A 72,089-nucleotide genomic window follows, 5' to 3' on the forward strand; every position below is an offset into this window, starting at 1 on the left:
AACATGTTATGCAAGAGCCATAAAGAAAACTAGCATAACATATCCTAGTGGGCCGACATTAGTGCCTTCGACCCACAAGCACAGTAAGGAGGCCGTCACAACCTGAAAATTTTGGAACTAGCAAGATCTAAACCCTAACAGAGTACAAGTGAAACCACATTGCAACCTTGATGCATTATGTCATCTATAGCAATGAAGGCATGTTTATAAGCTAATAACTAAGCATCGATTGAAACCTAAGTTAATTTAGGTTAGTATAAATCAAAATTAGTCAAAAGTTTAAAGTTAAAACCATAAAATAATACCCTATAATGAAGATTTCTGTCGAAAGAATCTAAAACAAATAGGTTTTCGATTTAGAATTTAATAAAAAGGGGATTTCGGTCTAAGTGTGATCAAAATCTCATTCTTGAAAAGGCTATGGCCGAATACACTTTTAAAAGCCCATTTAGGACCGAAAACCCAAAGCCCAAGGCCCTTTAAGGCCGGAAACACAGTCCTATATATATATATATATATATATATATATATATATATATATATATATATATATATATATATATATATATATATATATATATTAGCCGCAAACCCAATTCATTTATCTCATTTTAGGTCGTAAACACCTCACTTTTGCTCTCAAGTATCATCTTTAAACCCCATAAATTCATAGGATTCTTGCCCAGATCTCCTTATTTTCACTAGGAACACCAAGAACAATCTTCAAATATTGAAGCTTACACTAAAAACACCCAAGGGCACCGAAACCGCCAAGAATACTTTCAATAAATTCCTAATGGTTTTTGTAATTATTTTTTTTATATAATTAAGTGTGACTAACGTGTTAAATTATGATTTAACTTATTATTTAAATTAATATTTATTAATTTATATACAACATCGTGCATAATTATTTTTAGGATATGACTACTAACATTGGTTCTCTCCCTAGGATCATCGGTAGCACTTCGCGACTCAAACGAGAGCACTCATTCGAGGTGAGTTGATACCCCTACGTTTTTAGTATTTTTCAATGTTTTTTTTTTTGGGGGGGGGGGGGGGGGGGGGGATACAAGTAAAACACAAGGACCATTGTGTTAACATTCAAACGATTTCAAACCACTTCTAACCATTTGCAATTGTATCAAACTGAATTATTTCTACATTTTATCATTGTGTGTATGTGTGTGTGTGTGTATATATATATACATACATACATATATATATATATATATATATATATATATATATATATATATATATATATATATATATATATATATTCAACAAACTTAGAATTGGCAATTCCGCCCTAAACCCTGTTCCTTGTCTGGTTTGGGTTTAGGATAAGATTACTTATTCGACTGTCTTTTCACCTTTAAATATATATGTCGTGAGTATATATTAATATAAAACATATTTCATTATATTGTTAACCCTTTTGTAAGATGTTGAGCAAAATGATATCTTTCACAAATATCTTAATACCGCTTTATACACACTGTTAAATTGCAAAGGTTTTCAGTTCACTATAGAGCATACATTTAAACTATAATATCTATAATTTGTGAACCACTACACTATTTTAGTAAGTTTAAGAAATGATTCAAAGACATAATTTTAAACTATAATATGTATAGTTGGAGAAACACTACACTGTTTTACAAGTTCAAGGACACTATATAGAAACACGTATATAAACTATAATAAGTATGGTTTATGGAACACTACACCATTTCACTAATTCAAGGATAGACTACTAAAATAATTATTTAAGTATAATTCTTTTACATTACATAGTACACTACTACAAGGTAATACATACAGTTTCAAGTACAAGAGAACACTATAAAACTACACGTAACCACTTAATACAGGGTTGTAAGGCATTACTGTCACACCCCCGAACCAGACGGCGGAAACATCCGAGGGCTATTGTGACTTAATTGAATACCATCACAATGAATATACATGAATCATAACATCATTCATCACCATGCATTGACATATTACAACCATCAGTGTTTACATTCAGTACATTGTTTTAAAACATTACATTTCCAAAACATAAACCGTTCGACATTAATTAAACAAAACATCATGATATCACTGGATACATTTTCTTCAATTTACCTGTTACCTGAGAATACAAGTATTTTGGAAAAACGTCAACATATGAAATGTTGGTGAGTTCATAAGTAATGTTTGAAAAATAACGATTTGTGTTATTTTGAAATCCACCAGAAAATCCAATATTTTCTGAAAAGATTATTGTAAGTAAGGAAAAGTGTGAAGATTCGTAAGTATGCTTGTTGATTTCTGTAAGTGTGAATAATTGTTCGACCTTGTATGCATCCCATATGTGAACATGTTGAATTCCCTAGGAAAACCGATGTTTTCCTAATACATTAAATTACGTGTCTTATATGTTGTTATGCCGTTGCGACGTTTGTATTCGATGATTCCAGGTGACATTGAATTAATTATGGGTTGTGAGTCGTTATAATCACGCATTAATGAAAATGAGGAGAATAGAGGGTACGAAGCCCTCGATATTTCCATAAGTCGTTCAAGGCTATCGTGAATGCGAAAGGCACTTAGTCCGACTCGCATTTGACTTCTCGACTTTGCTAGCAGTACCAAAGGACCCTTGGGGCCCAACAACACAATAAGGCTATTGAAAGTCCTTTTACAAGGAATTAGGTCATGTAAGGCCCAATAACATGTAAGCGTGTTCCCTTTGGGCCTAAAGATCATGTCATTGGGCTAGATAGGCCCAACAAGCACGATTTGAAACTTTTGAGCCCAAAGAATGTGTATTGACTTCTCGTATATTACCACGTGTGTATGGTAGTACCGTTGTATATTGATTTTTGATTCGTTATTGATTCGAGACCGAATCAAATCGTTTGGTAACGATTTTGGTGTTGAAGGTGTATTTATTATCACATTTCACCAGTAGACGTAGTACTCGTACTTCTATTTTAAGGGGTCTATTGTTTTGAGAAGGTAAGTTTATCTTCTTAAGCCCTTTCTCGGATAAAATTTACACTTTTAACCCTTTGTGTATAAAAGAATTTCCGGTTTAGTCCGTAAACTATTTTTCTTGACACTTTAGTATCAAAACTTATTGGAAAGACATTTTTAGCACAAATTTTACTTGAAAAACAACTTAAGTCCCTAAAAATGAAATTTTCTCGGTTGAGACCCCCACTTTCGCAATTTTTACAATTTTGGCCCAAAATGGAAATTTTTTTCATTTTTAGTCCCTTTTTAATTTGAAAACATTTTTGACCCTTGAAATAGTTTTATTACACTAGTAATCCCCTGTTTTTCATAAATGTGCAGTTTCAACCCCTCTATTTCTGGAATTTCACAAATTGGGGCTTATTGGGTCGAAAAGCCCAATTTTAGCCCATTAGGTTTAAAATTTACATTTTAAGCCCCTTTAAAGTGGTTTTATTCAGAAAAATTATCATAAAGACTGTTTGGACTTGTTTCAACCTCCAAAAATTTTATTTTGTCATTTTGGGCCCCTTAGTGTTGTATTTTTGACATTTTGGGCGCAAAAATGGGTTTTTGTGTCCAAAAATGTTCATTCTAACTAAATAACTCATTTTTATTGACTTGATTAGTGTAGAATGGTATAAGCTATGTTTATTTCATTCTTCATGTTGTATATCTCGGTTTTTAGGTATTATTAGCTAGTATAATCATCACATAACACATAAAAACCATACATACATGCATAAAATCACACAAGACATACATGAAACTCATAGATCTTGCACATTTCCTTGTATTCTCCCCCACAAAAACTTATAAAACAGAAAAATAGGGGTATGAAGCTCACCTTTGGGTGTGGTTTCAGTTTTTGGAAGAAAATGAGAAGAGTTTGTTGTTATTTTCGGCCCCAGCAACCTTTCTTGGAAAATCTTTGAATTTAGGGGGTTCTAAGATGTAAGATCATGATTCCACATGAGTTAAGAAGAGATTTTTGATAGAACAAGGAGTCTAGAGTGTGGATCCAAACATCAACTTACCTAAGATGATGATTTTTGTGAAGAATCCTCCTTGCAAAGCCCTTGAATCTCGAAATTTTTGAAGGAAGGTGAAGGGATTTGTGGGGTGTTCTTGAGAGTGCTTAAGTGAATGATTATGTGTGTGTGTCTAATACTCTCAGCCGAGAGTAATAGAAGAAGAGAAGAGATGAAGGGAAGTGAAAGGTTATGCATGGATACATGTGATATATGCTTGGTTATCCTTTAGGTATTAAGGAGGTGGCTAATCCTCCTTAATTCTCCATTTCTTTTTTTTTTCTTCTTCTTGGGCCGAGAGATAGGGGGAGATGGAGTCTTGGGCCTTTCGTGCTTAAATCCAAATAATGGGCCCAAATAAATACAATTATGATTCTTATGGTCCATTAGAGCTAATTAGGTTAATTATGGACCAATGAGGTTCATTAAGGTGTTTTATTTCATTCTAGGCCCAATATGGCCCAAAATATTGAATTAAATGGAAATGGGTCCAATTAGAGCCCATTTAAGAGTTCTAAGCCCAAGATAACCAAATTGGAAGCTTATTGGTCCTTTGGGCCCAATAAAGAAGTCCTAGTCCAAAAATGGACTTAAACAAGAACTTCTAGGGTTTCCAATTGTTTAACGACTGTTTGTAGTGCTTGTATGATGTGTTTGATTGAAATTTTACTGTCATAGAGTATGCATCATACATGCTCTTGAGTCTTTGATTCACACTTTGGCTTAATTTTTGTATTCTACAAGGCACAAAAATTTCTAGGTTGTGACAATTACTTTGTTGTACACATCAGGGTGTCAAGTCCTATTAATTATAACCAGAGTCTCTTAGAAGGAGAGCGTGAATTGGTGTATAGAACTATATGAGACTGAGAATCCTGCACCTGAGCTGCTTGCAATAGCTAGGCCGGCAGGCCTGGAGTGACAAATGTCATAACATTCCGACGCCTGAAGAATGTCTTAGAGGCCACTAGTCATTTTAGTATGGTTATATGAAAATGACAATAGTGTCAACTAAAACGTTTAGTTTACAGGAAATACATAGCTTCAAATGATTTTATTTTAATAATAGAATTACACTACATTGTTTTTCTACTAACATGATATTACATTTTAGAAAGGACCCATAATGCTAATTCTATGATTCCTTAGTTTATATATTAGGGTTATATTTAAATAGGATCTGATAGGTCGTAGAGTGTTTGATTTGTGCTTTACTTCGTGTTCCTTGTTTGGTTGTGGGCTTAGAGCATATCCATATAGTCTACTCTCCATTCGATCTTAGTTATATATGACTTGTATACACTAAGTAATTATAGGGGGAAACAGGTATGTGCCAGGTCACTATATACAAGTACAATATACTATTTTCTAACACATAGATTAAATTTCTATAGAACATTTAAATGGGTATATACGTACTAAAGGGATGCATACAAATGCAACCACAATACATTACCTTTCTAAATACAATGTAGATTACATTCAAATAGGACCATTACTGTTAACTTTGTGGTTATCTAGTGAATACATTAGGGTTATATATAAATAGGATCTGATAGGCAGTAGAAGTTGTGATTTCCGCTTTACTTCCTGTTCCTTGTTTGGTTGTAGGCTTAGAGCAGATCCACACAGTCTACTATTCATTCGATCTTGGTTATAAATAACTTGTGTACACTAAGTGGAACTAGTACGGGTCAATTTTACTTACAATTCATTACTAAGAAAATATAGGATTTTCTGGAGAAACACACTAAGGTTTACAAGAAATAACGAACATACTTTTTAAATACAAAATGCTTATGAACTCACCAAATTTAATGTTGACACTTTTAAAACCACTTGTATTCTCAGGAAATCAGTAGACAGGTACACTCGCAAGTTTTGTGAAGAAGGAGCATAGTAGCTTCAAGTCTTTGTTTTGCTATATACTTTTCAAATAATTCAAACTATGGTTAGAATACAATGTAAACACTATATTATTAATACAATGGTTGTTGTTGATTTGATTAATATTATCCAATTGTTGTGATATAGTACACGATGTTGTACGTCCCCAAATGTTTCCGCCGTTCCGGTTTAGGGGTGTGACCGATTGGTATTAGAGAATTGTTTATAGTGAACTAAGTATATCAACCCATAAAAGATATACAACTATAAATATAATGGGATAAAAACACTCTGACCAAGTGATATAATTTTAAATACAATAATATTTTTTTAAAAGTATACATACATACATACATACATACATACATACATACATACATACATACATACATACCAGAACAATATCACAAAAAGAACAATACAAAAGTATTTAGGAAGTTGAACAACATGAGTAGGCCTACAAATATATAATCAGGTCTGGGAAGAATATAGTCTGATCAACTATATTTACCCTAGAGGTGATTAACGTATACCTAGGAATGTTCGTGGTGTTGCAACAAGCCTAAAATTTACGAACCCTATATACAAATGATCTCTAGAACAAAACATAATGATAAAATACTATAGGAGTATTTTAGGATACTATAAGATAAAAAAAACTTACCAAATTCATATACCAAGGATCTCTAGAATCAAACATACAATTAAAATACTATCGGAGTATTTTAGGCACTATAACTAACTTACGTGAAAACTAAAAGGCCCTTACTGGCATGTCTATAATTGTGGAGTGTATGCTCCCATGGTTATTTATAATTAAGATTTTATAGACTTAGAATTTGTGATCTTCTCTCTACTTCCTGTTCCTTGTTTGGTTGTGGTCTTCAAGCAGGATCACTTATTCGAAGGTCTATTCGATCTTGGTTATATTCAACCTGCATACACTGCGTGATTATAGGAGGACCCAATAAGGATCACCATAAAAGTTTCGAAAGAAATGTTTTATTTAATCTCATAAATCCTTTAGACACCTCTATTCTCGCACAAATGACATACCTAGACATTGCAATCTCAATACAACAACCAACAGAGGAGTCAAGGAGGAACCAGAAAGGGTTCACGAGGAGGATTCCGAGAAGGGATCAGACAAAAAGATAACCATCATGAAATAAAAAATCTTTACAGCAGAAACTAGGGAAATCATAGGAAGGATAGAGAACATAAGAGATCATTCGCGGATCATGCGAGAAGGAAGAGTGCCTTATGCGTCACACCAATAACTAATAAACTAATATAACCAAGTGAGTTAGTGATTACACTACTCACACTATGTGTTAGGATTATCGCCTCTTTTGTAGGAACTAATACTAGTAAATCAATTCAAAGAATTTCATTAAAGGTGATCACTATTAAAAATTCATAAATTTATTTTATATAGACCGCTGTTATGAGTTGTTTAAAAAAAACCCTTTAAAAGTCAGAACATGATATGCATAGAACTAAGATAACTTAGTACAAGTAACACTCGACTTGTAACTGCTGCTAAAATACTTACCATAGTTCCATCTTTTAAACTTTATGGCAGAAAGATACCACCGAAGAAGTAAAACAGAATCAAAAACAACGCACCACCAACACAACTGCCACCACCTACATAGTACGAACCTACTGTCTTTCAGGCTGCAGTAACACCTGTCGTGACAGCCGTCATGACTTAAATCCACGTAAGTAGTGCCCGTGGGGCGGTTAGTGGTGCTAACAACTCTAACCACGGAGAAAGCCATAGACACCCAAGGGATTGTTCGTACAAAGACTTCATGAATTGAAAACCCAAATCCTTTAATGGAAGAGGGGGAGTCATTGCTCTAATGCGATGGTTCGAGAAAACGGAGTCAGTTTTTGAGACATGCGCGTGCCCAGAAGGGAGCAAAGTGAAGTTTTCTATCTGCACCCTCTTTGACAGCGCCCTTACATGGTGGAATGGCCATGTCAAGTCGTTGACTCTCACAGTGGCTGACTCAATGGGTTGGGAGAGCCTAAAAGCATTGATAATGGAAGAGTAATGCCTAAATGGTGAAGTACGAAAGCTGTAGCAGAAGCTTTGGAACCTTACCATGACAAGATTGGACATAGTAGCCTACACTAACAGATTCAGTGATCTAGCGGCACTATGCCCCAGGATGGGCACCCTAGAAAGTAAGAAAGTGGAAAGGTAGATATGGGGACTATCTCCTCAGATCCAAGGAAACATGATAGCTGTAAATCCACTTACTTTCTACAGTGCCAAGTGTCTGGAACAAACACTCGTGGACCATGGAGTCCGCCAAGGCGTGCTGGACCCTATTCCTGAGCCAACCAAAGGGAGTGACTATAAGAGAACGTCTTAGAGCAAGAACTAGGGGCAACCAACACAAGAGCCCTCGAAGACACAACAGATTGCTGTGGTCCATGATGCCACAACACCTACCACTCTAGCACATGTCAGTCGATATGATGGAACCCTCCCGAAGTGTAACAATTGAAACTTCCATCACACCGGAGGTTATCGGGAGATGTATTGCAAGAATTGCAATAGGAAGGGGCACACTGCCTGTTTCTGCAGGGCACCGACACGACCAATCTCCCAGGTCCGCGACATTGGAGTAAGTAGGCCTGTTATGGGTGTGGCAAGACTGGAAACCTCAAGAAGGATTGTCCAATAACAAAGAATACTGGCGGAGATGGAAGAGTGTTGATGATCACCACAGGAGATACAGTCCCGGGACCACCTGTGAATAGCGGTACGTTTTTAAATAAAAATATTTAAAACTTACATTTTTACTAGAACTGGTGCCAATTAAAAAGAAATTATAAAATTACTCTCTCGTCCGAGCAAATCACAACATTCATATACAGGCTATAGATCTTTGAAGGTGAGCTATGATGGCTTAGTTTAGACGTTAGGGTCATATATAATTAGGATTCTACAGACTTAGAGTGCCTGATTCCATCTTATTTCCTGTTCTTTGTTTGGTTGTGTACTTAAAGCATAGTCACCCATCCGACCGTCTTATCAATCTTAATTATATACGAATTGTATACACAAGGCGATGATAGATGAACCAGATATGAGTCTTGCCATGAACTTCGGGACAAAGCTGCTCAGGGCTACGAGTAGACATGCTACCATTCGGATGAACATAGAAAAGTAAACCAAACCCACACACTCTCTACCAATCAAAACAATAGACAAAATAGTGAAGATTTGCTGGAATACCAAGTGAGGATCTGAATTCACTTCAGGACGAGGAGATCAAAGGGAACAAAAGTACCCACGTCTTTCCCTAAATCATGAATTACCACACAGAATTCTAATTTCCGGACAAAATTTGCTCTAATGGGGGGATACTACGATAGTTAGCACTGCCCCACTTCAAACAAGAACACTCATTTGAGTTGAGTTCATACCCCTACATTTTCACTATTTTTCAATATTTTTAGGGGAATACAAGTAAAACACAAGGACCCTTATTTTACCAATCAAATGATTTCAAACCATTTCTAGCAATTTGCAATTGTTTCAAATTGATTTATTTATAGATTTTATCAATATATATATATAATGTTAACTGACTTAGAATTGGCGATTCCACTCTAAACCTTATTCCTTGTCTGGTTGTGGGTTTAGGATAGAATTACTTATTCGACTATCTTTTCACCCTTAATTATATACGTTGTGAATATATATGAATATAAAATATAGTTCATTATATTGTTAACCCTTTTGTAACATGTTAAGCAAAACGGTATCTTTCACAAATCTCTTACTACCGCTTTATACAAACTGTTAAATTGCAAAGGTTTTTCAGTTCACTATAGAGCATACATTTAAACTATAATAGGTATAGTTTATGAATCACTAAATTTTTTTTATTATGTTCAAGAAACGATACAAGGGCACACTTTTAAACTATAATAGGTATAGTTGGAGAAACACTACACTATTTACAAGCTCAAGAACACTATATAGAAACACACACACACACACACACACACACATATATATATATATATATATATATATATATATATATATATATATAAACTATAATAGGTATGGTTTATTGAACACTACTCCGTTTCACTAATTCAAGGATAGACTACTAAAATAATTATTTAAATATAATTGTTTTACATTACGTAGTACATGACTACATGGTAATACATATAGTTTTAAGTACAAGAGAACACTATAACACTAGACGTAAACTAGTTTGTACAGGGTTATAAGATACTACTTCGTTGTACCCATCAAGGTATAGGTTCCAGTTCTATAAATTATAACCAGAGTCTTTTGAAAGGAGAGAGTGAATTTATGTATAGATCCATAAGGGACTGAAAGTCCCACACCTGAGCTGCTTGTAACAGCTAGGTTGGCAGGCCTGGGGTGAAAAATGCCATAACATTCCGACTCCTAAAGAACGTTGTAGAGGCCACTAGTCACTTTAGCATGGTTATATGAAACTAACAATAGTATCAACTAAAATGTTTAGTTTATGGGAAATGCATAGCTTCAAATGTTTTGTTTAGGGTTATATTTAAATAGGATCCGATAGGCAGAAGAATGTGTGATTTTCGCTTTACTTCCTCTTCCTTAGTTGGTTGTGGGCTTAGAGAAGATCCACAAAGTCTACTATCCATTCGATCTGGGTTATATATGATTTGTATACACTAAGTAATTATAGGGGGAAATAGGTATGGGCTAGGTCACTATATACAAGTACAATATCCTATTTTCTAACTTATAGATTACATTTCTGGAGAACATTTAAATAGGTATATATATACTAAGGGGATGCATACAAATACACCTCCAATATATTAGCTTTCTAAATACAATGTAGATTACATTCAAATAGGTCCATTACTGTTAACTCTATGGTTACCTAGTGAATACATTAGGTTTATATATTATTAAGATCTGATAGGCAGTAGAAGGTGTGATTTCCGCTTTACTTCTCGTTCCTTGTTTGGTTGTGGGCTTAGAGTAGATCCACACAGTCTACTATTCACTCGATCTCGGTTATATCTAACTTGTATATACTAAGTGATTGTAGAAGGAACTAGTAGGTCTCAAATTTACTTACAATTCATTAGTAAGAAAATATAGGTGTTTTGAGAGAAACACACTAAGGTTTACAAGAAATAACGAACATACTTTTTAAATACAAAATGCTTATAAACTCACAAACTTTAATGTTGAAACTTTTAAAACCACTTGTATTCTCAGGAAATCAGTAGACATGTACACTCGCAGGTTTTGTGAAGAAGGAGCATAGCAACTTCAAGTCTTTTTTATTGCTATATACTTTTCAATTAATTCAAACTACGGTTAGAATACGATGTAAACACTATATTATCAATACAATGGTCGTTGTTGCTTTGATTACTATTATCCAATTGTTGTGATAATGTACATGATGTCCTCCGCCCATGAACGTTTTTGCTGTTCCGATTTGGTGGTGTGACAGAGACTTACCTCAATCCGCTGATAACCAAATGACTACTGTGGTCGCTAAACTGGATAACCTCGTACCAATTGAAATAAATACAACCTTAATTAATAATTAACTCGATAACCTAAAATCTGAGGCCCACTCCACAATCCAACTTCCTAAAGGGTAAAAGAGCATCTCACCATTTTCTTCCTTGGCCCAAAACCAAGTCTTAGCCCATTTACTGTTCAAGAAGAGCTCAGATCAGAACACTCCTGGAAATCAGCTCAAAGTCACCGTCACTGATCTTGAAAGGAAAAGATTTTGACATGAGTACGATGACAGATCATGAATTGTCTCATGGGGTTTCATGATAGATTAAACATGTGGATTGTGAAACGCAAAAGCTCAAATGTGGAATATTACAAAGACTAGCATGATTTCAATTCCTAGACTAGGGTTGATCTTTCAGAATTTTCCAGTGCTCCATTTGAAAATCCATCAGGTGATTTAAAGGCAACTCACTTCAAGATTTATTTGGAGAACCAAGAAAAGAAGGGATTTCCTAATATGAAGACTGATGAGCCCTTTATTAAGAGATTTCCTCACGTACTGGATCCCAAAACAAATTAGCCTTTCCAGTCTATGATGTGGCCTCCAACCAATCAAGTTAGGCAGATTCCTGTTTTGCAGACCTTTAGTGATGGATCTCTTGCGAACATGCGTTACTAGGTTTATGATGAAACCACTACGACTGTTATCATTAAATTTTAAGATGGTTGCTTTCGCCTGTTCGACAAAAGAGACCTAGTTCAATTCGGAAAGTGGGATATTCATCATTTGGCGCTACATCGGATCAAGGTGGCTGAAGAGATTTTCGAGTCTGCTGCTAAAGAATACACGACAATGGTTTCCGAGATTATTGGAAAAGAGATGTGGCATGGGGAGATGGGGAGGGGCAGGGGTCCGATGTACTTATTGTTGAAAAGGACTGAGTCAAGGCTAGCCCCAAACCAATGGGGAGATTGAAGGGTCTAGTTTATGGTTTGGGCTAGGCTATCGATGTATTGGTCTTAATGAGTCGTGTGTCATGTGATAGTGTGTTTTGGATGAGTTTACGGTCAAGAGATATGTTTATGGCCGTAAACAGGTTTACGGACGTAAACCTGTTTACATCCAGCATTCCCCTATATATAGGGTGTGTCTAGGTCTGTCAGTTGTTGTTATTGATCCATAGTGTTTACGGCCATTATTGTGGGTAAAAGTTATACCCGATGTTCTATTGATATAAACGTGTGCAAAGCTTGGTTTAATATTCTTCTACTCCATTCTTATCTTGTTTGATTGTCAGATTGCTTGATCACTGGTTAAGATCCTTGTTAATAGGGACTTACACATCTATATCCAAGAGGTTGTAGTCCGACACGGAGTTCCAGTCTCCATGATTTCTAACAGGGGCATGCGGTTCACTTCCGGATTCTGGAAGACATTTCATGACAAGTTGGGTACTCGTCTACACTTTAACACTGCTTTTCACTCGTAGACGGATGGTCAGAGCGAGCGGACCATCTAAACATTAGAGGATATGTTGTAGGCATGCGTATTAGTCTTTGGTGGTAGCTGGGATACCTACCTTCCCCTGGTAGAATTTTCCTACAATAATAGCTATCACACGAGTATTGATCATCCTCCTTTTAAGATGTTCTATGGGAGGAAGTGCAAAACCTCGATATGTTGGGGTGAAGTTAGATAGAGGGCCATAGGGAGTACCGAAGTGGTACTCAAGATGACGGAGAGGATCCAACAGGTCCCAAGCAGGCTTCAGACTGCTCAGAGTTGACAGAAACGTTATATCGATAAGCGTCATTCGTACCTGGAGTTCCAGGTCGTGATATGGTCCTCCTGAAGGTGTCACATTAGAAAGTTGTCATTCGGTTTAGGAAGCAAGGAAAGTTGGGCCCCAGATACATTGGGCCTTTCAGTGTTGTAGGTCGGGTAGCCAAGGTTGCATATAGGCTGGATCTGTCAGCCCAACTTAGCCAGATTCATAGCACCTTTCACGTGTCTCAACTGCAGAAGTGTTTGGTAGACGACTCAGTGGTAGTACCCCTAGAGGACATTCAGGTGGATGACAGCCTGAACTACACTGAGCAACCAGTGGCTATCCTCAACAGGAAGTCAAAGAATCTAAGGAACAAGAAGTTCGAGCTGGTGAAGGTGAAATGGAAGCACCGCAAGGGCTTAGAATGGACTTGGTAGCCGGAGGACGAGATGAAAGAGCACTACCCCAAGCTTTTCCGGATGCAGCAGCAGACTTTAAGGATGAAGTCTGAAATAAGTGGGGTAGATTTGTACCACCTGGTTACTGGTATGTGACTTAAACATAAATTTTTGCACTTTTGGTCTGGGACTCAGCAAGTTAGAGGCCCAACTCGTTGAGTACAGATTAGTTTTGGACGCGGGATGATGAATCTACTCGCCGAGTCGGTTTCCCCGACCCGAGAGTAGGCCTGCCTAGAGGAAACCCAAATTTTTAGGGTTTGCACCCTATTTAAATGCCTTATCTTGTCCTAACCCAGCCTCCATCGTCTCTATGAGTCTAGAACAGCCGTAAATCGAAACCATAACCTTGTTTGAGTGTTCTTGAGCCATTTTGTGCATTTTTGGTGATTGTGAAGCTTGAGAAGGAAGAACGAGCTTGGGAGTTCAAGTTGAAGCTAGTAGATCCAGAGGTTGTGTTCCATTTCCATCTCATTTAAGGTAAAAAGCTTCAACCCTGACTTACCATTTGTTAGATCCTCTTTAGGGCTTGAACCTTGTCCTTTTTTTGGGGGTTTTCTAAGTCACCTTCAGTTTAGAGCATTATATAGAATAATAACTTCAGATCTTGAACCTAGGAGAGTTCTTATGGCATAAAGGGTCCAACTTGACTGCCATAAGAGCCCTATGCATCTTGAAGACTCCATTTTAGGTCCTTTTGAATTAAATGGCCCATGCATGAACGTAAAGTTTGTAACTTTACATGTATTATGGACCCTAAGAGGTCATATATATGTTCTGAATGCATCAAGACCCACTAAAATCGTGTGTATATTTTTAGACATAGAGGGACTCGGTGAGTCACTCATGTGACTCGACGAGTCAGGTCGAATTTCCCATGAAATCCCTTCTGTTAATGGAACATGACTTGAGTTAGAAGAACACGCAGTCAATTGGACTCATTGGGGACCTGGAAATCATGGGACTCGGCGAGTGTATGAGCTAACTCAGGAGTTCAAGGTTATATCCCAAGAATATGAATACGGGCTCGACAAGTCAAAGAAGAACTCGACGAGTCCAACTCTAAGAGCATCACCTTGCATGAAGATGAACTCGACGAGTTCATGAGGAACTCAAAGAGTCAAGGACTAAATGTACTAACTAGCATGAAGATGGGCTCTGTGAGTCAAGGGATGAACTCGCTGAGTCTATTGCAAAGGGTCCCGACTTTGTATCATGAAACTCGACGAGTTGGTGGATCAACTCGGTGAGTTGACCAAAAGTGACTTTAAGCATGATGTTGACTTTGACTTTGAACTTGAACTAAGTTGACCATGAAATGCTAACTAAGAAAGATGATTATTTGTAGGTTTGAGAGGAGTTGATCCAAGAAGCTAGGATAGTTTAGACACTTCGCTATACGAGGTGAGTTACATTCTAGTAGAAGTGGGTCTAAGGCTACAATGCTAGCCCACTAATAGAAGATTGTGGTTAGATTATTATCTATGTGATAGTTGTCTGGTATGTCATATATGTCATGTGCTATGTGTTAGTATGATATGATTCTATGTGGTAGTGGTAGGGGTGAAATAGTCCCCGGTATCAAGTTGAAATAGACCAAAGGGGATGTCAGCACCCAGATATGCTAGGAATGTATCTGGTGGAAATAGACCAAAGGGGAGGCTGGCACCCAGATATGCTTGGTTGGATATGTTATTGTATGGTATGTGGTATGATGGGGGAACTCACTAAGATTTGTGCTTACAGTTTTCAGTTTTGTTTTTAGGTACCTCTTCGTCAATAGGGAAGGAGCCGACACAGTAGCAACACATCACACACATGATTTCCGCACTACGATGTTCCAGGATTGTACTATGATATATTATTATTATTTCATGACATGTTTTTATGACTTTTGTTTTATGGGTTTATGAACTTATATATTATCGATGATGTTTTTTTAGTAAAACATTTTATATGTTACTTAATTAAAATTAAAATTTTTAGTCATGATTTTTGGGACATTACAATATGACTATCCATTCTAAATAGAATCCTATTTGTTCAGAATTATATCAATATGGTCCATCTATTACTATACTTCTAACTATCCTTAGCAAACAATCCTTGGTAAACCTTAGATTGTCCTTGACAATTATTTAATATTTATTTTTAGTTACATCTTGATGTAGTCCTTTTCCCCCTCTTAATGCCCTAGGCATTTGTATAATTAGAAAAAGCGAATATTATAGCATATGCAATCGATCCTGTACTCGAAACATATGGGATACGATCCATAATGTCTTACATAAAGACATGATTATAGACCAGTCTCTTACGATAGTGTTTCCATATATAGAATTTCCTATGTTGAAATATTTTAACATTACATTCATATATATATATATATATATATATATATATATATATATATATATATATATATATATATATATATATATATATATATATCCATGACTAAGTCCCATTATAATTTCAATCTAAGCTTTTAGATTCGAAATGAAGTATGAGCTCCTCTCCCTTAAAACTTTCTATAGCGAAACAACTTTTCAAACTCTGCACCTTTGCAAATTTAGAACTTTGCTTCCTATAAATAGCATTGCTACCTTGCAACAATTATGCTTCCACTAGCATAATAATTATTCATACTAGCATAACAATTATGCTCCCACTAGCTTTGACATGTACTCAGAAATCAATTGGACTTCTAGAAATCAATACTTATTAACATTCTTACCAAAGTTTAGATTGTTGATATGTGGTGCTTCGATAAGTCTTTTCCTAGACTTCTCAAGCTCATACACCTTTCATTAGATAGCTCACGTGTGTGTCTAAACCCTTCGAGAATTTATAGCAATGAGTCCTAAGCGTTCAAACTATTTTCCATTTCTCACAATTCGAACTATGAAAAGGGATGCCGTAATCATACTCGAATTTGAGAATGCAATCATCACACCTTTTGAATTTAATCCTTCAAAAATCTACTAGTGAAAGCGTTTCCTCACAATTATTTTCATGAAGTAGAGAGAAACCTATTACAACTTAGATTTTATGATGTATGTGTTCCTATCCATGCAAAATTTTCATTTCCAACCACTATCATAAGACAAGGTTCATGACAAATCTGAACTCACATGGACTGAACTTGCTTATTCTCAATTCTATGCCTTCTAGTCGCACAAAGGCCTTCCATTGCTTCCAAGAAATTAAGCAGCTCACCCACACTGATCAATGTACTTTCATTGATCAAGATGTCCTACCTTATGCAATCGAATGAGGACTTATAGAGCTCACATGCATATTTAACTTAACCGGAATGGCACAAAAACATGAATATGTCTGAACGATAGGCTATGAGCCTCAAGTCATGTGCTAGTGATAAACAATAGGTTTATTCTTGATTAGTTCTTGAAACTATTCAAGATCATTAAGACTCCCACTGACCTCTTGACATATATGATTCCCTTGTCAAGAACAATCCTTATCAAACAAATATTCAAGAGTTAGTACGGGTTGTTATCAAGCAAAACACCTCATATAATTGGCCTTATTTTGTCTTTGACTTATCTAAAACATCACAACTACCAATTTCAAAGTGTGCAAGAGTTAGAAACATTTCTACTCCACATTTCATGAGGTGTTATAAACCTACTTGGGATGTATCACTCAAGACACAATTTTGGAGTATTACTCTAAAACTCGATTTTGGAACGAAGTATGACTCACCCTTTTACTTTAACCATTTCAACAATTCCCGATTCTTCTCCTTAGTCATATAAATGCACTAAAGTGTCCTTAGAGGATCAATTGGGACATGGTTCCATAATCATTAGTATGATCATAAAACACGATACTAAGGTACTCTCCTTACCTCTCAGATAGGACAAACTTTTATCTTTCTGCCTAATCGATTCTTCTTATTCATTCTGCTTATACTTTGAAACTTTTCAAGGTATTAAAATTATACTTAAACTTGTAAGTATAATCATATTTACTTAACCTTTGTGGTGGATCTGACTTGTACATATCAATGTGCACTAGATCCTTTAGTTTTTCACTTGACTTATATATATATATATATATATATATATATATATATATATATATATATATATATATATATATATATATATATGTATATATGTGTGTGTGTGTGAACGAGGAATTCGTCTTAATATCTCAAAGATGCTCATTCATCACACAATACAAGTCGCATGATTCAAGTTTCTTTCCAAATGAAACTTGGGTGATGAGAATCATTCCTTATTTGATAAATTACGACACCACCATAAACGATATAACCAATAATCAAATTTATTTCCAACATTTCTAATAATATATAAACACCACTTTTCAAGAATGCCATTGCAAGGCTAACATAAAATAATACAAAAATTAAAAATTTTCTTTATTTATAAAAATGCAGAAAACTTGTCCTTACAATGAAAAAACATATGAAAATTATGTTTCTAAATATTCGTATGCAATCTATCATAACTCCTAAGCAGCAGCCCAAAAATGTGAACATCGAACCATGTGATCAAAATCCATCTCTTGGCGACCTGACTCAACTCACTCTTCCTTTAACTTTCTTTTCTTTTCTTTGATCCTACAAAACATCAAAATTCAATCTTATCACATCATGTATTGAGATTCTATAAATAGGAACTTAATAGAGTTAGATAGTGGACTTACCTAAAGTAGAGTCACACAATTTGACTTTTCTATCCTTGTGATCTTTTAGGTAGATACAGAAACTTCACATCCAATGCCACTTCTCTTGGCAATAGAAACATATGGAATCTTTGGAAATGACACATGGGACTATTTTATAATTTGCCTTTCTCTTATGATCAAACTTTTCAATCATGGCTGGTTTCTCTCCCTTAGGAGGAGAAACCATTTCTGGACTATCATCTTTGCCATCACCAATGTCTATGGAATTTTTGGATGTAGATATTCCAATCAAATTAGCTTGACCAGTGCTCCAAATCATTGCTAATTCAACAATAATTATCAAATATTTTAGATCAATAAAGGTCATGTCGTGATCTGTCATATAGTAGTCTTTAACAAACTGACCATACGACTCGAGAAGTGATTGAAGAACCTAGTCAACAATCAACTTCCTCGGGAAAAAAACACCAACATCCCTAGTCTATCAATGTATGACTTTATCTCCAAGACATTTACACACACATACCTTCCATCCTTGTGTTTGCTTGCCAATAGGGCTTGAGTGACCTTCAACATTTCAAGTCGACGAAATTATGGGTCAGGGAGAATTACTGGAGGAGGTGGAGGAAGAGAAGTATGATTTCTAGTTCTACCTTTGCATGATGAAGAGAATGGTGTTTCACCTTCATCGACATGTGGAATATCTTCTTCGAATGGAAATCCTTTTCCAAAGGATTGAGGAAGACCATAGTTGTCAAAACTAGACATCTACAAAAGGGGAGAAAATCCAAGTTAGTTGATTTAATTCCGTAATATAACATCCAAATGAAATATTAAGGCTAGGACCCAACACAATAATTTAAGATTCGGAAGAGGGATGTCGTAATCCAATCGCAAATTATTTGAAGGTTGGTAAATGATGATTTGCCAATTCCACCATGAAAAACGAAATTTTAATCAAATTAAGTTTTAAACGAAATTCCTAGGTTATTTTGAGATTCATTGAACTTTTCAATGGCATGTTTAATTTCGATTATGCCCTTCAAGTTTGTGACTGAGATACTGAGGATCACAAACAAGGGGTGAATAACCATGCCAATTAGCTTGGTACTCTCGATTTCATTTACCACCTAATCAATGTGCCGGTTAACCACAGACGCTCCATTGATCAACAATAATTTACGAGAAACCCATTGCCATCCTTAATTAGTCTCATACTAATGTGCCAATTAACCACACACGCTCCACTAACGACCAATAAGGTACAATGTGCAATTTCATGGGTTAACATCATATTCAAATTTTTCCTAAAGTAACTAAGATTCGGAATTTATAAAAGGTTTAGTTACTTTGTATGTTCATTATACTTTTAATGAGAGCTTTGTGTCTTATCCTACCAATTCGGCTAACGACCATCCACCAATCAAGGAAGCGGTGGGTGAGTGGTGGTTGTCGAGGCCAACAAAAATAATAACCTTAAATATAACACATTAAAATAGTGTATAGTGGTAAAGAGGTTGAACCCACGGAGATTGGTTCAATTTATAACTTTATGAAAGATCTCTTTGTGAAAATACTTGCTAAATGACAATGAATTAAAAATGGGGGTTTTGGTGTTTTGAAATACTTGAAGCAAACTAGAATTAAACTATGATTTAAATTGACAATTTAACAAAAACAAGATTTGATGTAAAATCAATAAAGGAGAGATGGTTGACTTAAGGTTTCCTTACTTTGACTTTTTGATGAACATGTCATTAGAATCCAATGGTGCAATACTTGTTTTAAATCCTCAATTTAGTCATAGTAATCCAAGAAGCTTGAAATCACCTAGACTTTTCTTAGTTTTTAAAATGGTTAGAGAAGCTCATAACAATTTCCTTAGTCAAAGTCACAATTTCCATTAAACATGTAATTAGTGAAAGTCAACTAGCATTAAGAACTAAAAAGTTAGCAAATCCAAGAGGAGTCAATTTCTTTCACTACCATGTTGGAGAAAATGTTTTTATGATTGTGTGAAGTAAAAACAACAAAAAAAAATCATTTGTTGCTTGATAATTTGAGGATCGTTTACTTAATAAAGAAATTAGCCAACTAATCACCACAAACACATTTAAACTCATGAATAAAAACATACTAGTAGTGATAATATGTTGAAACACAAACGTTTACTTATTTTCTTCTTTTCCACTTTTTATTTTTTGCATAACATTTAGCTTAAGGCATTAACATTCATGCATTTTTGTTGCCTGTTTATTCTCACCTCCTTGGATACCATGGAACAGGTTCACAGTTATTGTATTATTATTGGTCCAGGATCTTTTTGTTATCTCACCCATCGAACCGGGACCACTAGCTGCAGTTTGGGGCTTCATACTTAGGACCAGATGCTAGCAGCTTAAAGGGGTAAGTGATCATGGCCATGTAGTTTCATGAAGAATTATGTATGCAATACTAACAATTGTAGGATATACTATAGAAATGGATGTTCTTAGCCTTGTGGTCACTACCGCTAAGAGGATCACACTGGATCATGTTTGAACTGTTAGGATGAAGCATATGTGCTTGTCCCCGAGTAGAATCCATATCCTGTCTCTTTACATCACCATATCTTTTTTGCGATTTTCTTAGGATTTTAGAGAGTCTTTTAGTCCACATTTGGATAATTTCATCATCTTTGAAAAATCACAAGTTTGAAAAGGAGCTTACATTACATCTTTATGCTCCACACATGGTCATTTTCACACTTAGGCCATTCGGATTATATCACTACCCTTTCGGTTCCACTTACACACTTTTGGTAACCAAATTATGAGTAAAAAGGTTCTTGTTAAAAATTTTGATTGTTGATACATTACCTTCAAGTTTATATTAACAAAAAAAGATAGAGAAAAAGAATAGTATGCGAATTTCCAGCTGCAACTATCTTAAATAGGTGACTGGTTCAATTATTGAAAAATTTTTCCAACATTTTGGTCACCCGATGTTTGATATTCATTTGTATAGTCTTGTTTTATTGTATATAGATTGAGTTGTTTTTCGCAAATTGGTGATGTTAGGGTGACCGTCGAGTCGGACATTATATGAGGTTTGGGCCAACACTAAGTGAACCGATTCCTACAATGGTGTCCGAGCGATTAAATCCAATTACACATGAGAGTAGCCGGAAAACGTGAGATCAGAGTGTACACTTAAAAGAAGGGCTCCACACGAGCCCATCCAACTGCTTTCTCCCTACTACAAATCTTCTTCATTCGATGCATGTTTCATTGGGGTTACGACTGCTCATCCCTCCTTGCTCACCTAAAGGAGTTGTCTTAGCTATGGTTTATGGTTCCATTGTCATCGGATGAAAAATTCATGAGGTAATAGCAAGATCAATTCTGACCATGTTGACTAACGGTGATCAGGTTCTGCGGTTCTATCCATTCTTTTTATTTTCCTTAGGATGGTTCATCCTGAGCTCATTTTAGTCTTGTCTTACTAAAGGACGAGTAAGGTTTAGGCTTGGGGTGATTTGATAGCTTCATTTTATTTACTTCTTTTTAGAGTGTTTTTTTTTTTTGCACATTTCATTCGCATTTTAGTTAATTTCCATGCATATTTTCCTTTTTGTTATTTTTATGACCATTTCGGGTACTTTCTAGTTTCTTGAGCATTATTGCAGATTTTTTTGGAGACTAGCGGAGCGGGATTTTTGGGAGGCGATTGGACTTGAAGGGCAATGGGGATTTCATGCTTGATGGCCATGGAGGTGATTCATGGAGTGGGCTTGTCAATTTCTTGAAGGCGTGGAAGTGTTGGACTTTAAATTTGAAAGGCACGGGAGAATTCTTAAGTGTGCAAGATCGATTTTTAGGAGTTTGCGGAAGCTTTGAGTGATGTGGAGAGACAAATTGGGCTCAAATTGAAGAAATATTGAAGAAAAATAGGCTAGAAGCTTATTGGACTCGAACTGGGCCAATGGATTGGCTGTAAGGGCCCAAGACTTGAAGGAGCCTAAAAATTTGTTGCAATCACGTGGCCCGCATAAGATTCCCTGCGGCCCGTGTGGATTCTTGAAGGAGGAAATTTTGGGACTTTACCTAGAGCTCTAAATTAGGAAGGTTGGTGTGCCTCTTCAGCCTTATCTTGAATGTCCGATTTTGACACTTTCTCTCTGGAGTTTGAAGCACTTTTGAAGGTCAAGAACACCTCAAGAAAATCTTCTTTTCATCTCTTGATTCTTGTCAAATGTTTACTTGAGTTTCTTGTACCAAACATTTGACAAGAATCAAGAGATGAAAAGAAGATTTTCTTGAGGTGTTCTTGGCCTTCAAAAGTGCTTCAAACTCCAGAGAGAAAGTGTCAAAATCGGACATTCAAGATAAGGCTGAAGAGGCACACCAACCTTCCTAATATAGAGCTCTAGGTAAAATCCCAAAATTTCCTCCTTCAAGAATCCACACGGGCCGCAGGGAATCTTATGCGGGCCACGTGATTGCAACAAATTTTTAGGCTCCTTCAAGTCTTGGGCCCTTACAGCCAATCCATTGGCCCAGTTCGAGTCCAATAAGCTTCTAGCCTATTTTTCTTCAATATTTCTTCAATTTGAGCCCAATTTGTCTCTCCACATCACTCAAAGCTTCCGCAAACTCCTAAAAATCGATCTTGCACACTTAAGAATTCTCCCGTGCCTTTCAAATTTAAAGTCCAACACTTCCACGCCTTCAAGAAATTGATAAGCCCACTCCATGAATCACCTCCATGGCCATCAAGCATGAAATCCCCATTGCCCTTCAAGTCCAATCGCCTCCCAAAAATCCCGCTCCGCTAGTCTCCAAAAAAATCTGCAATAATGCTCAAGAAACTAGAAAGTACCCGAAATGGTCATAAAAATAACAAAAAGGAAAATATGCATGGAAATTAACTAAAATGCGAATGAAATGTGCAAAAAAAAAACACTCTAAAAAGAAGTAAATAAAATGAAGCTATCAAATCACCCCAAGCCTAAACCTTACTCGTCCTTTAGTAAGACAAGACTAAAATGAGCTCAGGATGAACCATCCTAAGGAAAATAAAAAGAATGGATAGAACCGCAGAACCTGATCACCGTTAGTCAACATGGTCAGAATTGATCTTGCTATTACCTCATGAATTTTTCATCCGATGACAATGGAACCATAAACCATAGCCAAGACAACTCCTTTAGGTGAGTAAGGAGGGATGAGCAGTCGTAACCCCAATGAAACATGCATCGAATGAAGAAGATTTGTAGTAGGGAGAAAGCAGCTGGATGGGCTCGTGTGGAGCCCTTCTTTTAAGTGTACATTCTGATCTCACGTTTGCCGGCTACTCTCATGTGTAATTGGATTTAATCGCTCGGACACCATTGTAGGAATCGGTTCACTTAGTGTTGGCCCAAACCTCATATAGTGTCCGACTCGACGGTCACCCTAACATCACCAATTTGCGAAAAACAACTCAATCTATATACAATAAAACAAGACTATACAAATGAATATCAAACATCGGGTGACCAAAATGTTGGAAAATTTTTTCAATAATTGAACCAGTCACCTATTTAAGATAGTTGCAGCTGGAAATTCGCATACTATTCTTTTTCTCTATCTTTTTTTGTTAATATAAACTTGAAGGTAATGTATCAACAATCAAAATGTTTAACAAGAACCTTTTTACTCATAATTTGGTTACCAAAAGTGTGTAAGTGGAACCGAAAGGGTAGTGATATAATCCGAATGGCCTAAGTGTGAAAATGACCATGTGTGGAGCATAAAGATGTAATGTAAGCTCCTTTTCAAACTTGTGATTTTTCAAAGATGATGAAATTGTCCAAATGTGGACTAAAAGACTCTCTAAAATCCTAAGAAAATCGCAAAAAAGATATGGTGATGTAAAGAGACAGGATATGGATTCTACTTGGGGACAAGCACATATGCTTCATCCTAACAGTTCAAACATGATCCAGTGTGATCCTCTTAGCGGTAGTGACCACAAGGCTAAGAACATCCATTTCTATAGTATATCCTACAATTGTTAGTATTGCATACATAATTCTTCATGAAACTACATGGCCATGATCACTTACCCCTTTAAGCTGCTAGCATCTGGTCCTAAGTATGAAGCCCCAAACTGCAGCTAGTGGTCCCGGTTCGATGGGTGAGATAACAACAAGATCCTGGACCAATAATAATACAATAACTGTGAACCTGTTCCATGGTATCCAAGGAGGTGAGAATAAACAGGCAACAAAAATGCATGAATGTTAATGCCTTAAGCTAAATGTTATGCAAAAAATAAAAAGTGGAAAAGAAGAAAATAAATTCTTTTTGAAATTTTATAAAATAAAAAAATGAAGGAAAATTAACTTAAACTAATATGTTATGCAACCTAACTAAAGAAAAATGCATGAAAAATTAAAAAGAAAGGGAGATGCCCCACCCCAAGCTTAAGAACAAGCATTGTCCTCAATGCTTAAGGAAAGGGCGCAAAATGACCTAAATCGGAGGGTCGGGCGGTGGGAAATGCTCGTAACGATAGTGGTAGTCCCACATATCTTGGACCTAGCGGGAAGTGGGCGGGAAATGCTCGTGGCGATACTGGAAGTCCCAGATATCCTGGACCTAGTGGGAAGTGGGAGGGAAGGATTGCTCCGATCGATCAACACGGGTCACCACATCTTGGATGGCTCTTGAGTTCTCTTGCGGTTGGGTGTCGATGCGCTGCACTGTGGAGAACATTGTGGCAAATCGGTCAAAGAACGTAATGGGCAAATATGGTGGTACTTCGTGTCCCCCTGCTGATGTGGCTGATATTGAGGCTCGGCAAAACGTTGTGGAGGTTGAAACTGGTAATCTTCATCATCTACAGGAGGAGGGTAGTCGGATGGCATGATCCATTGATCGAGGTCGGTTGGCTTAAAACTCCCTACATACTTGTGGGGAAGAATTAGGTATGGTTGGTTGTCAAGAATCCACATGGGACCAACGACCGAATCCCGGACGAGTTGCATTCGGCGAAGTGCGTGGCCATCAAGGCTAGAGGGGCTGGAAGCCTTCTCGAATTGAAGAGTGGAGAGATGAAGTTGAAGCGGTGGACAAGATGTAATGAGGGTGATCAATCCCCCAATGAAAATGTCTCCTTTGTCCATACTTGTGAGGTTGTAACATATGGTGAAGAAAAAGGAGGAAAAATCTGGCTGCAGATCGTTCTCATGAGTCATGCACCAAAGAAAAAATAATTCCACCTTTGAAATTTGTCCCACTTCAGAGCTGGAAAAAATAGTGCATGTGAGTATGCGATGCACTAGTCGCAAAAATGAGGGAATTATGGAGGAGGCCTTTGACGAAGACGATGAGTATTGTGGCTCGTTGGTAGTTTGCTGCCAAAAGTGATGCTCATTGAAGTTTCCGGGCCATGGGTCTTGTTGGTGATATAGATTTTCCACTGCGGTGCCCATCAGGGCGTTCACCACCCGATGTGGTAGGGACCATTTCTCGCTGAGCATTTAGAAGGTGACAGTTTTTCCTTCCTACTCGGGATATAATGTGGCAAGAAATTCCAAGGTGAGTTCAACATAGGTGGCGGCGCGGTTATATACCCGATGTTGTTAAACAAAGCTTGGACTCCGTCGAGTACCCCGAGAGTAGCAAAAGATTCCCTATGGAGGAATTTTGTTGACTTGACTTGACGCTTATTCGAAACGAGAAAATCATATGTTGTGCGGTCCTCACGATTCAACAAGCAAAACATGGTATCCTTGGATTTTCCTTTCGACCCTCCTTTAGAGGAAGTAGCTCCCGTCCCCGTTTTTGCATGTTTAGACATTTACTCAGGATAAAATTTTATCGGTACTAACTTTCAAGCCACACCAAAGGCACACAATTCCAACAGTAAATGGGAAATTAGGATGTAAATAATCAAGTTAAAGGAATGAAATTACCTAATTTCTTAGCCCAGGGATGAATTAGTGCCACCAAAAAGATTTCGCCAAGACACACCCCAAGCTTAAAATTTTGCTCCGTATTTGACGCTTTAATCGCTAAAACAACCCCACAAACAAGCTTCAAGTTTACTTTCCGGGGACTATAATGGCGGCACCTGGAATTGGATGGAAATTTTTCGTGAGTTTTTGCAGAAAGATTGGTATGGTTAGAAAGCCCTTGAGGAGAAAAATGGTGGTAGGAGTTGGTCGGAAAACGTGAAAGAAGGTGGTGGTGGCGCCCGAAATTCTGGCCATAGATCAGACTGGAATTTGGGTGGGGTTTGTAGAGGATGAAAAATGGTGAAGAATGGTGGTGGTCTCGCGAGATTCCAACAGGTAGAACTCCGGAAAATCGAATTTTTGTGGGAAGTGAGTTACGGTGTTCTTGAGCTTCTAGAGAGAAAATGGTGGAATTTGTTAGGTTAGAATGAAGGAGATGAGTGCTGAAGGTGTTTAATCCATGGTCAAGAAAGGTCAAACCCGGTCAATATTAGTTAACTCATTAAACCCCTTGGTCAACAAAAGTCAAAGCAATCAACAACTACAAAAAAATCAGTCAATCGACCAACACGCGGGCAGGCTGTGGGCCGCGTGCTGGCCACGTCTAGCTTCCAAAATTTGAATGATCTTTTGAACCTTCTACGCAGGTGGCACTCGGGCCGCGGGTAGGCCGTGGAGACTGAGATGGTAAAAGAAAAATTATGTGCTCGAACACCCACGCGGGCAAGGCGCGGGCCGCGGGTCGGCCACGTGTAGTCTCACAAAAAAAAACTCTGAACCTTCTGATCCATCACGCGGGTACTGCTCGGGCCGCAGGCTGGCCGCGGGTGCTGAACTGCAATTGGACCCTTGAGCTACATGGGCCGTGGGATTTTCTTCCTATTTCTCACGCTGGCCACAGGCTTTTCCTGCACTTCAAAAGGTTGAGAATTTTTCGCAACATTTGATTTTTAAGCCAAAACGATCCTCGTAAGGCCAGTTTCAAAAATTTGATAAAAGATGGAATAAAACCGGGAGTGAAGGGTGAAACCTTGCAAAATTTTATTTCTCAAAATCCCGAAAACGCTTTGTAAAATGATTTATTTGAATTTGAAAAAGGTGAAAACACAATGTTCTCCAAAAACGCCCTTCTTTAACGTCTTTGGTGAGACGTCTTCCTGGCTTGCTTCAACACATCGGGACATCCAAATGGATTATTTCAAGAGTATTAGCACTGAAACCTTCATAGAATGGCTTCAACCGGTGCCCATTGACTTTGAAAATTTATCCCATCATTTCGCTTTGAATTTCTACCGCCCCATGGTAAAAGGTCTTTATCACAACAAAAGGTCCAATCCATCTTGACCTTAGCTTGCCTAGAAATAACTTCAATCGTGAATGGTATAGTAAGACCCTATGCACTAGTTCAAAATTCTTCCGGGTGATGGACTTGTTGTGGAAGAGCTTCGTTTTCTCCTTATAAATACTTGTGTTTTCATAGGAGTCGCTTCTCAATTCTTCTAGCTCTTGGAGTTGAAGCTTCCTATGCCTTCCCGCCTCGTCAATGTTGAAGTCGCATTGCTTGACCGCCCAAAATGCATGGTGCTCTAATTCGATGGGGAGATGACATGGTTTTCCAAAAACCAATCTGAAAGGCGACATTCCGTTCGGGGTTTTATAAGCGGTCTGATAGGCCCATAAGGCATCATCAAGCCTCAAACTCGAATCTTTCCTTGTCGGATTCACTGTTTTCTCTAGAATAGACTTCACTTCACGATTCAAAACTTCCGCTTGACCATTCGTTTGAGGGTGGTAGGCGGTACAGATACGATGGGTCACTTTTTACTTTTTTAGCAAGGCCTCCATCATCTTGTTACAAAAATGCGTCCCTCGATCACTAATCAACGCCCTAGGTACAACAAACCTTACAAAAACATTAGACTTCAAAAGCTCGAAAACCGTTTTGGCATCGTCTAGTCTTGTGGCTTTGGCATCATCCCATTTAGAAACATAGTCAACCGCGAGCAAAATATAAACGTTGCCAAATGAGACGCGAGATGGGCCCATGAAATTAATCCCCCATACGTCAAAAATTTCACAAACAAGGATTGGATTTTGGGGCATTTGGTTCTTTTGCGAAATGTTTCCCGTCATTTGGCACCATTCATAACTTTTGCAAAACGAGTAACAGTCACGTGACATGGTTGGCCAAAATAGTCCACACTCAAGGACCATCCTCAAGGTCCAGCTAGGTCCGAAGTGTCCCCAACAAGAAATTCATGACAAAATTGTAATGATGCTCTTTTTGGGGTACACATCGCCTAATGATTTGATCGGGACAATGTTTCCACAAATAGGGTTCATCCTACACATAGTATTTTGCATCACTTTTGAGCTTGTCTTTTTGAGCACGTGTGAATGTCTCAGGAAACCTTTTTGTGACCAAAAAGTTAACGATATCGGCACACCGAGTAACAGATTGAGTAAGGGAAAAGAGATGCTCATCCGAAAACTCGTCTTGCAAAGGGAGAGGAGTTTCAGTTGAAGTGATCTGACTTAGGTGGTCAGCAACAAGGTTCTCGCATCCACTCTTGTCCCGAATTTCCAAATCAAATTCTTGTAACAATAAAATCCACCGGATGAGTGTAGGCTTTGCATCTTTCTTCTTCATCAAGTACTTAAGAGCTGTGTGATCTGAATACACAATGACCTTGGTACCAAGTAGGTATTGTCTAAATTTCTCCAAGGAGAAAACTATAGTCAATAGCTCCTTCTCCGTAGTAAAGTACTTGCTTTGAGCATTGTCTAGTGTTCTCGATGCATAGTAGATCACATGGGAGGCCCGTCCATTCTTTTGACCCAAAAAGGCGCCTATTGCATAGTTGCTTGCATCACACATAATCTCAAATGGGAGTTCCCAATTTAGTGCTTGCATGATAGGGGCGGATGTGAGCAACTCTTTGAGCTTGTCGAAAGCTTCTTGCACACCTCATTGAACTTGACAACAACATCCTTTTGCAAGATTTGGCACATTGGTCTTGTTTTCTTCGAAAATTCCTTGATGAATCGTCGGTAAAAACCTGCATGGCCAAAAAAAAGAATGAACTTCCCGAACACAAGTCGGGTAGGGTAAGCTTTGAATAACATCTATTTTGGCCTTATCTACCTCAATTCATTTCTTTGACAAAATATGACCCAAAATAAGACCTTGACTCACCATAAAATGACATTTTTCAAAGTTTAAAAGCAAATTTGTTTCAGTACATCTTTTCAGTATTTTGGTGAGATTGGTCAAACATTCTTGAAAGGAGTTGCCATATACCGCGAAATCGTCCATAAAAACTTCAATTATGTTCTCGACATATTCTGAAAAGATACTAACCATGAAACGTTGGAAAGTGGCCGGGGCGTTACACAATCCGAATGGCATTCTACGGTATGCGAAAGTGCCAAATGGACATGTAAAAGTTGTATTTTCTTGGTCTTCCGGTGCCACCGGGATTTGGTGAAAACTGGAATACCCGTCGAGACAACAATAGTGGGATTTTCTGGCCAACCTTTCTAACATTTGGTCAATGAAAGGTAATGGAAAATCATATTTTCATGTGCTTGCATTGAGTTTGCGGTAGTCAATACATACTCTCCACCCGTTTTGCACACGGGTGGGGACCATCATACCTTTGTTGTTCTCGACCACTGTGATTCCCATCTTCTTTGGAACGAATTGCACCAGGATCACCCACTTCCTATCCGAGATTGGATAGATCATTCCTGCATCATGGTGCTTCAAAATCTCTTTCTTCACAACTTCCATCATTGGTGGATTCAACCTTCTTTGTGCGTCCCGGCTTGGCTTGCATTCATCCTCCATCAAAATTTTGTGCATACAAGTGGAGGGACTCAACCCTTTAATGTCTACAATCGTCCAAACTATTTCTTCTTTATGTTCCCTCAACACTTTGAGGAGTTGTTCTTCTTCACATTCGGTTAAGTGAGTTGAAATGATAACTGGGAGAGTTTCATTCTTTCCCAAATAGTCATACTTCAAGTGTTGAGGTAGGACTTTGATTCCAATTCGGGTGGTTGAACAAGGGATGGAGACAACTTTGTGTGGGTCGGGGATAACTCAATTTGCTTGACAACAAATCTTGTAGTATTCTTCACCTCCACATCATTGACCAACTTCTCAATCTCCGGATCCAAAGAATAACGCTTCAATTGTTCGGCTAGCTTCCCACAATCAAACCCTTTGCTCAAAACCATTTCCAACTTGTCACCATTAGACAACTCGAACACTTCTTGAGTTAATGGTTCGACAACATCTATAAAGCACAAAGATGAAACATCACTAGGATATCTCATGGCATCATAAATATTAAAACTTATTGTTTCACCATTAAAATCCATTGTCAAACTTCCCGCATACACATCGATCTTCGTCCTAGCCGTATTCAAAAACGGTCTCCCAAGCAAGATTAGAGCCGATTAAGAGGACACTTTCTCATCTAGATAAATCACATAGAAATCCACTGGGAAGACCTATTGGTTCACTTGCATTAGGACATCTTCCAAAACACTTCTAAGAAAGACACTTGATTTATCCGCAAGAGAGATTATGACACCTGTTTTACTTAAGGGTCCGATATTCAATGATTCATACACCGAATAGGGCATGACATTGATAGAGGAACCAAGATCAAGCGTAACACTAATAAAAGTGACATCTCCAATCTTGCAAGGAACCGTGAACATTCCGGGATCTTTGCATTTGGGTGGAAGTTACCTTTGTAAAACCACAGATGCGTTTTCATTCATTAAACTTTTCTCATTCCCCTTCAACTTCCTTTTGTTGGTACAAAGTTCTTTCAAAAACTTTTCATATCTCGGGATTTTCTTGATTGCATCAAGTAGAGGGATATTTACTTCCAACTTTCAAAAGGTGTACAAAATCTCTTTCTCCTCCATGTTCTTTTTCGAAGTCGCAAGTCGGGAGGGGAATGGCGGTTAAGTGGCTATGAGTGTTACTAGAGGGATAGTCTTCTTTGGAACTCCGGCTTGTGCATCGTTCTTGACTATAGGTACTTCAACGGGAATAAATTCTATTTCTTCCTCTTCATCTCTTGTCTTCTTATTTGAACTATTTTCTCCAGTTTGTTTTCCACTTCTCAAGGTCACCACATTGACATTTGGGTTCTTTTAAGTTTGAGAAGGGATTTTACCACGGGATTCCAACTTGCTTAAGGATATAACTATATCTCCCATATGTGCTTTAAGGTTGGAGATACTAGTCCTTGTCTCTTTTTGGAATTATTGGGTACTAGTGGCTAGGGATTTGACAATGTCTTCAAGAGACATTCCGGAGCTACATGGTTGAGATTGAGGAGGTTGTTGATGATGATGTGGGGGTGTGGTTTGGGTTGATAGTGTGGTTGTTGATGTTGGTAATGAGGTTGTGGTGGTGGATAGGATGGTCTAACCAATGCATTTCGAGGCAATGGTTTTGGGTTGTAGCTCATGTTAGGATTTGGCTTCCAACTTGGATTATATGCATTTTGGTAACCTGATGGCTTGTTGTGGTAGTTTTGGAACTCCCCCGTGGCATTTACATGCTCCACATCTTCTTGAAGGATGGGATACATATCCGTAGGAGGTCCCATTATTGCATATATTCCACAAAACATCACTTGTGGAGTTTGTCCCATGGCTAGCTTTTGGACAACGGAGGTTAGATCTTTGATTTTAGACTCAAGATTTGATGTTCCCACTTCATTGAATTTGTGTTGTGTATCTCTTTTCATGTCTTGGCGCTGGCCAAAATGTTGAGAATTCGTGACTATGGTGTTGAAAAGTTGTCTTGTTTGTTGTGGAGTTTTACTATGGACATCACCACCACTTGAGGCATCAACTAGTCTTCTCTCCATTGGTTACAATCCCTCATAGAAGTGTTAAATGATGAGTTGTTCCGGAATTTGGTGTTGTGGGCAACTATAACACAAGTTGTTGAACCTCTACCAATAATCATGAAAAGTTTCATTTTGACCTTGGCGGATTCCAAAAATCCCATTTCTAAGACTTGAGACCCTTGAAGCGGGATAGAACTTATCAAGAAAAGATCTTGCCATGTCGGTCCATGAGTTCATTGACCCCGGGGGAAGATAGAATAACCAGTCTTTTCCTCTATCGGCCAATGAAAAGGGGAACTCCCTTAGCTTGATTTGGTCATCGGTTGACCCTTGTGGCTTCATACTAGTGTAAATAATGTGAAACATCTTTAAATGCAAATAATGCGAAACATCTTCAAGCACGAAATCCCCATTGCCCTTCAAGTCCAATTGCCTCCCAAAAATCCTGCTCCGCTAGTCTCCAAAAAAAATCTGTAATAATGCTCAAGAAACTAGAAAGTACCCGAAATGGTCATTAAAATAACAAAGAGGAAAATATGCATGGAAATTAACTAAAATGCGAATGAAATGTGCTAAAAAAAACTCTAAAAAGAAGTAAATAAAATGAAGCTATCAGTGAGAGTGGACACTCATTCGACCGCTATTTTATAGGCAGGTTTCTTCTATCCTCTTTATAGATCGGCTTCATGAATGAGGTCTACTAACGGTAAGACTGACTTTTTACTTATATATATATATATATATATATATATATATATATATATATATATATATATATATATATATATATATAATTTTAATTTTATATAGTATAAGGGTGTATTTTAAACTTTTAAAATACAAGGTGTCTAAATCTTTTAATAATTTAGACTTTTAATTTAGTTAAATTTAAACCATATTATTGTGGATTTATTAATTTTATCTTTTAATTAAACACATAATTAATTTAATAAAATCCATAAGGGTGTAATTTGAAACTATTCAAAATATCAAACTTCTAAATTTAAGATTTTAAAACTAAAGCTATTTAATTAAATTTTAAATTATAAAACCATGAGTTGTACTTTTGAAACTTTTCAAAAAACTTGGTTTTAACATTTAAATTTCCAAAACTAAAACCTTTAATTTCAAATTTAATGTAACACCGTAAAAATTTGAGCAATTTTTCACTTTTGTAACCCATAAAATATCATTTGTAATCATAAATTAAACATTGTATCAGTACAAAACCCAAGATCAATATATATATATATATATATATATATATATATATATATATATATATATATATATATATATATATATATATAACTCTGGTGTGCGTGTGTACGAATCATGTCGGCGTCTTCCCGCGATCATCACTGGTACCTGAAACACATAACACATAACACTGTAAGCATAAATGCTTAGTGAGTTCCCCAAAATACCACTCTAACACATAATAGCCACTCGAGGCTGTGACTCTGTTAACCCTTAGGTCTATGTGTCTCAGTGGGGCCCTCCAGCCCCAACTCTCTATGGGCCCTCTGGCCCTAACTTTGTGGACCCGAAGGTCCTAACTCTATGGACCCGAACGTCCTAACTCTGAATCATACATAGCACATATCACAATAAATCATAGCACATAAATAACATGCAATTACACTGGTATATAACTCTAAAATACTCTATCACATAACTCTGTTACCACACTAGGTATAGTATAGTGAGAAGACTCACTTCAGGCGTCTCGGTAAATCTCTAACTCGGTAGACATATTGCCTAGTCTCCGCCTATTCACATAAAGTAAATACTCTTATGAATATAACTCTCGAAACCAGACTCGTCCTACCATTGGCACCCTCAGGAGGGTAAAAGGCTATTTTACCCCCCTCTCGACACAAGTACTCCATTAACCAAACCCTAATAGTCAATAAAAGTCAACGGTCACACTTTGACCCTACTCGTCGAGTGCACCCTGGTGACTCGGCGAGTTCACAAATGTTCTCTAACATTTTGTCCTGCTTGGCACGCCGAGTTCTTCCCTATGCTTGATGAGTCATACTAGGCATGAATCGCGGGGCCACCCCGACTCAACTCGCTGAGTCTCAAGAACAACTCGGTGAGTACCGCCTTGAACTCCAGTCCTCTAACTCCCTTCTGACTCACTGAGTCATCCCCTAACTCGGCAAGTCTACTCACTGAGCAATTTACGTTAAACCCTAACCCTACTCGCCGAGTCTCAGGAACAACTCGGCGAGTTCATGCCATGCACAAACTCTACTGACCTCCTGAGGTCAGATCCGTTTCCCTAAATCAAAGATCTGGCCTTCCCAAGCATGAATGTCACGTAAAGTTTGAAACTTGATGCTTGTATAACAACAACAAGGCATCAAAAGGAGATTTAGTCCCAAAAATGGCAACCTAAGTCCAATAACGCGAAACTGATCCATAAAGCTCCAAGGTTTAAGGTCTCTGGACCTCTTTGAGTCTAAATCCAAGGCACAAACTCGAAGAGGGACCATTTGCTCCACATAATCACTCTCCAAAGGGGTTAGAAAACCCTAACTCTAATGATCAACACCAAAACTGAAGGAGTTTCGAACTATTACTTCAAAATGAAGTCTTTGAACTCTGGAACTGCTAGAATCGCCCTCCCCTTTTCTCTTGTTCACCTCTTTCTTGCTAAACCAAAGGTAAAAGGATCAAAAGTGACTTCTTCTTTCCCACAACGATTTGGCTCACTTAGGGTTCTCTCCAGGGGCTGATAGCCGCAATTGGGGGCTATAAGTGCCCTTAAATAGGCTCCAAACCCAGGGGATTAGGGTTTCATTAAACAGCGTGGACTCGCCAAGTCCATAATTGGACTCGCCGAGTCCGGACGTGAACCCGGATGAACATCCGCCACCCTACTTGGCGAGTCTTGGCTCCAACTCGCCGAGTTCCTCCACAAACTCCAAAAATAATTAAATAGATAATATACCTGGAAATCCGGCTGTTACATTTAAACTATAAATCCAAGAGGGTGCAATTTAAAACATTTCAAAAATTATTAGGTTAAATCTTTGAATCAAAATATTCTTATATCCTACATATTTAACCCAATCCACCAATTTTTATAAGCATATCTCATACCAATCAGAAAAATCAAATTTAGGCATTAAAATGAGTTATGGTAATTATCCAAATCAAATCTGACCAAAAAATCGAAAATACTGGCACCAGACGATTCGACTCGTTGAGTTGCCAACTGAACTCTTTGAGTTCATGCAACTCGTTGAGTCTGATCATCAACTCTTCGAGTCTGATCATCAACTCTTCGAGTTCGTGCAACTCGTTGAGTTCATGCAAATCGTTAAGTCTGATCATCAGACAACAATTTTTTTTGATTTCTTGTTCTTTTGGAAGTCTACTCTTGAAGCAATTCAATTGAAAAACATCCTAAGCTCTGATACCATTGATAGGTTTTGAGCAGTACACAACATTCATATGGTGTAAATGCAACCCTAATGCTTTGGATCTAAGTTTTTCTCTATTGAATATGAAAATACAACCTCCAAAGCAATAACCCTATGACTAGGATACAATTTCCGAAATTGACATATAAACTAGGGTTAGATGATTACCTCACTTGTTATGTACTAATAACAAGAAAACCTTGACCTTTGAAAGCTTAGTGCCACAAGTGTTGCACCTCTAATGGAGTCCCAAAAACTCTTGTAAAGGATGAGTTGGAGAGGTAATGAATTTCGACCAGTGTCTCTTGAAAAACCATAGGGACGAAATCTATAGGGTAAGGGGCTTTATATAGTTGGGGCCATTAGGGTTTCGAGTGGAAACCCTAAATTCCTTGCTTAGGCCTTTGGCAATCCGTGGAGCTCCTTAATTAGAAGCCTTGGAAAATATTCTATATGGCCTCCTATAGATTTCGTCCAATCCTCCCGAAGGAAATCCAATAGCCCAACTTTGCAACTATCATTGATTTGCAAAACTAATCCCTCCATTATTAATCAGTTCCTTTAATCCCAAAATTGATACTAGATTAATTTTTGATTAATTACTAATCAATAATTTGATTTCCAAATAATATGTTAATCTTGTAATATATTGATAAAATCATTTTGAGTACCAATTTATTATTCATAGAATAAATATTACTCTCTCTCTCTCTCTCTCTTTCTCTCTCTTTCTCTCTCCAATTGTTATCCTATCAAGTTGCATGAGTGAAGGCAACCCAAAAGGACCATGCTCATAATCAAATCAAGTACATACCAAATATAGTTATGGGCTTAGACACTTAATCCAATAGGTTTGAATCGCCTCCTATCTTCTGAAAGATAGAGTACGCAATTGGTGAGAGGAGGTTGGACATGCTATTGGAGACGATGCCGATATTGATGCGATGACATGGAGTGACTTCTCGGTCGGGTTCAGGGTCGAGTTTGCACCAGTGATTGAGGTGTAATAGTTCGCACGAGAGTTCTAGGACCTCTAGTAGACTACGAAGACATTGATAAAGATCACCACCAAGTTCAACGATTAAATAATCTCAGAGTAATTGATATGACCGTGTTGCACAGATCTTTTCTGAGTCTAATCGTTCCAGGGATGAATCTCTTACTCAAAGGATTATCTGAACCTACTGTTGAGTATAAGTATTCTATAGTTGGTTATGGTCAGTGGATTTGTTCTTGTGGGTTGCAACAAGATATGCACGGTTGGAAGCATTTTGTTTTTGTTGGTTATTCGATGAGGTTCTGGCATGATAATATTTCAGCATGGGCAGTCTTTCGGGGAGACAGACCACTATATATTTTAGATTTTAGATAAGAAAAAGTGGTTTTGCGGGAGTTCAAGGCTTGTGTTTCTCCGGGTTGGAATTTTTGTTCGGGTTCGGTTATCTCGGAAAGGTTGTCTTCTGTGAAAAATTGTTGTTTGTTGGTGGGAGGTATGTATTTAGTATTTTATCAAGGGCATAGTACTTCTAAGGCTTCACCTTGTAAGGGTGACATCTGATATAAGGTAGCAAGGCCTACAGAAGCGGTATGTGAGCGGTATCCGAAAGGATTTGTGGTGGCAAACTACGAGGACGAAGTCTAGTTTAAGTCGGGGAGATTTGTAACATATAAGGAATTATATGATTCATATGGCATGCATAAGCTTTAATCAATTAAGTATGGAAGTTTTTCAAGCCTAGGACCTTACTTATTAGATGGGTGTTGGAGGCAAGGCTCGAATGTGGGGCATTCATATCTTGAATGCTCATGGTTCAGTACATGAATTGGACATGGAGGCCAAGACGAACGTGGGGTGTTCCAGGGAGGAACGTAGCGCGTTCAATGTTTGCACTCGAAACCCTAAATTTGAACTATTTAAACAACTTAAGACCCAAGGCTCTTCATTCTCTCAGCCTTTATAGTACCCTAAGCCTCTTTTCGAAACCCTAACCCTAATTGTGAGTGTGTGAACTTGGAAGACTATCTTTGAGTGTATTTTGGCATTATTGAAGGAGAGTGATCATCTTGGAACCTCATTGACCAATGAATAGCTTTTGCATCCAAGTTCTCTAGCTCATTTGCAAGCCTTAGAAGGTATAAAGTTTCTATCTTGCTATCTTATTTCTTAAGATCTAGTTTAGGTCTTGGTTTGGGCTTCTTATGAGCGTATGGATACTCTGTGGGAGTTTGAGCTACTCCAAGAGCCTAGGTTTGAAGATCCTCATGTTTCTAAGTTGTTAGAGTAAAAAATAAGGTAACTAGATGGTTAAGGACCTACCATGCAAAGGTTTTGCATCTCGGTTTATGGATTGGAAGCCTTAATGAATTGTTAGGTCCTTTTTGGGCCATTTCAAGGTGCCAAGTCAAGGACTTTATGGATTAAGACTCTGATAGGAAGCTATTTTGAAGATTTGAGCTTTGGACATAAAGTATTAAATAATTTGTGTTTTTGGTTTATGGCCGGGTACACCGAGCGTAGGAATATGGAACGATGCGCGTTCCAGTCTAGTGTCACGATGGATGGTTCGGTAATGAACGCCCAGCGCTCCACAAGGGAACGCCCAGCGTTTGTGTCACCAGTGGACTTTTGGGCTTTTGGTCTTGGAATTGGTTTAGGGTTTGGGCTTTCTGTTTTGGGCTATGAGTGCACTAATCTGATTGAATTTTCCATTTGGGCCTAAGTAATTGGAGATAGGCCTTTATGGGCCCATTTTGGAGCTTAGGCCTTAAGGGTCCCGGTTGGTAGTTGGGCTTTAGCAGGCCTAATGGGCTTGGTCGTTTGAGCCATTAGCAAATTATTATTATTAGACCAAGAATCGTGGGGCTTTTCAGTATTCCATATGGGGTTGGGCTCAATTTAGAAAATTGGGCCAATGGTTGATCATTAGTGGGCTTGGGAAGTCTATCTAGTATTGGGCCTTTCATGTTATTGAATTGGGCCTAGGTCATGGACCAAATTAGATCAGGGGTAAAATGGTAAATTTTACCCTAAGAATGATTATTAGTTTTTGATTGAATGTTATTCTGATGATTAGTAGCTCGGGAGTCAAGAGATAAGTAGTTCGTTGATCTGCCAGCTAGCAGCCAGAGGTTTATCCATGGGATTTTGTATTCAGCTTGGCGATGTGAGTTTTCTCCTGTAGGAACAAGTCGAAGGTACCAATGTAGGCTCGTTTATATATGTTAGTATGTTTTGGACTTTGGTTCGATGCTGGGGAAAGCCCGATGAATGTTTGTATGTTTTTGGACTCTGTTCGATGTCGAGCGTGGCCCGAGGAATATTTATATGTATGTTTCCAAACTATGGTTGGATGTCGGGTGGTACCTGATGAAGGAATGCATGTTTAGTTATACTTGTTTTCTTTGTGATACTTGTATATGCCTGGAAGGGAGGTGACTGTGGGCATGGTCCCGTATCTCATCACTAGCTGAGAGCGGATGAGGTTCCATATCTCATCATAGCAGAGTAGAGGTGGGGCCCATGATAGGCGAGGCCTTAGAACTAGAATATATAGAACTGTGTATGATTCTTTATGTGCTAGCATGATTATGTATTTTTTTTTGTATGTGTATAGAAGGTGGGGCCCAGTGACAAGCGGGACCTGGGAGTAATACATATGTATATCGAGTGGGGCTTGATGCCAGACGGGGCCTCATGTGTAACAACGTAATTTTCATTTTTCACAACCAAATTTATATAAAAATATTCTCAAAAGTATTCAACAATATTTATCAAAACATAACATATCCCAAGATCACGAAATAAAATCCCTCCTTTAGTGTGTACGGGTCACGCCGGCGCCTTCCCACGGTCCTCGCTAATACCTGAAACATATAACACAACAACTGTAAGCATAAATTCTTAGTGATTTCCCCAAAATACCACATACAACACATACGCCACTCGAGGCTACGGTACGACCCTTCGGTCGATGTGTCTCAGCGGGACCCTCCAGTCTCGTAGCTCGTTGGGCCCTCCGGTCCGGTCTGAATCGTTGGACCCTCTGGTCCGGTCTGTATCGTTGGACCTTCCGGTCTGGTCTATACAATCATATAACATGCAAATATCACATAGCACATAGATTCACATAATCTCATACATAACACATAAGACCCTCCGGTCCACATAAATACCACTCTAGGTAACGTATAGTGAGAAGACTCACCTTGTGTAGCTCGGTAACTCGTAAATCTCAGAAATCTTGGACTCTGTGGGATAAGATCTAGCCTCCGCCTAATCATATGAAATAACACTAAACATCAACACATTTCCCTAGGCTAGACCATTCCCTCTAATCACTCTCAGGAAGGTAAAAGACCATTTTACCCCTTACTTGGCTCAATTACACTAAAGTTGACCAAACCCTAAATGTCAACAAAAGTCAACCCTCCGGGTTATGCTGCGCGTACCAAACGTGTACGCTGGGCGTACCCGGAGCCTTTATAGAATCGGGGTACGCGGCCCCTTACGCGGCACGTACTGGGATTACTCCCAACGTAATACCCAGTTTCCTAATGTATCTCATTCAGGTCTTAATCGGTTAAGATTTGCATCCAAAATTTAGATCTGACTCCTCTAATGTGACTTAATCCATAAAGTTGAAACCTTTAAGCCTTTCCATAATGAGACTATAACTCATGCATGACACAAGATCCACGTCCAAGACTGGATTTTTATGAATCCTCAACACAATATACACTAGAAAAGGTGAAATCTAAGCTCATGGAGACTCTTTGCACACAAAGTCTCCAACTTCGAACCAAAAACCCTAAAAATGGTCCAAAAAGCAAAACTTATGAAGAACAAGGAAAGCTTTGAGCTTTTTACCTCAGAAGGGATCTCCAACCGATGTAGAACTTAGATTTACACTTGTTCTTCAACTTCTAGCTCCAATAATGGCTCCTTCTTCTCATTCTTCACCTTGAAAAGATATCTTCAAGCTCAAAACACACACACACACACACAAGCTAAAGCATGGATCTCAGCTCTCTAAGGACTCACTCAAGGGGATAAGGTGACTAGGGCAAAGCACTACATGTTCCTTTTATAGTGCACAAACCAGAAATTAGGTTTTACATCTGGTCTCACTATGCCCAACGTAACCCTTAGGTACGCCCAGCGTACCCGGGCGAGTCCGGGTTCCATTTAAGCGTGTGAGTACGCGCGGCGTACACCTTAGTATACCCAACGTACTCACCAATCCACCATAGAACGTAAGGGACTAATTTGTCAACTCTCTCAAAATAGAAGGGTCATAAAGCTGACCTAGATTTCAGGCTGTTACATGATGCCAGGCGGGGTCTAATACTGGACATTGCTTGATGCCGGGCGGGCCCGAGGAAGGGGTGGGGGCCCAATTTATGTAATTATGTGTATGGTATGTAGTAGTTTGGCAAGACTCACTAAGCTTCGTGCTTACGGTTTTCGGTTTAGGTTTTAGGTACCTCTAGTTGCAAGGAGAAAACCTCGGGATGACTGCATTGCACACACCATAATTTCAACATGGGATGTTTTACTCTGATATGTTGACATGTGTTTTGATACGATAGTCTTATTTGATACGATGACTTATGTTTTTGGATGAAATGATCTTGATAACTATGGTTTATTTAATAATTTAAAAATAAAATTTTTGTCATAATTTTTTGGGATGTTTCATGTTTTATCAGCATATTTACATCTAAACTTTGAATTCTAGCAAAATCATCACATATAATTTAAAAAATTTTAAATTATTTCACCTCCAAAGTAAAACTCTATCTCTTTACTTTATTTTAATTAATACATAAGGTGTGTTAGCACGAAACGTTTGTGAATGTTTGAGAACATTTAGCTTCTAGAGTTCGACAAAACATTCCATTTTGATCACCCATTTGGCAATATAAGTTTCTAGCATTTAATTTAAACAGAACGTTTTAAATCCAAATGCTACTTCACATAGTATTTAAAAAATGCTACCACCTACAAGCTATCCGTTAGTTTTGACAAACATGTCCAATATCAAAACAAAAGTTTTACATATTCTTATTTACCAAATTAAGAAACAACTAGAGGAGGTTCCCCCATGTTACGGGGGTTGGAAGCCTTCAATATTTTAAAGAAAGTGAATAAAATCCAGATTTTGCATTGCTTCTCCTAGTCATCGAGCCTGATAGGATAGATTTCTTATTGATGCTCAAAGTGCGATATTTTGCAATGCACCATATCAGTAAAAAGTAAAACTTATCAATTTAAAAATTCATATCTATTTAAATGACATTGCTATAATTGGATAGACTTTCATCAAGAAAACATATAAACTTACCCAAATTTGTATGCTACCCACTTGTCCACGAGTCATTAAAAACAAATTCACGAAATGTTACCTTTAAAACTGAGGCTTGCAATGTACAATTTACGATGGTCCTTGGCATCAACAATTTCTTAAACCTATTAAGTTGTAACAACATAAACATATAAATATACACGGGATACTTTGCCATAGCCCAAGTAAAAGTAGATTTCTTGGAGTATAGTCTAAAAATCCTTACTGTTTAACCATTGATTCAGATTCAAATCATTACAACTTGAGGCATGCTATTAAATGAATAGGAGCTTGTGGTAGCATAAATGAATCAAATATTTCCTAGCATATGAGTAATTTGTACTAAGAGCATTTAGTAATCAACCAACAACTGAAATAGTTTATTTATCTGGATTTGGGGAAGTGATTGCTATACCTGGTGATAACAACTCAAACAACTTAATCCACTTCAAAAACATGAGAAAAAACAAATGTAGATCATGTAGATGAAAATATAACTAAAATTAGATAAACATAAAACCTAGATTGTTCAAATCAAACCATCTTTTACATCTATTGCCAATGTCGGCTAATACCAACACCTAGATAAAATCTTACTAAGGGTATATAAGTCGGATATAAGGGTATATAAGTCGGTTGGTCCCAATTAGTCGCTTAAACTGCCTGAAAACCAGAATCAGTAAATAACTTAATTCTAATGCTAAATTCGAAATCCAATAAGCTTATATGACTCTACTTAACGTTCTTACCTCAAAACAGAAAATCAAAGAAACTTTTTTAACATGTAAAGACAATATCTTAAATGCCACTATCTTTTGGCTTTACAAAAAGATAAAAATTTTTCTCAGGCAACCATATTTAACTTTCCCGATTATCATTGCTTCAGTAGTTTTCCTTCACGAAGGCAGACAAATAGAATACTTGATGAACATTACATTCCAAAGTTTAGGGATCTTGTAGTTGTATATACAGTAGATATAAACCCAGTTCAGATTGGTCGCGAAAATGGAAATAAATACCTATGAAGGAGTAGATATAAACCCACTTCAGATTGGTTGATCGGTTAAATCCTTATGTGTTATAATCCAAACATTTTAGGAAATAAATAACTACCCATCAACCAATAAGAATAAAGAACTCACCCCTTTTTATCTACATATACAATTAGGAAAAACCGATGATAATATACGTGGCACATAATTACTTGACAGTGACGTAAGAAACATTCACTGCCAATCACTCGAACATCATCTTCCCACGAACAACTAAATTTCCAAAAAGCCACACAATTAGACTCCAAAACAAAAATGGCGGGGCTTTCAGCAAAACCACTCTCTGCTTTATCCATTTCCTCAATCCCCAAAATCGCTGCTATCTCCGATCAATCCCCAAACAGGATTAGGGTTTCAAGTAACGCAATTTGTTCTACTTCATTCGGTCTCAGATACAGAAGCAACAACAATCGGTGTAATGGTAGAAACAGGATAAACAGATTAAACGCAGCTGGATTAACTGATATCGAACCTGACCTGAATGAAGATCCTGTCGATAGGTGGGAGAACAGTGGCATTAGTGATGTATGTTTCCTTCTCGAATTTCATCTTCCATTTAGAATAGATCTGCTAAAGATTTCTCGATTCCCAAATCAATTAAATTTTTGCTGATGAGGTTTTACATCGTCGTTGATTGTTGTTGAAAATCTACAGATACTATTTGTTTCTCTTTTTTTTCATGAAGAAAATTGAAGGAAAACTTGTGGAACAAAATTAAAGATAAGAATTTGAAGAAATTAATGTGGATGAGAGAAAATATACAACATTGGTTTCGATTTTGATCACTCTATATTTAGTTGTATATGATGGCATATAATAATCAAATTTGATATTGGATTAGGATGATTTTGTCTATGGAAAGTATGATGGACACCACACATACAATGAAGCAGATGACAAATGTAAGAAAATTTATGTGAATTAATAACTTTTCAATTTGTTTTGATTACTTACCCTTTATTATTTATAATAAAAATATATTTCTACATGCCCTTATATCTCATTTTACACTTACAGCAACATTTTGGGGATCAATAGCAGAAGATTATGCAGCGGTCGACCCTCCCACTGGTTTCCAAGGTACATCTTATAGCTAGTTTTGTATCTATCCATAGTTCAGGGACCATTTTTGTCATTCTTACTTTTCTTCGTGAACGCTAATTTCAGTTGATTCTTCATATTCGATGCCATACAAAATAAATTCTCTAACCAATTTAATGCTCAGATTCTATTATTAAATTTGACCAATTTACATAAAGCATAAGTAACTACAAAAGGTTGACGATACTAGTCCCTAGATTATAGATAAATACAAAATTAGCTATAAGTATACCGAATGAACAAACTAACATTGCATTCCTTAGGTCTCATTTCATGGTTATTTCTTCCTGCTGTCGCTCTTGGGATGTACCTCAATGTTCCGGTTAGATTGCCACTAAACTTTTGTTTTTTAAAAAGAGTTTCTAAATCCATTAAAACAACTTAATTGTTGATGAATATCAATCTATTGTTTATGTAAAAGACGTTAATGTCCTTTGTTACAGGGAGAATATATGTACATTGGAGCGGCGATATTTGTTGTAGTATTTTGCATAATTGAGATGGATAAACCAAGTGAAGCGTACAACTTTGAGCCACAAATATATAACATGGAGAAAGGTTCTCGAGACAAGTTAATATCGGACTACAACACGATGGATATTTGGGACTTCAATGAAAAATATGGTGATCTTTGGGATTTTACTGTGACCAAAGATGATATCATGAAAAGATAGATTATCATATTCTATGTAAAAAGCAAGTCCCATTATTTTAGAAACTCATCTCATGTATTTGAGGTCGCCAAAACATGATAGTCATCTTGTATACATGTCATTTTACAAAGATATGTAATGTATATTTGTGGTTGCAATTGATGTTCTATTTATCGTACATGTGATTTTCCATTTGACCTTATTGATGCTTCGAAAACTAAGGCTCTAGATTTGGCTCCAGGGTAGTTAGACATGGCAATTCGAGACACGAATATACGAATCTATAAATGACACGACACGACATGAATACATCTTGAAAACTGAGATAAAGCTTATTTCTCGTCGTATATTCGTATTGTGTGAAATTCGTGGTTAACACGTTTTCATGACACGAATACATGAATTGCCAAGTCTAAATGTAGTTATGATGCAATTGTGGTGTAGATTGCACACAACTATGGTAGGTTTTCATTACTCAAACACCGCAGATGCAATACCCGGTACCCAATGTGTGTAACTTCCCATTTGTTTAAAACCAATTGTTCCAAAATACATTTATTTAAAACTTAGAGTAATTTAATAAACGTGGAATCTCTATGGCTACTGATGAATTTGTACAGTCGTACCTTCACTTTCCCACAATTGTCACTAGTACTTAAAAAAACATTTAATCCACAATTGTAAGACAAAGCTTAGTGAGTTCACTCAAAATACCAGACACCACAATATACATATAATGCATGCACACCAGGCCCACAACATGAAGACTGGATTGATCCCGAGCCCACGACATGAAGTCTGGATTACCCTCGAGCCCACAAGTTAAAACCGGAATGCCCCCTGGTCAACCCTTCGCCTAAGACTCGATTCCTCTTAGGCCTACCACTAAAGACTTGATTGCCCCCACCTGGCCTACAACTTTTGAATGGATTGCTCATGGGTTTGTTGGCCTACAACACAAAGCAGGAGCATGTCAACACCCCACCACAATATGACAACATATCAAACAAGTAAGTAATCAAGTAATCACATAAGCACAAACAACTATTTACCCTACTCTACCAGTCTAACATTTCACTACCACATAACCGACCTCATACATCACTAAACCACTATTGGAAAATCTCTAAGGAATGCATAGTTATATGTAATCAGAGGTGAGAAAGACATTCGAACAAGAGATCCTACTCTAGAGCCACAACCAAGCAATGAACTGGAAATAAAGCCTAGATCAACAGTTCTTAGGCTATCCTACATAACCACATACAACCCTAGAGCACTCCACTAGATGACGACCAACCTACTACTACTCTAACTAGCATACTACTACTCTTATATCCGAACATACAAGGATATACAATGCAATACATAGTATAATGAGGAAACTCACCTAAGTATGAGACCCAAGAAACACAACAACACACTCACTCTCTACACTGATTTCTCCTGCAAAACTGACTAGCACCAAACACTGTAGAACCTTAATCAATAACCAAGCTCTTGGTCACATCATTGCGAACTAATGAAGAAACATTCGGGCATCAGAGACTCAACAAGACATGGCAAGCCGTTGGATACGTCATGAGATCTGGTAGAATGCCAACTTTTCCATTAAGTTTTTAATCCATACAGATCTAAGGCCAAAAGTTCAGATCTGCTCTTTCACACTAAGTTAATGGATGATGTTTTCAACTTTATCCATACAAATCCATACCAAGGCCAGATCTAACATTCTAAGACCATTAAGTCCTTAATGAGATGATAACTTAAGTGTAAGCACAAGATATACTAAACATGGTCCTTTTTCTCATTGTACGGAAGCCTAATGTCCTAGGAAATCCATCGCAAAGAGGAGTTATTAAAACTCCAAAAGCATCAAAATAAGGGACCAAAATCTTACAAAAAGGACTCAAACTTGCACCAAGAAGAATATAAGCCAAGATGAGAGCGTTATACCTCTAATCACTCATAAATCTGAAGTAGATGGTGGATCCAAGTTGGTTCCTTGCTCCCTTGCACCAATATGATCTTCATATTTCTTCAATGTCCACCAAAGACTAAAAACTTACCTTTAAATCAAATGAACAAGCTCTCAAAGCTTCAAGGAGGCTAGGGTTTTATTTGAAAGAGATGGAGGATGAAGAGGATACCATAGGTCATGAGTTAATGGCTTTAAATATGGAAGAAACCATAAAAATTTGCGGGCTTGGGCTGCAGATTACGTCATGTCGTGACACCTTGCTTGGCATGTCGTGATACGCACTCCGAAAACATGACATCTGAATTGCACGTCACAATGTGACACACTATTCATCATGTCGTGATGCAAGGTTTTTCCCAAAAACCTTACCTCTAATCCATCTTAACCCTTAACTGATCCATTTTGGAAAACGGGTGTTATAATTCTCCCCCACTAAAATTAGATTTTGTCCTTGATACTTGTTCTCACATTATACTCTTACAACACCCTTCGAACCCCTTTATCGGTTTTCCTAACCCGACTCCTTTAACACGAGTTAAGATAAATTCACAAATGAACAATTGAAATTAAGATGATATCCCTAAGTCTAAGCTACCCCAACCATGTCGTCCATTGAGGACCTCACGACATTACCAACAAAATTTCATACATTGGAGGACTTCCTTTTAGAAGGAAACACTTAAAAGCAAACTTAATTCATAAATACAAGATATAGAATAAATTGAAAACATACATGCATCCGACATAGTCACCACACTTGGATTCTCTGCAACAAACTAGTTCTAATGTCCCAATTTTCAACCTAAAATATTAATTTTTATTTATTAAAATATATCAGAATATAACTACAATGGTCGAAAACATGTTGCCAATGTGCGCATGTGATAGGTTTTGATCATTCTAACACTCCTAAGGTGTACATGCAACCTTAAATACCTTGGATCTATGTTTTCTTTATTATACATGCAAACATGAACTTTCCAAGGTATTACCCTAACTAGCATACTAAAATTGATACTTGGGTAATAAAACAAGTTATATAACATGCATTTTATTGTAGCTAGTTGGTTGGAGCTTTAAGAGCTTAGTGCCCCAAGTGTTGCACTACAAATGGAATCACACAAAATCACCAAAAAATGGAGGAACTTGAGAAGAGGTCACTTGCACTTCATAAAATCAGCTTGCCCTCTTGTGTTTCCACTAGTCACTCCTTAGTGCCAATTTCATGATCTAGAGGGGTTCTTATATAGTGTGGCATACCAGGGTTACACCATGTAAACCCTAATGACTTTCCATATCCCTCATGCTCCATGGGTTAAAACCTTAATGGAGTATCCATAAGTTACCATATAGGTTTACCGAATCAACCCCTTATATTTAATTAGTCTCTTTTGATCACAAAATTAATTCCAAATTAATTCTTGATCAATACTAATTAAATAATATGATTTCATATTAATATATTAGAACTTATAATATATTAATAAACCATAAATAACTTCTTCTCAAAAGTCCATCCTATCAAATTGTCGCGATGATATGCAACCCAAATGGACCATGCTACTCTCGAGTCAAGTACATACCAGTTATAGTTATTGACTTAAACACTAGTCCAACAGTATCCCACTTGGATAAGTCTAATAACTATTATTACAAGTACAACTCCACAGGCCGACTAGCAATCGTAGCTCTTAAAAGTTGTTGTCGAACTTTGACCTAGTTAATGATGTGTCCATTAGATAAGGGATAATATATTCCTCTATTCTAGATATCATATAGACTGAGATAGGGATTATAAACATTCTCTCTGTCCATCTGTTGTATCCCGATTTCCGATTTATGATGACCGACTAATTTAACAAATCAAATCAGTCTAGGCCTGATGTCATCACTAAATCATCGAGAGGCCCACATATATCTCTTTTAACCCTCTAATGGTAAACGGAATGGATAAACTTCGACTCAAATGCTTGCTTGTATTTACTCACCAAATTACACACAACAATATGTTTTACAACATCCAAGTTACTGGTGTGTTTACATATGTCAATGTGCAACCGACTTGCAACTACAACTCACATGTCTCCATTTCAAGAATATAAGATATTATCGTCTCATGATCACTCGTGATAAAATCCATAAAGTGATTCAAATGAGTGTAGGTTGAATCCAATACTCGAATCTTATTCAAGGAGCACCCATGAACACTATAGCAAACTTGTGCTATGACCAAAATACCTCTACATACCCATTCATAATAGTTTTTCCTCAATACCTCCTTCCAAAGTATGATCGACTATAGATGGTTTGAATAACCTAGTTATTCAGGAAGTCAAAACATGCAAAGTGAAACTTAAGAATAATACTTGTAACACCTTGAATTCAGAAGACCTAGAAACGAAAGAAAACTTCAAGATAAGGAAGTGACTCGTCAAGTAGTTGGGTGACTCGACGAGTAGGAATGCGAATTTGGTCGCAGGATAAGTGACCTACTTGACGAGTCAAAAGACTAACTTGGCGAGCCTGCCAGGTTTTGGGAAAACCCTAAATCGGGAGTTGGTGCCCTATTTAAGCATCTTATTCTCATTCTATCAGCCTCCTTTGTAGCCTCTGTTGTCTAGAACCTGTCCCATGAAACCCTAGTGTTCTCTTTGAGTGTGTGAGCCTTATTAAGGGATTTAGAGTGTTCTTGAAGTCTAGAAGAAGAAAAAGGAGGTTGAAGGCCCAAGGAAAAGGTTGTAGATCTAGGAAGTTTGCTTCATCATCTTCAGTTTCGGGAAATCAAGTTCTCACCTTGACTTCTAGTTTGATAGATCTCTTTATGTCCCTTTTTATGGAGTTTATGGTCTAAAAAGTATGTCTTGTGGGATTTGGACATCCCCAAGCTAGATCCATCCAGATTTAGAGGTGTTCAGAGTAGTGGAGGCATAAAGGTGGAAGCTTTATGGGCCTTTCCCACTGTATCAGACTGAGGTCTGGACTAACTGCGGCCTTGCCCCCTGCATCGGACCAAGGTCCGTACTAACTTGGGCCTTGCCCCTGCATCGGACCGAATTCCAGACTAATTGCATCGAACCGAAGTCCAGAACTGACTGGGACCTTGTCCCCTGCATCGGACCGAAGTTCGGGCTAACTGCATCGGACCGAAGTCCAGAACTGACTGGGACCTTGTCCCCTACATCGGACCGAAATCCAGTCTAACTGCATCGGATCGAAGTCCGGAACTGACTGGAACCTTATCCCCTGTGTCGGATCGAGGTCCGGGGTAATTGAACATAGCATAGCATAAACATATCAACTAGCATAACATATATACTGCATACTGCATCGTACCAGAGTCCGTAACACATCACACGAAACATTCTTGAATCACAAAAACATCAACCACTCTAACTACTGCATTGGACCGGGGTTTGGAACTACTACTAACTAAACACGCCGACATTGTGGCCTTAGACCCATTCCTACTGGAAAGAAACTCACCTGCACTGCTGAAGTTCTTACTGATACCCTTCTGACTGCTATCTGACAACTCCCGAACTACAACTACAATAAATCCCCGATCTACTAATACCAAATATAACACTTAGTCCCAAACTGCCCTCCAACAGTCAAACTATGTCAACTATGGTCAACATCAAAGTCCTGGTCAAAGTCAACCCTCCAGATTGACTCTACTCGCCGAGTCGACCCGTTGAATCGTCGAGTCCTTGCACTCTGAAAATTCTTAGAACACGACACAACTATCCTGCTCCACTCACAGAGTCACCTCCCGACTCACTGCTTCGAGGCTTAACCAGAAAAGGTTTGAGGTTCTGCGACCAGACTCACTGAGTCCAAGAACAGACTCGCCGAGTCCAAGGGAATCTTCAACAGACTCGCCGAGTTGTTCTTCTAACTCGCAGAGTCCATGCTCATGTTCATACAACTCGCCGAGTATACCCATGTGACTCGCCGCGTCTCTTCAGTTCTTAATCCATACAACGGCTTTTCGAGCCATGCAGGGGCTCAAATCCATAAATCCAGTCCTCTAGATCCTAACCCCCATGTAAAGTGGAAAACTTTACGTGTAACCAAGGAGTTATTGGCTTAGAACACTCTAGGGATAGGGTTTGTAACAAAGGGGCTTCACCAAAAACTTATTGGCCTAAACTTTATGACTTTTTGGATTATTACCAACCTAGATCTGAGGTAGCAACCTCAGATCTACTCCAAACTCGAAATAGATCTCATCCATACTCAAAATGCCCAAATCTCAAACATAAGATAGATCTAGATGCACAAAAGCCCAAGCAACATACTATTACCTCAAATGAAAGCTCCAACTGAAGTAAATCCCGGATATACACCACTGTTTTGTAGCAAAGCCCTTGATCTTCAAGGCCCTCTACAAGATTCTCTCCTCTAAGGCTCTATTCTCTCAAATAATGAAGGCTGACTAAATTCTAGGGTTTCTGGAACTCAAAAGGGGAGTAAAGAGGCTGAGGGTGGGTTATAATGTGCTTTATATAGAGCATAACCTCTAGGATTAGGTTTTTTTTTTTCTCGCACAGACCAGACTCGCTGACTCGCCAAGTCGGTCACTTACTCAATGACCCGGATCCCGCTCTGACTCATCGAGTTCCTCCCTAGACTCGACGAGTTGACTCTTGACTTAGAGCTTAACCTTTCTTTTCTTGGTCTTCCTAATTCTGGGTGTTACAACTCTCCCCCACTTAAACTAGACTTCGTCCTCGAAGTCCACTACAACGAACTATTTCACAAACCACTTACTGCTTACCACTAGCTATGCACTTAACTTATTCGATTGAAATTCTTGAAAATGTCTTATCCCGACTAACCTGGTCATTACCATCTTCCAGTGCACCACTTTTACCTAACCGGAAAATCTCATCGGCACTCACAGTGTACCTACTACGGATACACACGGGGTTTACCCCTTTTACCCTTCATCCCCTACTGAGCTGCAATTTCGGCCACTCCCTGTGCCGGCCATCGAACCCTTACTCACGAAATAATTCTACTTGTGATGCTCCAGTACTGAAATTTCCAGTCCGTGCAAGAATTCAAACAATCCAATCGAGAAACCGATCCCCCTCTGCTAAGGCCAAAACTCAACTAGAACTATGAAACCGCTCTGAGATTACCTGATTCTGCGGTGAGCAACTTAGCATCACCCACCCACTTGAACGACATGGTCGCCTCCAAAAGCATACCCAAGCTTTTCATGACCATGAAGACCAGCCCCTGTAGGGTTCTAAACTCAAAAAGAAACAAATACCTTACATGATGATCACATTGACTCCGTCTGAAACATGCTTTCATGGGGGTAGTCTGATTCCCTGATAGTCCACCTATACTGAAAAGATATGATCCTGCTATGAGAGACTTTCTATTTCCCAATTAACCAACTATTCTGCCTGCACTTGCAACCCAAATCAAAACTGATACCGACCATAACAGTGAAACTATCTAAAACACTGAACTGCCTGGAGCACTGAACTACCTGAAACACTGAACTACCTGAAACACTGAACTGCCTAAAACATTGAACTACTATATGGTTGCTTCCCAAAATATCTTGAGACCTTCCTGGTCTTCAATCATTCGTCGGTTATTTGCAACACCGAGTTCCAACTCAACTTTGGAGCCCAAGGACTCCTTACTTAGTCGCTCCCACGACTTCTGAATGAAATCTTTCTCTGGAACGAGTTTCCACTAGTTATCCTATCACTGTGGCTCTAACAACCTCCCGATCCAACCGATCGGGTCCACACATCGAATCCTAACATCATCAAATCCAAGACTAAAACTATTGGTTCCAAAACCAACGGTATCCCTTAATATACACGAACCTAACCGGTCCACTGATTCCCTAATCTCATAACTGTGGAGACGATCCAACTATCGAATCGCTGGCAACACCATAACTAAACCACTTAGGAAATCCGAAATCCAACCCGTGGATTTCCATATCCTTACTGTTGCACCTGTACTGGTGGGTATTACTGCTCCTCCCGCGTCCAAACAACGCGCTCATGCTATCTACCAATCCTGATGAACGCTACGGCTACACCCGCAGACTTACAACTCTCTAATACTACCTGGCTGCTAGTGAATGCTACGGCTACCCCCGCAAACTTACAACACTCTACTAATATCTGGCTACTAGTGAATGCTACAGCTACCCCCGCAGACTTACAACACTCTACTACTATCTGGCTTCTAGTGAATGCTACGGCTACCCCCGCAGACGTACATCACTCTACTACTATCTGGCTACTAGTGAATGCTACGGCTACCCCCATAGACTTACAACACTCTACTACTATCTGGCTACTAGTGAATTCTATGGCTACCCCCACAGACTTACATCACTCTACTACTATCTGGCTACTAGTGAATGCTACGGCTACCCCTGCAGACTTACATCAATCTACTACTATCTAGCTACTAGTGAATGCTACGGCTACCCCTGCAGACTTACATCACTCTACTATCATCGGGCTATTTTACTAACTACTATACCGAGGACATCCTGACTACCCCTAGTCATGCTAACGATTCCTCAGCCTGATTTCCCAAAACCAGCCCTCATTTATCAAACGTTGCATCAACATCGACATCTTATATCCTTTATACACTTAGCACTCCGACGAGGAATTCCTCAGCTTGGTTTCCAAACCAATCGTCTACTAATCCAAATACATGAAACGATTGTTGGGAAGTTTCCAAAATCCCAACTCCTAAACCCACTCAACCCTTCAGCTGCTTTTCCTTACGATTCAAAGATTACGAACCCTTTCTAAATTTAGTATGCTACCAATTTTGAATACTTGAAGGGTTCTTCACCACTTTGATCCAGAAACCTCCTTCTTGCTCACTTATTGAAAAGGATTCCCCATCCTTCCAATCATCAAAAGGGCGATCTGCTGACCGCCAATGGTTACCTCTGTTGGGGCTCCAACTAACCTTTAGTAGATCTAAACCATTCTTGCTAACTAGCCGAGTACCCTTTAATCCTTAACTGTATTTGGTTTAGTTACTACATCCTGAGAACCTGCGTTTAAGGTGAACATCTCCAACCCACTTCCTTACCGATCGTTAGCAATTTCACTGGAAGCTCTAGATTGTTACTACTAAGAATATAACTAATCAATACACAAATGACACCTTCCGAAAGTAGTGAGGCACTACTGAATATTACACATTCATGCTCCAACTACCGCATCCGAAGTAACTTGCTCTAGAGGGGACGATCTCCAAATTACCATTCTATTTCCGAGGAATGTAGATGGAATATGACTCAATCGCACATAGATAATATAATACTCCAATACATATTCTTATTAATATCGATGCAGTAAAATAACAATAAAATAATCACAGATGGGGTTTCGAACGACATACCAACGATCTAATGCGGCTCGATCTTAACTTCCTGTGGGACGATGAGCGTCGGGACCTGAACCCTCTTCAACTCCAAAACAGGGCAACGAGGCTTGAAATGACCTGGCTGGTGACAATGAAAACATATCTGATCCTTCTGATAATCCCGATGCACATGCCCCCTTTCCCCGCACTTGAAGCACCTGAACTTGTGACAAGCAAACCCATGAGTCCCTCCACACTTACCACACACCTCTAGGTCCTCCTGACTTCTAGCACCCAAGTCAACTGAGTATGACTCCCTACTTCTTACCAATTGTCCTGAAATATGTGCTCGCTTCCTTTCTTCGGGCTGCCCATCCAAACCAATCTCCTGCTCCCGAGCGATGCTGACTACCCCATTAACCATATGAATAGTAGCTGACTGACCCTGGAACTTAGCGGTCAACCGATCAGTGACCTGCTCAATGATGTTGGGTAACTCCTCGCGTACGACTCGTGAAACCTCCATAACAATCCGATCATGCAGGGGGGTCTCCTGAGGATGGGGTGCGGCATCCACTTCCAATTCCAAATGACGAGAGATAATAATGGGACCCCCCTTCTTAATTGATCCTAGGGATCCATAAGCATTGGGCTTCAGGCGAGCCCTAACTGTCCTGAAACTATCCTGGCCCTAAAGGCCTAAAGATGACTATCCATTAGCTCCACGGTGGCCTCTCTAACCAAAACGAAAATCACTGGAGTCTGATCAATGATGTTGCACGTAATCTCTGCGGAAATGAAATCTCTCATCTGATCATCAAGCTACCCGACTCTAGAACCTAAGCCAGATCCCTCTCCGGCGCCTGATCCACCCACTAGTCTCTCGCGCAACATCACCATACTGGAAACATACCACAAGAACCATCAAAATACACATCACTGCTGAGGGATCACACACACTACAAGTTCTCAGGTTTTATCTCGGCCCCTCTTGAATCGAGTACGAATCCTCTACTTTCAGTAGTACGGGCCCATACTACCTTCCACATCTATCCGTACTTTCCTCAAGAGTTACCTCAACTCCACCAAGTCCCTTTCCTCTACTACTAATCTTTGCTGCTATCATCCTAGGCTTACCCTAGGGAACCTCTGACTCCACCCAACCAGTCCTCAGCTGCTGAAGGTCTCTTCGTAATGCCAATTAACCGTCACCTGAATACCATCACATGCAACGAGGCCCGGATAATCCTTCGAGTAAGGGACTGATCCCTACAACGGTTAAGACTCAGACGAGAACTATGCAATAAGCATTCAAACCTGATTACATGTGACTTAAAGTATTCACCTAACAACTAACTCCCATCACTCGGAATCCCATAAAGCACAGAGTAAGAAGCATTCAAACAAAGGAAATTCTAACCATAACATAGTCAAGCAATCATATTCACATAACAAGAATCCGTACTAGCATACAATGCTAAGCTTATACTATCAAGCATAACCTAAACAGGCTATCCTACTACTATCTGCTCAATACTAGCATGCAATTCTCATAAAGCTGAAAGACATATAACAAGCACATAAGGCATCCTCCTAGATCCTTAGTCCTATTCTAGCATGTTGTTTTACTGAAACTAAAACTGATAATGATAACATAAACTTGTATGGGTAATTTGAGAGTACTTACTTGAGCTCGGCTGATTGCATTCACCACACCCCTTTCTCTTTTCAAAATTCTTTTCTTGCTCAGAGTTGTTTCTACTTTTTATAAAACCCTTTTCCTTTCTAAAAATCAATTTTTACAAAACCTTGATTTCCTTTTGAAAATTCTTATACCGTTTCCTTAGTTTGAGTTCAGACACACCCGAGAGTGTGCCCGGATCCCTCAAACCAAGGCTCTGATACCAACTTGTAACGACCCAAAAATCACGACTAAAAATTTCTTTTGAAATATTACTAAAATAATATTTATAAAAACATATCATTGGTCATAACATAAATTCAGAGTATTAATTCCGAAACCTATTCTTTTCATCAGAGTAAACATCCTAGGTTGTCTAACTATGGTGTATGCACTGCAATCTCCCCGAGCTCCTCCTTTGAAAACTGAGTACCTGAAACCAAAAACTGAAACTGTAAGCACAAAGCTTAGTGACCTCCCCTAAACTACCACATACCATACAATAAAATATAAAGCACATACTGGGCATTGCCCACTGCATCGGACCGAGGTCCGGACTAACTGGGGCCTTGCCCCCTGCATCGGACCGAGGTCCGGACTAACTGGGGTCTTGCCCCCTGCATCGGACTGAAGTTCGGACTAATTGCATTTGAACGAAGTTTGGAACTGACTGGGACCTTCTCCCCTGCATCGGACCGAAGTCCGGAACTGACTGTGACCTTGTCCCCTGCATCAGACCGACGTCCGGGCTAACTGCATCGGACCAATGTCCGGAACTGACTGGGACCTTATCCCCTACGTTGGACCGAGGTCCAGGCTAACTGAACATAGCATAGCATAACATATATATTGCATACTGCATCGTACCAGAGTCCGGAACACATAACACAAAACATGCTTGAATCATAAAGACATCAAGCACTCTAACTACTGCATCGGACCGGGGTCCGGAACTACTATTAACTAAACAGGCCGACATTGCAGCCTTAGACCTGTTCCTACTAGAAGGAAACTCACCTGCACTGCTGAATTTCTTGCTGATACCCTTCTGACTGCTATTTGACAACTCTCGAAATGCAATTACAATAACTCCCTGATCTACTAATACCAAATATAACACTTAGTCCCAAACTTCCCTCCAACAGTCAAGCTAAGTCAACTCTGGTCAAACTTAAAGTCCTGGTCAAATTCAACCCTCCAGACTGACTCTACTCGCCGAGTTAGCACATTGACTCGTCGAGTCCTAGCACTCTGAAAATTCTTAGAACACGACTCAACTCGCCGAGTCACCCAAGACTCACTGAGTCTAACGATCTCTGAGTCCTATCCTGCTCCACTCACATAGTCACCTCCCGACTCATTACTTCAAGGCATAAGCATAAAAGGTTTGAGGTTCTTCGACCAAACTCCCCGAGTACAAGAACAGACTCGCTAAGTCCAAGGCAATCTTCAAGAGACTTGCCGAGTTATTCTTCCAACTCGCCGAGTCCATGCTCATGTTCATACAACTCGCCGAGTACACCCATGTGACTCGCCGAGTCTGTTCAGTTCTTAATCCATACAGTGGCTTTTCGAGCCATGTAGGGGCTCAAATCCATAAATCAATTCCTCTAAAGCCTAACCCCCACGTAAATTGGCAAACTTTACGTGTAACCAAGGAGTTATAGGCTTAGAACACTCTAGGGCTAGGTTTTGTAACAAAGGGGCTTCACCAACAACTTATTGGCCTAAACTTTATGACTTTTTAGATTATTACCAACCTAGATCTGAGGTAGCAGCATCAGATCTACTCCAAACTCGAAATAGATCTCATCCATACTCAAAATTCCCAAATCTCAAACATAAGATAGATCTAGACGCAGAAAAGCCTAAGCAACGAACTATTACCTCAAATGAAATCTCCAACTGAAGTAAATCTTGGATCTACACCACTCCTTTGAAGCAAAGCCCTTGATCTTCAAGCCCCTCTCCAAGATTCTCTCCTCCAAGGCTATATTCTCTCAAATAATGAAGGTTTTCTCAATTCTAGGGTTTCTGGAACTTAAAAGGGGAGTAAAGAGGCTGAGGGTGGGTTATAATGTGCTTTATATAGAGCACAACCTCTGGCATTAGGGTTTTTTTGTCGCCCAGACCAGACTCACCGAGTCCACTTGCTGACTCGCCGAGTCGGTCACTTATTCAATTTCCCGGATCCTACTCTGACTCATCAAGTTCCTCCCTGGACTCAACGAGTTGACTCTTGACTTAGAGCTTATCCTTCCTTTTCTTGGTCTTCCTGATTCTAGGTGTTACACACAGCCTTTTGTGATGTCTCATACTTTCAGATGTTATCAAATTTTTGAACATGTGCAACCTTTTGATTAATTGGAAAGGTGTTTATTACATTCATTTGTTGATGAAAATATTTGTTTCGTGGTTTATTTGTAACCACTGGCTTTTGGAAACACTTTGATTTTGAAATATATGGTGAGTTGGATTTTGAAATACTGTTTTTCTCAGATGTGACTCTGGATTTGGTTAAATAAATTTTTTCCTGAGACACTACTTGCCAAAAAATTACCATTCATGCCTTTCTCTTTGAAACTTTATGATCTTTCGAAAACTTATCAACAAGCACTTTGAATTCATTTGAATTAGGTTTCACAACTGGAGTTGAACTAACAACTTCTTTTGTAACAACTTCTTGATCCTTTTCAGATTTAACAACCTATTTTTGTTTTGTTTTTTGTTGTTGAAAAACATACGAAGTTTTAGTGACATTGCTTTAAACGATATTCTGATTCGCAAAAAATCCTTCGTCTATTGAACGCTTATTGTCCTCTTCGACCAATTTGTTGAATTCTGGCTTTATATTTTCTGTATTTCCAGTGGTGATGAAGACTTGATTTGGAAACACAACATTATCAGTACATGTAAAATTTAGATACAAAACTGTGTTAGTTTCCAGAAAATGTGCTACTTTGTCACTCATCACTTTGTCAAACATTTCAGTGTCACCATACATTTCAGAAGGTCATCAGTTATTCAGCCGTCAATCAGTATGGTTACAACTAAATTCACATTCAATCCTTTAACTAACCAAATCGATATTAAAGGCAATAAGACTCTCTAAGGAGTATAGTTCATTTAATACATCTATGAGTCTTCAGTTTTATCATTTGATATTCAGTAGTGTCTCTATTGAGATAAAACATTCCATTTTTTCAAACAAATGATAGGCATAAATGGGAAAAAAAACATAGTTTTATACAGATATAAAGTACTACTACATTTTTCCATACTATTTCAAGTACATATGCAAACATTACATCCTAATACGAGAACAAACCTGTAAAACAGTCGGGGCTCGGGTAGAAGGCTACATTTATTTTAAGTAGGAAATATAGGATTTTCTAGGAAAACGTTACAAACTTTTCAAGGTTTAATACAAACATTTCAAGATTTTTAATTACTAAATGACATTAAACAGCTATGAACTCACCAACATTTATACTGATACTCTCTTTCAAAATAACTTGTATTCTCAGGGAGCCAGTAAGATAGGTACACCCATTCAGCTTTTGAAGGACGGAGTGGACTCAAGACTCGTCGTCATTTCGTTTATACATTTTTTGATGGTGTCATTTAAACCTTACAAAAAAACACACATGTATTTAACTATTCTATTAATGCAATGGATGTTGTCGCTTGTTTTACTATTATGCTTTGTTATGATACTATAGATGACATCCTCCGCCCCCGAATGTTTATGCCAATTCGGTTTGGGGTGTGATAGATTGGTATCAGAGCATTATTTATAGTGAATTGAGTATATCAACCCATAAAAGATATACAAACTATAAACACAACAGGATTAAAATACTGTAACCAAGAGTCCATACTTTTAAATAATATAATATTTAACTAAGTATACATACTTGCATTCATACTAAGCTTAATATCATACTAGAATAGAACAAAAGAATTACGATTGTTGAATAGCACAGGTAGGCTTCGTGATATACTGTTAGTTCTGGGAATGACATAGGCTGATCAACTATGTCAGTGCAAGAAGTGATTAACATATGCCCTAGAATGGTTGTGGTGTTGCAACAAGTCTAAAAACTTAGCAAAACTACTATAATGGAAACTTTTAAAACAAAACATAAACTTAAAATACTATAGGAGTATTTTGTGTTACCATAATTACTTACTTGAGAACTAAAAAGGTCTTTACCAATAGGTCAATAGTTGTGGAGCGAATACGCTAAGGTTATATGTGACTAAAGTGTCATAGACTTAGAATTTGTGATCTTTGCTTTATTTCCTGTTCCTTGTTTGGTTATGGACTTGGAGTTAGGGTCACTTATTCGAAGGTCTATTCTATTTCTGGTCACATATGACTAGTATGCACTAAGCAAGTATTGAAGTAACTGGTAAGGATCATCATATAATTATATTAATAAGTGTGTCTATTAACTTTTCTTTTCCCCTATTCTCGCATAGATAACATGGCTGGCTTCCCTCTCCCCGGTGATTCGTACTTTCCCAAAAAAGGCAATGGTGGTTGGTTCGATGATGAGCTAGAAGAGAACCATCCAATCCCTTTGGATGATCACCTCACAGAGGGATTTTCGGAGGACTCTGACTCAGAGCCTAAAGTCAATAACCTACCCCCTGTGGCTCCCATCCCAAATCCAAACTGCCGTACGGCTTTTCAAGGCCCGATGCCTCCATGGGTGGAAAGCTTGGAGAAAATGGAGTCAAGAGCAGGATCAACCCATGCAATTGAATGGATACAGAGCTTTTATGTCCTGAGCGAAAGAGGCTTGGCAGACATGGTCTTGCCAATCGTAGTTCGCAGAGTTGCCCGAAACAAAATACAGGACAGGACAGCTCTCCATCGAATCACGGAAGTTGATGCCAATGCGATAATGCATACTATCAACACCATTCATCTTGAAGATGCTTGTGAGAGGTCTAGGAGAGACCACGAGGCCCTTCAGCAAGAGCTTATTGTGACTCGGGTTGAAGTCATAAAACTCCGGGTACACCAGAGAGTTTATGAATGATACCTTCTTGACATGGAGCATCAACTGGCAAGTTTGAGGGTTCACCCGAGGGGTACTCATCGCCGGTAGAAAATGCTCTATTCATCCTCTCATTTAGTTTAAGGAATAGCCTTTGTATCTATGACCTATGTAGCACTTTTCCTATAAAATACTTGTATCTTTTAAATACTGTAACTAGAACTTCTATGCTGTCAAATTTTCCCTTTGTTGGTATGATGTAAGACCTACTCCAAGGTCGAATTTTCTGAACTCTATCTGACTCCATACCAACTATAATGACAAAAGTAGTTTCCATTATATGATCATCTTTTTTAAATTATATTCTATTCTGACACTCCATTTCTCTTGATAACCTTAAATGAAGTCTCATCACGATTTTATCTTTTATAGATAAAAGATGCCTCCTCGTAAACGCCCAAACAGAGGCATGCCTATAAATCAAACTCCACCACCACCACCTCCTCCGCATGTAACAGCTCAAATTTTCAAATAAATTTTTCATTTAAAACAAAACATCATTATTCGACAAAAGGGTTTATTCCAAGTTTATTTCAAAAGTATAAATAATAAATCTCCAGGATCTTCAACAGTGGCAGTGTGTACGTGTCACGCCGGCGCCTTCCCACGGTCATCACTAGTACCTGAAATACATAAAAACAACTAGTAAGCATAAATGCTTAGTGAGTTCCCCAGTATACGACTTACCCACATACGCCTTCCGGCCCGGACCTTTCGGTCCACATAACATTGCCTTCCGGCCCGTAACATAATCGCCTTCCGGCCCGTTACATATCGCCTTCCGGCCCTTATTAATTTGCCTTCCGGCCCATAGTATTTTGCCTTCCGGCCCATAGTAGTATAAAACATATCACATGTAACATAACGCACATAACACATAAGTCATACATCATACCGTTCTTTCTATCACATTAAGTCTCGCCTTCCGGCCCGTATAAGCATACATCACATATAAGCATTCATCACATATAAAGCATCTACCTCTCTAGATATAGCATAAATATAACACATACGACCTTCCGGTCTCGCAGTCAAACCCATCCGGGTGAAGTATAGTGAGAAGACTCACCTCGTAGTATGCAAGCTATAAACCCTTCGAGCTACTCGCACTCGATCCGCTAATCCGCAGGTTCCCTATAACACCACATACCTTTATTAATGATCTTATCAAACAAGACAACTGACCCTACTAAGTTACATACAGGTCAACGGTCAATCTTGACCGGACTCGTCGAGTAAAAAGGGCAACTCGGCGAGTATAGACACCCTGGCTCCACTCGCCGAGTCTGAAGAACGACTCGACGAGTCCTAGTAGATCTTCAAGCTACTCGCCGAGTCTGAAGAACAACTCGGCGAGTCCTAGTGAATCTTCAAGCCACTCGCCGAGTCTGATCATTGGACTCGGCGAGTCCTCGCCATGCAGTCAATCCGCTGCCTCCTGTATTTCGCATGATTTCGAAGTATATAGATATGGGGCTTCCTGGACTTTCACATATACTATTACAGGGGTTTTTAAACACTTATAACAACAGGATAATCTAACAATTCCTTAAATGGGTTTCCTAAACCCTAAATTCGCATACAACGTAAAAGCTACAGATTTTGATCCGAAGATTACCTGGAAACGTGTTCCCTGTGCCCCAAACTTCCAGTACTCGATTCCTTTGATCACCACCTTGCCCGTCCTTGTCTAACAATCTCTTCAAGCTTCCTCTAGCCCTCACTCTCGCTCCAGATGCCCACAAACTCCCAAGGTATCTTCAATCGGCCAAAAGACGCGACATGACGGCCATAAGATCATTATATACGATTCAGAAATGAAACGGCTAGGGTTCAGCTGAATCAGCGTCGACTCGCCGAGTCCCTATTTGGACTCGTCGAGTCCAGTCGCGTATATGCGACTGCGACCAAGACCATGGCCCTACTCGGCGAGTCATGCACCAACTCGCCGAGTCCCCTCCTAAATGTGCCCCAAAAATAATTTAAAGAAATACCTGAAATTTCGGGCTGTTACAACTCTCCCCCACTAGAACTAGACTTCGCCCTCGAATTTTCATTCTGCGAATAACTCCGGATGTTGCTCCCGCATTTCTCTTTCCGGCTCCCAAGTCATATCCGATCCCTTCCGATGTTGCCACTGAACCAACACCAGAGGTATCTCCTTGTTCCGTAGAACCTTGATCTTTCGATCCCTGATAGCTACTGGTCTTTCGGCGTAATTCAGGCTCGCATCCACCTGAATATCTTCTAACGGAACCACTGCTGCCTCATCGGCTATACACTTCCTCAACTGTGATACGTGGAAGGTATTGTGAATCTGACTCAGCTCCACTGGCAACTCCAACCGATAAGCTACCCGCCCTACCCTTGCAATTACCCGAAATGGACCTATGAACCGGGGCCCCAATTTGCCCCTCTTCCTGAACCGAATTACCCCTTTCCAAGGAGAAACCTTTAGGAGAACGAAGTCGCCGACCTGGAATTCGAGCTCGGACCGGCGTCTGTCCGCATAACTCTTCTGTCGGCTCTGGGCGGTCAATAACCTCTGCCTCACTCGTTGAATCTGTTCGGTCGTCTGAAGTACAATCTCTGTACTGCCCATCACTCTCTGTCCCACTTCTCCCCAGCAAATGGGAGTTCGACACCTCCTACCATACAACAACTCAAAAGGTGGCATACCAATGCTCGAATGATGGCTGTTGTTGTAGGAAAACTCAGCCAACGGAAGATGCGCATCCCAGCTACCCCCGAAGTCTAACACACACGCTCTAAGCATGTCTTCCAATGTCTGAATCGTCCGCTCGCTCTGACCGTCGGTCTGGGGATGGTATGCGGTACTAAAATGCAGCTTAGTACCCAACTCCTCATGGAATTTCTTCCAGAACCTGGAAGTGAAACGTACATCGCGGTCCGAAACAATCGAGGTCGGCACTCCATGCCGAGATACTATCTCTCTCACGTATAACTCTGCCAACTTCTCTGCTGATGAACTTTCGCTAATGGCAAGGAAGTGTGCACTCTTTGTTAGCCTATCCACAATCACCCAAATCACATCGACTCCCCTGGCAGTTTTCGGCAATTTGGTGATGAAATCCATCGTGATCTGATCCCACTTCCACTCAGGAATCTCCAAGGGTTGCAACTTACCGTGCGGTCTCTGGTGCTCGGCCTTAACCCTACGGCAGGTCAAACACCTCTCAACGAACCAGGCAACGTCTCTCTTCATACAAGGCCACCAGTACTCCTTTTTCAAATCCAGATACATTTTCGTAGCACCGGGATGGATCGAGAATTTCGATCTGTGTGCCTCCTCCATCAAAGTAACACGCGTACCGCCCACGAATAGCACCCAGATCCGACCCTGAAATGTCAGAAGTCCCCGCCCATCCGTAACGAACTCTGAAATCAACCCGACGACCCGCTCCTGTTTCTGCATCTCAGACTTCACAACCTCGGCCTGTGCCCCACGAATAGCATCTAATACCGGAGTCATCACCGTCAATCTCAAACATACGTCCCGCAATGGAGTACTCTCCGCCCTACGACTCAATGCATCAGCTACCACATTAGCCTTGCCTGGGTGGTATAGGATCTCACAGTCATAATCCTTAACCACGTCTAACCATCTCCTCTGACGCATGTTTAGGTTGGGTTGATCCATCAAATACTTCAAACTCTTATGGTCCGTGTATATGGTACAACGAACCCCGTACAGGTAGTGACGCCAAATTTTGAGGGCGAACACTACTGCCCCCAACTCTAAGTCGTGCGTGGGATATCTCGCTTCGTGAGGCTTTAGCTGCCTCGATGCATAGGCTATCACATGGCCCCTCTGCATCAACACTGCACCCAGTCCTGAAATCGATGCGTCGCAATATACGACAAGGTCCTCCATCCCTTCCGGAAGAGCTAACACTGGTGCTTCGCACAGTCTCTGACGAAGTGTCTCGAAGGAAGTCTGCTGTTCGGGTCCCCATGAAAATGTAACACCCTTTCGGGTCAATTTGGTAAGCGGCACCGCGATCTTGGAGAAGTCCCTAATGAACCTTCGATAGTACCCCGCCAACCCAAGGAAACTCCTGATCTCCGAAGGTGACTTCGGTGCCTCCCAACTCATCACCGCTTCCACCTTGGCCGGATCGACCAATATTCCTGCCTGATTTACAACGTGCCCCAGAAATTGAACCTCCCGTAACCAGAAGTCACATTTGGAGAATTTTACATATAGCTTCTCCGACCTCAGTACCTCAAGGACCTCCCTCAAATGTCCCTCATGCTGCTCCCTAGACCGCGAATACACCAGAATGTCGTCGATGAACACAATCACAGACCGATCCAGCATCGGCCTGCATACCCTGTTCATGAGATCCATGAACACTGCTGGGGCATTGGTGAGCCCAAAAGGCATCACCACGAACTCGTAATGCCCATACCGCGTCCTAAAGGCTGTCTTCTGGACGTCCTCATCCCGCACTCTTACCTGATGGTACCCTGATCTCAAATCAATCTTGGAAAACCAAGATGCCCCTTGCAACTGATCGAATAGATTATCGATCCTCGGTAACGGATAGCGGTTCTTGACTGTCACCTTATTCAGCTCCCGGTAATCGATACACATCCGGTGTGAACCATCCTTCTTCTTGACGAACAGAATCGGTGCTCCCCACGGCGAGCTACTCGGCCGAATAAATCCCTTCCCCAACAACTCTTGGAGTTTCGAGGACAATTCTTGCATCTCTGGAGGTGCAAGACGATAAGGCACCTTTGCAATAGGCGCAGCCCCTGGAACTAGATCGATACCAAACTCCACTTGCCTCGCAGGAGGTATTCCCGGCAAATCCTCGGGAAAAACATCTGGGAACTCGCGCACCACTGGAACCTCCTTCAATGTCTTCGGTCTCTCGGAACTCTCCCGCGTATCCATCACATACGCCACAAAACCGTTACATCCCCGCTGTAGGCATTGTCTCGCCCTAGCGGCCGAACAAAAAGCTGATCCCGAACGGGTACCCTCGCCGTATACCGTAAGAACTCCCCCACTAGGGTCTCGTATAGTCACCAGTTGACGCTCGCAGTCGATAACAGCGCTGAATCGGCTCAACCAGTCCATGCCTACAATGACACAGACATCCCCCATCGCAATAGGAATGAGGTCAATCGGAAACGCGACCCCGAAGATCTCTAGCACACATCCCCTAAGAACCTCCGTAGCACAAATCACCCTCTCAGCCGCAATAGAAACGCTCAAAGGCCGACTTAACGGCTCACGACTAATGCCGATGTGCTGACTAAAAGCTAACGATACAAACGATCTACTCGCACCCGAATCAAATAATACTAGAGCAGGCATAGAGTTCACAAGGAAAGTACCTACACATACATTAACATAAGCATAACATTTCGACCTTTAATTAAATACGTGAATGATAACATACCTGCCACAACATCGGGCGCAGCGCGGACCTCCTCCGCAGTCAGCTGAAAGGCTCTCCCGCGAGCCCTCGGGGCCTCGACCTTCGCCGGTCGGGTCTCAGTAGTCCGGGTAGTAGGTGTAGCTCCCTGACGAAGTTGCGGACACTCGGCCTTCCGATGGCCTGTCTGGTTGCAGTGAAAGCAAACCATAAACCCCTTAGGGCAATCCCTGGCAATATGTCCCTCCTTGCCACACTTGTAGCAACCACCAGCTCGACACGCCCCCTCGTGACTCTTGCCGCACTTCGCGCAAGTGCGACCTTTCGAACCTCCCATCCTCGAATCAGCGAACTTAGTCCGCTTGGCTATTGGCTGAGACTGGGCCGGTCGTCGATCCACCTGTCGAGACTCAGCCTCCTCCCTCGCTTGAGTCTCCAACTCGATCTCGCGCTTCCTGGCGTTCGCCTGAAGCTCAGTGAAAGTACGATAGGTGGAGTTTGACACAAACTCCCTGATCTCCCTCTTCAAAACACCCAAATAGCGGCTCATCCGCGACTGCTCCGTAGATACCAGCTCGGGGCAGAACATTGCCCTCTCATGAAACTTCCGTGTGATCACTGCCACGGAATCAGTACCCTGCTTAAGGGTCAAGAACTCCTGAATCAATCGCTCCCTCTCTACCGGGGGAACGTACTTGTCCCTGAACATCTCCATAAACCTCTCCCATGTCACCGCCGTAATCTCTGCCTGAGTGAAGTTCGCCGTCACGAACTTCCACCAATCCTTCGCTCCCAGACGGAGCTGGTTCAAGGCGAACCATACTCTCAAGTGCTCCGGGCATGAGCAAGTATAGAAGCACCCCTCGATGTCGGCGATCCACCTCATAGCTGCAATCGGATCCTGCGTCCCATCAAATTCAGGGGGTTTCGTGTTGCTGAATTCCTTGAATAGTAATGAATCACCCCCTTGCGGCCTGGCAGCAGCCACAGCTGCGGTAGCGGCAGCAACTGCAGCTTCAGTAAGTGCGGCGTACCGCTCCTCAAACTCCTCCATCAGCGTGGTCTTAATAGACCCAAACATCTCCGGGATCTCAGCCCGGACCGCCGCAGCTACCTCTTCCTGAATAATCTGACGAATCTCCTCGTCACTCGCACCGCTCGAACTCGCCCCATTGCGTGTGATAACCATGATGTCTCTGAAATACAACATAAAATCATCAAAGACTCCATCAAGTACAATTGTACTCGATACACGCCCTACCCAGTCTCCGATTTCCAGGGATTCTTACTTGAGTCTTCCACCGATCCGGTGCCTTCGGTAGTACGGGCCCAATACTACCGACCACACCGTATCAGTATTCGTCCCAAATCTTCCTCCCCAAATCCCGAATAATGAGTACTCTACCTCTAGTATGCACTATCTACTTGCACGCTACCAAATATCTCATATAAGCAATCTCCCTAGACTAAGGCATCACAAAACAGGCAATTCTAGTCCTATCATGTATACCTAGTCTTCTAGCATGCATAACAATTCATAATTCAGTGCATAACATAACATCGTAAGGTATTCTGGGGATCTTTACCGTTCGGACGCTGGCTGCACGTACACACTGTTCCATCCTTATTTTACCGCCTTACCATTTATAAAATGTTGTGTCCCTATTATTTAAAAAGGTTTTTCCTCAAATCCCCGGTCTGAGTTCAGTTGCACCCAAAAGTACACCCGAATCCCTCAAACCAAGGCTCTGATACCAATTGTAACAGCTCAAATTTTCAAATAAATTTTTCATTTAAAACAAAACATCATTATTCGACAAAAGGGTTTATTCCAAGTTTATTTCAAAAGTATAAATAATAAATCTCCAGGATCTTCAACAGTGGCAGTGTGTACGTGTCACGCCGGCGCCTTCCCACGGTCATCACTAGTACCTGAAATACATAAAAACAACTAGTAAGCATAAATGCTTAGTGAGTTCCCCAGTATACGACTTACCCACATACGCCTTCCGGCCCGGACCTTTCGGTCCACATAACATTGCCTTCCGGCCCGTAACATAATCGCCTTCCGGCCCGTTACATATCGCCTTCCGGCCCTTATTAATTTGCCTTCCGGCCCATAGTATTTTGCCTTCCGGCCCATAGTAGTATAAAACATATCACATGTAACATAACGCACATAACACATAAGTCATACATCATACCGTTCTTTCTATCACATTAAGTCTCGCCTTCCGGCCCGTATAAGCATACATCACATATAAGCATTCATCACATATAAAGCATCTACCTCTCTAGATATAGCATAAATATAACACATACGACCTTCCGGTCTCGCAGTCAAACCCATCCGGGTGAAGTATAGTGAGAAGACTCACCTCGTAGTATGCAAGCTATAAACCCTTCGAGCTACTCGCACTCGATCCGCTAATCCGCAGGTTCCCTATAACACCACATACCTTTATTAATGATCTTATCAAACAAGACAACTGACCCTACTAAGTTACATACAGGTCAACGGTCAATCTTGACCGGACTCGTCGAGTAAAAAGGGCAACTCGGCGAGTATAGACACCCTGGCTCCACTCGCCGAGTCTGAAGAACGACTCGACGAGTCCTAGTAGATCTTCAAGCTACTCGCCGAGTCTGAAGAACAACTCGGCGAGTCCTAGTGAATCTTCAAGCCACTCGCCGAGTCTGATCATTGGACTCGGCGAGTCCTCGCCATGCAGTCAATCCGCTGCCTCCTGTATTTCGCATGATTTCGAAGTATATAGATATGGGGCTTCCTGGACTTTCACATATACTATTACAGGGGTTTTTAAACACTTATAACAACAGGATAATCTAACAATTCCTTAAATGGGTTTCCTAAACCCTAAATTCGCATACAACGTAAAAGCTACAGATTTTGATCCGAAGATTACCTGGAAACGTGTTCCCTGTGCCCCAAACTTCCAGTACTCGATTCCTTTGATCACCACCTTGCCCCTCCTTGTCTAACAATCTCTTCAAGCTTCCTCTAGCCCTCACTCTCGCTCCAGATGCCCACAAACTCCCAAGGTATCTTCAATCGGCCAAAAGACGCGACATGACGGCCATAAGATCATTATATACGATTCAGAAATGAAACGGCTAGGGTTCAGCTGAATCAGCGTCGACTCGCCGAGCCCCTATTTGGACTCGTCGAGTCCAGTCGCGTATATGCGACTGCGACCAAGACCATGGCCCTACTCGGCGAGTCATGCACCAACTCGCCGAGTCCCCTCCTAAATGTGCCCCAAAAATAATTTAAAGAAATACCTGAAATTTCGGGCTGTTACAACTCTCCCCCACTAGAACTAGACTTCGCCCTCGAAGTCTCATTCTGCGAATAACTCCGGATGTTGCTCCCGCATTTCTCTTTCCGGCTCCCAAGTCATCTCCGATCCCTTCCGATGTTGCCACTGAACCAACACCAGAGGTATCTCCTTGTTCCGTAGAACCTTGATCTTTCGATCCCTGATAGCTACTGGTCTTTCGGCATAATTCAGGCTCGCATCCACCTGAATATCTTCTAACGGAACCACTGCTGCCTCATCGGCTATACACTTCCTCAACTGTGATACGTGGAAGGTATTGTGAATCTGACTCAGCTCCACTGGCAACTCCAACCGATAAGCTACCCGCCCTACCCTTGCAATTACCCGAAATGGACCTATGAACCGGGGCCCCAATTTGCCCCTCTTCCTGAACCGAATTACCCCTTTCCAAGGAGAAACCTTTAGGAGAACGAAGTCGCCGACCTGGAATTCGAGCTCGGACCGGCGTCTGTCCGCATAACTCTTCTGTCGGCTCTGGGCGGTCAATAACCTCTGCCTCACTCGTTGAATCTGTTCGGTCGTCTGAAGTACAATCTCTGTACTGCCCATCACTCTCTGTCCCACTTCTCCCCAGCAAATGGGAGTTCGACACCTCCTACCATACAACAACTCAAAAGGTGGCATACCAATGCTCGAATGATGGCTGTTGTTGTAGGAAAACTCAGCCAACGGAAGATGCGCATCCCAGCTACCCCCGAAGTCTAACACACACGCTCTAAGCATGTCTTCCAATGTCTGAATCGTCCGCTCGCTCTGACCGTCGGTCTGGGGATGGTATGCGGTACTAAAATGCAGCTTAGTACCCAACTCCTCATGGAATTTCTTCCAGAACCGGGAAGTGAAACGTACATCGCGGTCCGAAACAATCGAGGTCGGCACTCCATGCCGAGATACTATCTCTCTCACGTATAACTCTGCCAACTTCTCTGCTGATGAACTTTCGCTAATGGCAAGGAAGTGTGCACTCTTTGTTAGCCTATCCACAATCACCCAAATCACATCGACTCCCCTGGCAGTTTTCGGCAATTTGGTGATGAAATCCATCGTGATCTGATCCCACTTCCACTCAGGAATCTCCAAGGGTTGCAACTTACCGTGCGGTCTCTGGTGCTCGGCCTTAACCCTACGGCAGGTCAAACACCTCTCAACGAACCAGGCAACGTCTCTCTTCATACAAGGCCACCAGTACTCCTTTTTCAAATCCAGATACATTTTCGTAGCACCGGGATGGATCGAGAATTTCGATCTGTGTGCCTCCTCCATCAAAGTAACACGCGTACCGCCCACGAATAGCACCCAGATCCGACCCTGAAATGTCAGAAGTCCCCGCCCATCCGTAACGAACTCTGAAATCAACCCGACGACCCGCTCCTGTTTCTGCATCTCAGACTTCACAACCTCGGCCTGTGCCCCACGAATAGCATCTAATACCGGAGTCATCACCGTCAATCTCAAACATACGTCCCGCAATGGAGTACTCTCCGCCCTACGACTCAATGCATCAGCTACCACATTAGCCTTGCCTGGGTGGTATAGGATCTCACAGTCATAATCCTTAACCACGTCTAACCATCTCCTCTGACGCATGTTTAGGTTGGGTTGATCCATCAAATACTTCAAACTCGTATGGTCCGTGTATATGGTACAACGAACCCCGTACAGGTAGTGACGCCAAATTTTGAGGGCGAACACTACTGCCCCCAACTCTAAGTCGTGCGTGGGATATCTCGCTTCGTGAGGCTTCAGCTGCCTCGATGCATAGGCTATCACATGGCCCCTCTGCATCAACACTGCACCCAGTCCTGAAATCGATGCGTCGCAATATACGACAAGGTCCTCCATCCCTTCCGGAAGAGCTAACACTGGTGCTTCGCACAGTCTCTGACGAAGTGTCTCGAAGGAAGTCTGCTGTTCGGGTCCCCATGAAAATGTAACACCCTTTCGGGTCAATTTGGTAAGCGGCACCGCGATCTTGGAGAAGTCCCTAATGAACCTTCGATAGTACCCCGCCAACCCAAGGAAACTCCTGATCTCCGAAGGTGACTTCGGTGCCTCCCAACTCATCACCGCTTCCACCTTGGCCGGATCGACCAATATTCCTGCCTGATTTACAACGTGCCCCAGAAATTGAACCTCCCGTAACCAGAAGTCACATTTGGAGAATTTTACATATAGCTTCTCCGACCTCAGTACCTCAAGGACCTCCCTCAAATGTCCCTCATGCTGCTCCCTAGACCGCGAATACACCAGAATGTCGTCGATGAACACAATCACAGACCGATCCAGCATCGGCCTGCATACCCTGTTCATGAGATCCATGAACACTGCTGGGGCATTGGTGAGCCCAAAAGGCATCACCACGAACTCGTAATGCCCATACCGCATCCTAAAGGCTGTCTTCTG

The 72,089-nt window shown here is 40.0% G+C and overlaps 1 protein-coding gene and 1 long non-coding RNA gene across 2 annotated transcripts; one reads left to right on the forward strand and one right to left on the reverse strand.

Moving 5' to 3' along the window:
* Positions 1–39,445: 39,445 nt before the first annotated feature.
* On the reverse strand, positions 39,446–43,207 carry LOC145037707 (uncharacterized). Its single transcript, XR_013678952.1, has 5 exons — positions 43,022–43,207; positions 40,526–42,127; positions 39,864–39,931; positions 39,597–39,738; positions 39,446–39,522 (listed from the first exon to the last, which is right to left on the reverse strand). It is a non-coding gene; the product is annotated as an uncharacterized LOC145037707 (long non-coding RNA).
* A 61-nt stretch (positions 43,208–43,268) lies between these two features.
* On the forward strand, positions 43,269–44,986 carry PNSB5 (NAD(P)H dehydrogenase 18). Its single transcript, XM_078986415.1, has 5 exons — positions 43,269–43,579; positions 43,896–43,956; positions 44,072–44,134; positions 44,419–44,477; positions 44,599–44,986. The coding sequence occupies exons 1-5, from the start codon at positions 43,310–43,312 to the stop codon at positions 44,827–44,829; spliced, it is 684 nt and encodes a 227-aa protein (XP_078842541.1). The 5' UTR covers positions 43,269–43,309; the 3' UTR covers positions 44,830–44,986.
* Positions 44,987–72,089: the final 27,103 nt, after the last annotated feature.

This window comes from Lactuca saligna, chromosome 3 (assembly GCF_052625555.1).
Source record: "Lactuca saligna cultivar CGN05327 chromosome 3, ASM5262555v1, whole genome shotgun sequence".
NCBI lineage: Eukaryota > Viridiplantae > Streptophyta > Magnoliopsida > Asterales > Asteraceae > Lactuca > Lactuca saligna.

Excerpts from the sequence above, each read along its gene's own strand:
- PNSB5 (XM_078986415.1), top strand. The coding sequence starts at position 43,310 with ATGGCGGGGCTTTCAGCAAAACCACTCTCTGCTTTATCCATTTCCTCA. Across the intron at positions 43,580-43,895 it reads AGAACAGTGGCATTAGTGAT|GATGATTTTGTCTATGGAAA; the intron begins GTATGTTTCCTT and ends ATATTGGATTAG. Across the intron at positions 43,957-44,071 it reads CAATGAAGCAGATGACAAAT|CAACATTTTGGGGATCAATA; the intron begins GTAAGAAAATTT and ends TTACACTTACAG.